This window comes from Lactuca serriola, chromosome 8, assembly GCF_051521515.1.
Source record: "Lactuca serriola cultivar US96UC23 chromosome 8, Lser_US96UC23_V15, whole genome shotgun sequence".
NCBI classification, from domain to species: Eukaryota; Viridiplantae; Streptophyta; class Magnoliopsida; order Asterales; family Asteraceae; genus Lactuca; species Lactuca serriola.
Genome location: NC_136415.1, coordinates 202869373 through 202941461, shown reverse-complemented (window position 1 = coordinate 202941461; position 72089 = coordinate 202869373). Strand labels below are relative to the sequence as shown.

The 72089-nt window shown below is 37.0% G+C and overlaps 1 protein-coding gene and 2 long non-coding RNA genes across 18 annotated transcripts; 2 read left to right on the top strand and 1 right to left on the bottom strand.

The window, feature by feature from the left end:
- The first annotated feature begins 27712 nt into the window (after nucleotides 1–27712).
- LOC145071187 (uncharacterized) lies at nucleotides 27713–55077 on the top strand. The gene is made up of 4 exons (XR_013690292.1): nucleotides 27713–27744; nucleotides 54050–54137; nucleotides 54215–54324; nucleotides 55014–55077. It is a non-coding gene; the product is annotated as an uncharacterized LOC145071187 (long non-coding RNA).
- A 1317-nt stretch (nucleotides 55078–56394) lies between these two features.
- Nucleotides 56395–61886, top strand: LOC145071186 (uncharacterized). 15 transcript variants are annotated; one of them, XR_013690290.1, is made up of 10 exons: nucleotides 56404–56672; nucleotides 56925–56990; nucleotides 57280–57415; nucleotides 57875–57940; nucleotides 58024–58079; nucleotides 58170–58281; nucleotides 60008–60071; nucleotides 60375–60439; nucleotides 61062–61126; nucleotides 61451–61886. It is a non-coding gene; the product is annotated as an uncharacterized LOC145071186 (long non-coding RNA). The 15 variants fall into 15 exon arrangements; XR_013690284.1 differs by having other exon boundaries at nucleotides 56396–56672; nucleotides 57280–57940; XR_013690283.1 differs by having other exon boundaries at nucleotides 56397–56672; nucleotides 57280–57940; nucleotides 58027–58079.
- A 1150-nt stretch (nucleotides 61887–63036) lies between these two features.
- Nucleotides 63037–65962, bottom strand: LOC145071182 (putative late blight resistance protein homolog R1A-3). 2 transcript variants are annotated; one of them, XM_079018105.1, is made up of 2 exons: nucleotides 65018–65962; nucleotides 63037–64891 (listed from the first exon to the last, which is right to left on the bottom strand). In XM_079018105.1, exons 1-2 carry the CDS (start codon nucleotides 65865–65867, stop codon nucleotides 63195–63197), a joined length of 2547 nt encoding a protein of 848 aa, XP_078874231.1. In that variant the 5' UTR covers nucleotides 65868–65962; the 3' UTR covers nucleotides 63037–63194. The 2 variants fall into 2 exon arrangements, with proteins under 2 accessions (XP_078874231.1, XP_078874230.1); XM_079018104.1 differs by having other exon boundaries at nucleotides 63037–65962.
- Between the last annotated feature and the right edge of the window lie 6127 nt (nucleotides 65963–72089).

Below are 72089 nucleotides of genomic sequence, written 5' to 3'. Positions count from 1 at the left end.
CTCCGTGGCTAAGGTCATAGTAACCTTGTTGACTTCCGTATGGTGATCGTTGTCGTTGATGGCGACCCCATCCCTCAATTGTGGTCGCCCATCGAGGTACGGGTCCGAAGAAGTCGTATCAGTTGGCGGGAACTCTGGCTATATAGGGAGGATTGATGACCTCTGGTTCTTCTTCACTTTCTTCCTCATCCATGTCTACCTCGATGTCTTCCTCCTCTTCTTCTTCTTCTTCCTCTGGTTCCTCCTCAGGTTCCTTTTTGGGTTCTTCTTCGGGATCCTCTTCGATCAGTTCTTCGGGCTCTTCTTCGATCCAACCAACATTTCCCTGATTAGGAAAGTATGGGTCTCCTGGTAAGTGGAATCCTGACATGTCGTCTGTGCGAGAATAGGGGTGTAAGAAGCATGTAACAGTTAATAATAATATTGTGCTATAGCAACATACAAATACTCCTATAGTATTTTAAGTTTTTATATTTGGTTCATAGAGCATTCTGCATAGGGTGTAGTTAGGTGGTTAGATTTGTTGCCCACTATGACTATCCCCCGATATGTGTAAGTCACTTCTCGGACATATATAGTTGATCAGGCTATATCCCTCCCAGACTTGATTCACATATACTAAGGCATACTCATAGTGTACAACTCCTCTTCTTTTACTTTATGTTCTCCTAGTTATGACACTATGCGAGTATGTAATGCATGTATGTATACTTTAAACAAGAAAAATATTTATTTTCTATAAGTATATCCCAATAAAATGATTTAAAATCAAAGACTTTTAGTCCCAAATGTGTTTATAGTTTGTATATCTTAGGTGGTTTGATATACTTAATTCACTATAAACCGTGCTCTGATACCAATCTGTCACACCCCCAAACCAAGGATGGCGGAAACGTCCGGGGGTGGAGGACTTCACGTATAGTATCGTAACCACAATTGCAATAGTAATTCAAGCAAACACAACCAACATATATATAATTGAAAGAGTTACATCATTGTATGAATTACATGTTTCCAAATCAATTACAATATGTTGACAAAAATGTGAAATGTTTGACGCCTTAACGTCCCATCCTCAAAATGCACTTGGTTACCTGTTTAGTGATTTCCTGAGAATACACGTTGTTTGAAAAAGTGTCAACACAAAGGTTGGTAAGTTCATAAGCTTTTGTTTTGAATTGATAAAAGCCTTTCTCTTGTAAAAGTAATGTTTGATCCAGAAAAATCCGATATTTTCCTTACAATGTGTAATGTAGTCTCATGTCCAGAGACCGAAATGTATAAGTAACCTTTCTTATAGTAAATAATGCAAGTTTAAATCAACATAAAATCTTTTAATTTCAATGAAATTCCCGTAAATTCATATGTTTGTTAATACTTTTTGTGAGTTATTATAACCATGCTATGACCTAGTTGGCCTGAAACGACGTTCTTCAGGCGTCGGAAATGTTATGACATTTGTCACCCCAGACCTGCCGGTCTAACTGTTGCATGCAGTTAAGGTGTGGGGTTGTCAAACCCAATATAGATCTATATACAACTATCATGTTCTCCCTCCAGGAGACTCTGGTTACAATACAGGACTTATTGGTAAATGTGAAGCGAATGTCTCACGAAGTCATTAACGAATTTACGTGTAATGTAATGAAAATCCATTTTGTATAAATGTTACCTTTTTGTATGAGTGTGTTAGTAATGTATCATAAACTATACCTATTATAGTCTATCAAAACAAGGGTAGTAGTGGTAATATACGTAAACTATACTTAACATAGTTTATTCAAATGTTTGTATGTAATGCATGTACTTTGATTATAACAATTTGTTATCTTCTATGTTCTATATATCCAAATCCATTTGTTAACTGATGCATTTCTATATATTAAGACAAAGTGTCATTTATTGCAATAACATATATTCACTTAAAGATATACACATTGCTCGACATGTTACAAGGTTAAATGAAATTGATAGCATTTTTCTGTTGTTAACATTTTCTATTACTGTTCTTAGAAAATTTATAGAAAATTCATAAAAGGTCCAAATAATAATCCGTAAATTCTGGGAGTTTGGAAAATGAGTCTACTTTGTTCATAAATTTTCCCATGATTTTTAGTGACCTCCAACTTAGGTGAAAACGTCCATAATCACAGACTGGTCCGGATTGGTTCTTGAAATGATAGGCAGTTTTGTAAAAATCACCATAAATTGAAGAAAAATCTTATGGAGATGTGCAAGTAACCATTTTAAAGCTAAGAACTGGAACTACTTGCACCTAAAACAGTTTTGAAAACTAAAATGTTTAAGGTGATCAAAACAGTCCGAAAATGGAACCCAACGTTTCTGATGAAAGCTGTTATCAACATTTAGTTGTGTTCTTGGTGATTTAACTTGTATTCCCCCCCCCCCCCCCCTTAAAACTTAAGAAAACATGAAAATGTAGGGGTATGAACTTACCTTGTGTGATTTCAGTGGATGGATGTTGAAGGAGAGAAGTGTTCAACTCAAGAACACTTGAAGGATTGCTTGAAGATCCGAGAATCTAACATCCAAATGATGGAGTTTGTGTAAGGAGTCAATGATTTGAGTAAAAGGAAATGTAATAACCATAAGGAGGATGATGATACTTACCAAATGAAGAAGAAAAGATGGAAAATGCCTTGGAAATCTCGAATTTGTGTGAGAGAATTTGAGAGAAAAGTGGGTTTGATCTTTGGTGTAAATGAGAGAAGTGAGTGAGAATGAGGAGAGAGAGAGGGAGTTTTTCCAGCTCTAAAACGTGGGAATGGTTGGAAAAATGATGAGAAAGTACCTTGACATGACCAAGGTGTGACAACCCAAAATTTCTATTCTGTACAACCATTCAATTCAATAGAAGTCAGAACAGTTTCTGTTATCTTTCAAGCTTTTTGGATTAAGTTTGAGGGTTTTAAGTTTAGTACTTCAGGAAATATCAGGAGAGAGGATGCCCTAGGGTTTATTGTGCAACAATATGACTCCAAAACTCCAAGAGTTTGGAGTTTACGGCCTAAACAAGGGTGTTTATGGCCGTAAACCCTAGTGTGGGGGTATGTATATGACACTTAGTCATTATTTGCCATTTCTCACACTTCCAAACCTCAAAACGCTCTCAACTATCATACCGTCTTTCACCCGATCTCCTGAAAATGTAAGTGTTTCTTGACTTGATTTGTTGTTATAACATAACACCTAGTGTTTATACATCATTTCATCCATGCATTTTCGTGTTTTGCTTAGATCTTCAAAACACCAAGAACACTAAGAACACACACTAGTGTTCTTGGGCCTTTAGCACCTTTTCAAGCTTCTATATAGTAAGTACTTCTATCCTAGAGTCTTATAGAGCTTGTTACACTCCCATACATCAAGAAAATGCCCAAGAAACACCAAGAACAATGTGTTTACGGTCCAAGATGTTCTTGATGGGTTTTGAGCATTCTAACACTTCCTAAGTGTACATGCAACCCTAATAAACCTTGGATCTATGTTTGTCTCTGGTACATGCAAAATATTATGTTCCAAGGTTTATAACCTATCTAGCATGGCATGGGGTACTTTTAAACATAAAAGAACTAGATGAATTACATACCTTTTGCTGATTGTTGATTCCTTGGAGTTTGAGAGCCAAGCACCAATAATGTGAATGCCTCAAATGGAAATCACAAATCACCACAAACTTGGAAAATATATGAGAGAGTATACTAACACTTAGAAATCAGCCACCACTATTACACACACACTTGGGTCCTTTTTCATGCAACATAAGCTTGTTTATATAGTGTGCATGGATAGGGTGAAACCCTAATAACCCATGTCCTTTCCTTTCCTAGTATCCATGGGTTAAAAGCTCCATGGATCATCCATGGACTTCCATATAAGCTTAACCCATCAACAAATGAGTATTAGCCCACACCATATAAATGTAATAGCCCATGTTTTAATTAGTCTTCCTTTTAATCACTAAATTAATTCATAATTAATTCAAGATTAAAACTAATTAAATAACATGACTTTATATTAATATATTATAACTTATAATATATTAATAAATCGTAAGTATACAATTGTCATAAAATTATCCATAAATAGTCTAGGTAATGTGCAACCCAAATGGACCATGCTGGGTCGGGTCAAGTATATACCAAATAAGTTATGGACTTAGACACCTTATCCAACAGACTCCCACCTGGATAAGTCTAATAACTTCATTTGCCTATATTACTTCAGGAACCAACTGGCAATCGTAGCTCTCAAAAACTCTGTTGAACTATGAAGCGCCATTTTAGATAAGTGATCATATAATCCTCTGTTCCCATGATATCAGCCGGACAAATACATGGAACAATGTCTTACTTATTGTCTGACAGTTGTTTCTCGATTTCCGATTTGTTTGACAAAGAACTTAACTGAACACATCAATTTAGTTCTGACTGGGCCCGGTACATGGGTCAACACAAAATCATCGAGGGGCCCAGATATCGCTTCTATTTCTAGAAGGAACAGATAAACTTCGACTCATATGCTTGTTCTACTACTTGTTGAATTGTACACAAAGGCATGTTTTATAACATCAAGTTATTGATGCGTTTACATGCAATCAATGCACAACCAACTCATAGGCAACAACTCATATCTCTAGGTTTGAAGACTTATATGATATTATCGTCTCACGATCACTCGAGATAAATTCCATGAAGTGATACAAGTGAGCGTGGGTTTATTCCAATACTCATAACTTATGAGCACTCATGAATGTCGTAGCAACCATTGTTATGTCTAAGCACATTTAGCTATCTACAACCTCGATTCATGACAGTCTTAATTCATACCTACTTCCAACATATGAACGACTGTGGAGTGTTTAAATAACTTAGCTATTCTGGAAGTCAAAACATGCAAAGTGAAACACAATATAATCGAATCCAATATGGTCTCAGAACCCTTTTGAATATAAATAGAACCACCTTTTATTTATCACCATATTGATTACACATTATTCGTTGTATAATGTTTCAGATAATCAACTTAATACTTGAATAAAACAACAGTCGTCCCATGCTCCTAGCATGTACACTTTGTTTTCTAAACAATGGTTATGCTATACTCCATGTATGCAAACTATGTTTGTCTATGATCCTAACTTTGTGAAATAGACCAATTGAACATGATTCCAATGATGCTCATTTCACAATCCCAAATCCTTATTGTAAATATACGAATTCCTAATTCCTACCATTTACCAAAAATCTGTTAGATTTTAAACTTTTATGCAATGTTCCTTTTGTAATGATTATGCATAAAGTCAACAAAACCTTGTCACTAGTCATTACAGAGTATTCCAAAGAAGATCAACTCTATGGAAACGAAGTCTCATATTCAAAGTACATTGCTTTGAACATCCTTATTGCATTAAGGTTTTCTAGTCTTACACAGATTGAATAACTTCCACCTATGGAGATATTTCCATAGTCCCATTTTGACTATCACTTCTGAACAAGAGTTGCCTCTTTACAGAAAATGTCAATATGGTCCTGCCAAAATTAACACTATACTTCCAAATGTCCCTAAGCAACCAATCTTTGGCAAACCTCAGATTGTCCTCGAAAATTGGTTAATCACTTTTGTCATATCCAGTTCTAGACTTTTCCCTTCTAAATGCCCTGAGCATTTGGAAAATTTAGAAAGAATGAATATTACATGAAATCGATCCTATATCTGAAGCATATGGGAAACGATTCATGATGTCTCACATAAATACATGATACTAGACCAGTCTTTTGCTACAATATTGTTTTATTTGCCATGTTTTCAAAATTTAACTATGAAGAGGGATGTCGTAATCATAATCGAATTTTGATAATGCAATAGATATAGAATTCTTTAAGTTGAACCATTCCAACATAAAATACATACATATATATATATATATATATATATATATATATATATATATATATCCTTGACTAAAGATGATTAAAATCTCAATCTAAGCTTTTAGAATTTAATTGAAGTATAATTTCCTATCCCTTAATTATAGCAAAACAACTTTTCCAACCCTTGCAACTTCACGAATTGAAACTTTTGTTTTTCTATAATTAACATTGCTAGCTTGCAATAATAATCATAATTATCATGCTCCCACTAACATGATGATTATTAGCATAACACTTATGCTCCCACTAGCTTTGATATGTATTCAGAAAACGGTTGGACTTCTAAAATTTAGATTCATACACCCTTCAGTAGATAGTTCACATGTGTGTCTAATCAATTTCAAGAACTATGAAAAGGGATGTCGTAATCATAGTCTCAATTGTTTAGACCTTTTCCATTTCTCACAAGTCCATGTTAGTGTGCCGGTTAACAACACACGCTCCACTAACGAGTTTTGAAAATGCAAATAACACAATTGCTATCTACTTAAAATCTACTTAGTGAGAGCGTTTCCTCACCATCATTCTCATGAATCGGAAAGAAACCTTATGTCACTTAGAATTTGTGGTGTATGAGTTCCTATCCATGTGAATTTATCAAAACCATAATCACAAGACAAGGTTAGTGACAAATTCAGCTTTACATGGATTAAACTTGTTAAATCTTAATTTCTTGTCACCTGGTAGCACAAGGCCCACCAATGCTTCCAAGCTGTTATGTTCATAATTTAGAACTAATAGAACTCATATGCATAGTCAAATTAATTGGCACAAGAATTGTGTCAACATGATAGGTTACAAACCTCAAGTCATGTGCTAGTGATAAAACACAGGTTTTACTCTTGATTAAATCTTGAAACTCTTTCTGGATCTTTAAGGCTCCCACTGTCCTCTTGACATATAAGTTTCCCTAGTCAAGGACCATTCCCTGACAAAAAAATATTCAAAGGATAGTGCGGATTCTTATCAAGACTAACACTTCACACAATTGGTCTTAGTTGGTCTTTGTCTCATCCAAGACATCACAACTTACCAATTTCAAATGTACAAGAGTAGAAAACAGTATACACTACATTTGATAAGTGTTTTAAACCTTATTTTATGTCACTTAATGTTACAATCCTGGAGTATAACTCTAAGAATTGTTTTGGAACGAAGTATGATTCATCTTCTTGATTTTAACCATTCCAACAATTCATGACCCCTCTTCTTAGTCATAACAATGCACTAAGATGTCCTTAGAGTATGAATTGTGATATGGTATCTTAATCATTAAGATGATCATAAAACACGATACTATAGTACTCTCCCATCTTTTCAGATTTGAGAAACTTTTATCTTTCTGCCTAATTTGATTCTTTCCCATTCGTTATGCCACACATTGAAAACTTTCCAATGCTTCAAAATTATACTTAAACTTGTAAGTATAACCATATTTACTAATCTTTAGTAAATCATGACGAATCGATCTTTGTGGTGGACCTTGACCAGCACACACCCAGTGTACCTAATTCCAGTCCTTCAATTGACTCACATATGCATGTGTTCAATGAATTAGTCTTAATTTTACAAAGATGGAAATTCTCATTCATCATACACTACAACTTGTATGATTCCAAATTTCTGTCCAACTGAAACTTGGGTGATGAGAAACTTTCCTCATGTGTTAAATTCAGACACTACCACAAATCAGAGAATCAAACTCACTTTCCAATATTGCTAATACTGGAAACATATAAGCAACAATTTTTCACAAATGCCATTGTAAGGAAATTTTTTAAAATAAATAAAATTAAAAACCCCTTTTTTTAAAAAAAAAAAACTTTGAGGAAAAACTTATCCTTACAATCCATATGAAAACCTTGTTGTTATTTATTCCTAAGTTATATATCATAACTCTCAAGCAACAGCTCAAAATTCTGATCACCGAACCATGCGATCGAAACCCATCTTCGCAATCAGAATCAACATATATGTCCTTTAAGCTTCCTATCTTTTCTTTGATTCTTAAAACATCAACATGTGACCCATTCACATTATGTAATAAGAATCTCAAAATAGGAACTTAATAGAGTTAGACAGTAGACTTTAACTGAAGTAGAGTCAAACTTCTTGACTTAATCAATCTTATGATGTTTCAGGTAAATATGGCAGCTTTAGAATCAGTATCCCTCCCTTTGGCAATAAAACATGTGGACCCTTTGGTAATGGCACATGAGACTATCTCAGACTTAGCCTTTCTCTTTACCATTTGGTCAATCGAGTTGACTATGGCCGATCCCTTTCCATTGAGAAGAGAAATCCTTTTCTAGATATCCAATGCTACCATTGTCAATGTCCATTTAAGGTTTGGGAAGTTGATCTTCTAACAAAATTTACTTTACTAGTGGTCCAAATCATTGCTGATTCCATAGCACCAAGCAAATAGATAAGATCACTAAGGGTCATGTCATAGTCTATCTCATAGTAGTCCCAAAGGGACTCACTATGTTACCAAGAAAGTGATTGAACATCCAACTTTCACAAGACTTTGACACCCAACTCTCCTTGCTTGTCAATGTGTGACTTTATCTCCAAGATGTGAGCACACATAGACTATGCTTGCCAATAGGGCTTGAGTGACCTTAAACTTGTGGGTTAAGGAGAATAAATAGAGGAGGTGGAGGAAGAGAAGCATGGTGTTGAGGGACATCATCTTTAAGAGGAAAGCTTGTTCCAAGAGATTAGGGAAGATCATAGTTGTCTGAACCAGACATCTATAATGGGAGATAATCAAGTTAGTTGATTCAAAATCCTTAATATAACACCCAATATGAAATATTAAGGCTAGGATCCAATCACAATATATTATACTTAGAAGAGGGATGTCGTAATCTAAGTAATAACATATTTGAAAGGTAGGTAAATGACGATTCACCAATTTCCCTCATGAAAAACGAAATGAATTATTAGGTTTTAATTGGATTTGAAATTCCTAGATTCTTTTGAGATTCATCGAACTTTTCAATGGCATGTTTCAATCTCGATTGTGCCCTTCAAGTTTTGTGACTGGGATGCCGAGGATCACAAAACAAGGTGTGAATAACCATGCTAATTCAATTGGTACCCTTAATATTATCACCTAATCAATGTGTCGGTTAACCACACACACTCCATTGATCTATGACAAACATTAATTCACCCTTCGTGATCCTTAGTAGTCCAAGTTAGTGTGTCGGCTAACCACTCACACTCCACCAACGACTTGGTAAGGTACAAGTGTCAATTCCATGGACTAGCACCATGTTCACATTTTTCCTAAAGTAACTAAGATTGGGAATTAAAAATGTTTAGTTACTTTATACTAATCATTATACTTTTAATGAAAATTTAAAGTCATTGTCCTACCCATTCGGCTAACGACCCTCCACCGATCAAGGAAGCGGTGGGTGAGAGTGGACACCCATTAAGCTGCCATTTTATAGGCAACAACCTTATACCCCCCCCCCCCTTATAGACCGGCTTCGTGAATGACGCCTACTAACGGTAAAACGATTTATTCTTATACATATATATAATAATTAACCATTAATGTTATAAATAGTATAAGTGTTGAATTTTAACTATTAAAAATCTAAGGTTTGGAATTAAAGTTTATTAAAGTGTGTGAAACTTTACAAATTCCAAAACTTGAGGGTAAGTTTTGTAACCATTCACAACTTTTCATTTCATAACTTATGAATTAAAGGTTAATAAAATTGAGGACTCGTCATTTTTATGTAACTTATGTGTTTTAAATGTTTGTTTAAAAGAAGTGACCTTTGGATATCCATAACTTGAGGACAAATTGTTGACTCCATTAAAACACATAAATGATCAAGAATTAATCCTAAACAATTTAGCAAATAATTCGTATCATCTTCTAAATTCATAAGAACATGAACATGATCATCAAGGTTTCAGGAATTATATGAACACATACAAAGCATGAAATTTGATATAAGCTATTGTAAATGGATTAGAACAACCATTACACCTGATGGGTTTTAGCCATAAGAACATCCTATGTGCTCATGCAAACCCTAATGCTTGGATCTAGGTTTCTCTATTGTACATGCAATTCATCCAAGACTTTTACCCTAGTTCTAGCATACAATTAATCATATTAACATGTGAAAGGGTTTTTAGATCTTACCTTGATTGTTATGTAGTGATAACAATCTCAAATTCTCCTTGTAATGATTTAGAAAGGTTAGAGTCACAAATGTCGCTCCTCTAATGGTTCACAAACACCAAGAGCAAGAGGATGAAGAATAAGGAGAGGGGAGGCTGCCCAAAATGTGTGGAAACCCTAAGGAATAAGTTCACCACGTTTTTGAGTCTCAAGGGTCCTTTAAATAGTGAGGCTATTAGGGTTATCTAACAAGGAAACCCTAATTTGGATGCTTAGGCCCTAAGCAACCCATGGACTCCCTCCTTAGAGGCCTAGGACGATTTCTAATGGATTTCCCCATATAATTCGTCCACTCCTCTAATATGGAGTCCATTAGCCCAATATTAAACTATCACACAATTGACATTCTAGTCCCTTAAGTTTAATTAATGTCTTTTAGCCACAAACTTAATTCTTATTAATTCTTGACTAATATTAATTAAACAATATGATTTCTCCTTTAATATATTATTCTCATTTCTCCTTTAATATATTAATAAATCATAATTAATCCTCTCTCTCCATAATTCATCCTATCAAGTTGCTTTGGTGAAGGCAACCCAAAAGGACCATGCACCATCGGGTCAAGTACATATCAAAATAGTTATGGACTTAGACACTAATCCAAGAGTCTCCCACTTGGATAAGTCTAATAACTATTCTGCGTATGACTTCAGATCCTGATCTGCAATCGTAGCTTTCCAAAGCCGCTGTCAACTCTGATCTTATCAGATACGCGTGTCCTTTAGATAAGGGATCACATATTCCTCCATTCTAGATATCGTATAGATATAAGACATGAATTCTAATCATTCTCTCTATACTATTTCCCGACTTCCGATTTATGACGACTGACAACAGACTACAATTGATCACATCAAATTAGTCCCGGCTCGGCCAAGCGCTTAGGTGCCATCACAAAATCATCGAGGGGCCCAAAGATATCGCTTTTATCCTACTTCGGATAAAAGGAACGGATAAACTTTGACTCAAGGCTTGCTTGCACTCACTTACCGAATGACACACAACAATATGTTTTATAACACCAAGTTACTAGTGCATTTACATATTATCAATGTGCAACCGATTCGCAAGATACAACTCAAACATCTCAGTTTCAAGAATATAAGATGTTATCGTCTCACTAATCACTCGTGATAAAAAATCCATGAAGTGATCCAAGTGAGCGTGGGTTTAATCCAATGCTCAAATCATATTCATAAGCACTCATGAACGTTGCAGCAAACAATTGCTAATGTCTAATACGCTTTAGACAATCCACACACCAATTCACGACAGTCTTCATTCATACCTACTTCCAACATATGAACGACTGTGGTCCTTCGAATAACTTGATTGTTCTGACCCAATTTAATTATTCAGGAAGTCAAAACATGCAAAGTGAAACACAAGAATAATACTAAGCCCATATGGCCCCAAACTCTGGGTATAAATAAACATTTTATTTAATCACCATATTGATTACTCATTATTTGTTGTTTCGGGTAATCAACTTTTTACTTGAATTATACTACACTTGTCCCATGCTCTCCGCATGCACACAATGTTTACCTACGGTCCTTACTTTGTGATATAGATCAAATGAACACATTTCCAATCATACTCATTTCACAGTTCCTAATCCTTTTTCACAAGTGAAAGAATATCAAATTCTTATTACTTATGTTAGATCCCAACACTTTATGCAATGATTGTTTCGTAAAGTCATAGCTCAAAATCATCAAGACTTGGCCAATCTCTATCAGAAACAATTCTATAGATATCATGTCTCTCAATCAAAGTACATTCCTTTGAACATCCTTCTTGCATAAAAGTTTCTAATCTAGACATAGATTCTCAATATCTAACTCCCAATATGGAAACATTTCCATATTTGCCATATGACAATTCATTCTTAATAGAATCTTATCTATTCATAATAATGTCATCCAATACCATACCTCCAACTACTCACAAGCGACCAATCCTTAGCGAGCTTTAGATTATTGTTTGATAGTTGTTTAATTATTTTAGTCAAAACAAATTCTAGTCCTTTTTCCCTCTAAATGCGCTAGACATTTGGAAAATTTTAGAATGGTCAAATATAATAGCACTAGCAATCAATCCTATACCCGAAGCGTATAGGACACGATGCATAATGTCTTACATAAAGATATGATACTTTATCAATCTTCTGTCATAATATTTTATGTGTCTCGTTCTTACCATTCGAACTATGAAGAGGGATACCGTAATCATAATCGAAATTTAAGAACACACTATGTATCCTTTGACTAAATTTATTAAAATTTCTCAATCTAAGCTTTAGATTTTGAAACGAAGTACAATATTCTCTCCATTAATTATAGCAAAACAACTTTTGAACCCTTACAACTTTGCAAAGTATAACTCTTGTTTTCTATAATTAATATTGCTAACTTGCAATACTTGCCTTAATAATCATACGAGCACAACATTTATGCTCCCACTATCATGATGATTATTATCATATAAGCATAACACTTATGCTCCCACTAGCTTTGACATGTATTCAGAAAACAGCTTAACTTCCAGTCAAAATTTCATGCTTTGTATGTGTTCTTGGACCGTAAACCCTAAATTAGGGTGCCAAAGTGTGCCCTAGTCCTTCATAAGCCTTGGAAACTTGCTTAGATCCCTTCCTTGATGAGTTAAGGACTTGAAAACATCAAAAGACCATAAACCATATGGGTTTACGGTCGTAAACCCAAAGGAAAATGGTCTAACGACCGTAAACTCCACTTAGGAGTGAAATAGTGCCCTAATCCCTTCCATAGGCTTGTGCTTCAAATAGAAATGTTTCTAATGACTTGTAGAGCTTCAAAACCACTCATAGTCTAAGGGGCATGATATTACAGCCGTAAACCCATGAGTTTACGACCGTAAACTCATTGGGTGATGGTCATAAAACCGTAAACTCTAATATGGGGTTTTCCTTGAACCCCAAACTCAATAGCAATGCCCTACAACACTTAGATGCAACCCTTGTGACTTATAGCACTTATAAAAGGTGTTTTACATGTCCTAGGATGTCTTAACTTTGTTAATTAGTTGTTAATTGACTAATTAGATACATATATGTTTATTATATGTTAACTAGGATCATTGTGTGTGTTTAAGTCCTTACTTGACACCTAGCACCTTGTCCAACACTTCCGACACTTCGAAACAAGCCACTCACTGCATGTGAGTTCATACCCCTTAACTAACCTTTGAAATGCTTTTAAATGTTTTAAATGCTTTATGGGGGGGGGGAATACAAGTTGAACCATGTCAGTTATTAGATCAATCACATGTGATTAATAACTAACATGCAAATGGATTTTTCATGCTTTAAACTGTTTTACCGAGCAAATGACTTCAAACTGCTTATCAAACCTTTTTACATGACAAACTCTTTATCAAATTCACTTTTTATACTAAACCTTTCCTTTACAGTTTTTAAACTTATATATTGTTAAAACCATGTCTACTACATATATAGTTATATAAATAAGGTTTGAAGGACTTAGGAGAGATAACCCACTTTACTTCCTATCCTCGTTTGGTTGTGGTCCTAAAGTACCCGGTTGTTTGTCCGAGTGTCATTGAATCCGTACTTATATATTATGTATATATGTATAGATATAAAGATTTATATCTCAATTCAGTACATTCAGTCATTCATCAAGTTTACTAATAAACTATAATAGGTATAGTTTAGGGTTATACTACTTACTACTTCTAGTTCCATGAAACATACAAGAGTCAGTTCATTCATGAGTCATTACTTATTACTATGATAACATATACAACTATACTAGAAAGAGAACATATACAACGATACTATGATGAGTAAAAAATACATTACATATACATGAATACGTTAACATAAATTTGATCCACTGTATCGGAGCATGCCTTCAATGTCATGGCCTGAATTGTAGCCAGAGTCTCTTGGAGGGAGAGTGTGAGTTTGCGTATCGATCTATACTGGATTGACTATCCTACACCTTGCTGCTAGCTACAGCCGGACCTGCAGGTCTGCGGGTGCCAAACGTCATACCTTTTTAAGACCTATAATGTCGTGTTTACAAGTGAATAGTATGGTACAATTAATCATATAATACCTTAATATAAATCTGGTTTAAGGTAGTTAGTACAACAGTAGTTCCTATAATACAACACTACATTACTACATTAATTTACCCTTTACATTTATTTAGTGATCATTTCACTTAAACATTAATGTACAAACTATATTTTGATAATGATAGTTGCACTTGGGAAAATTACACACTTTTACAAGAAACAAACGTACAAAACAGTCGTGCCTTGGTAGAAGGCTACTTTTAGTAGAAAATATAGGGTTTTCTAGGAGTTACAAACTTTTACAAACATTCGCATACTTTTACTACAAACATTTACAAACTCGGACTTCAAACAATGTTTCAAACATTTTGAAGCAAACATAGACACTAAATACTTATGAACTCACCAGCTTTAATGCTGATAAACTCTTTCAAAATAACTTGTATTCTCAGGTCATCAGTAGACAGGTACCGATGCCAGGTTTTGAGAAGATGGAGCGCATTCAAGACTCCTATTAAATTTTGGTTCATATTTTGGTGTCTTATATACTACAGAACACACTTGTATTAAAATTATTTATTTAATGCAATGGATGATGTTGTTTACTAGTTTACTATTATACTGTGTTGTGATACTGTACATGACGTCCTCCGCCCCAGAACGTTTCCGCCGTTCTCGGTTTTGGGGTGTGACACAAGGTATGGTGGGAAGAGTGGCTGGCTATAGAGTGGGTGAGGGGGGGTTGCATTTGTGTCATAAAGTAAAGCAAGGTCAACACTCCACCTTAATTACTCCAACCACTAAATCTTGGATAAGATTTGCATTAAAAACGTGATTATTTAAGACATATGGGTCTTAATATGTTAAAATAAAGTTTTGGGTGAAAATCCCGCTTTAAAATGATGAAAAACGGGCTTAAAACGGAGTTGTAGTTGAAAACCGGGTAAAAAGATGAAAAACCTGAAGTCTGGGCGAGGTCTCGGTCTCAGCAGCCTAAAACCGGAGTGGCTTGGTTGCCGGTGCGGATCCGAGGAGAAGGGGGAGGCTGCGGTCCGAAGACTAGATCGAAGCGGGGGCTTGGTTCCGCGTTCAGCGGCTTCGGCTCGATGGCTGCGGCTGGATGGCTATGGCTACCCAAAGGCCTCGGTTCATGTTGCTTTCGGCCCAAGAGAGTTCAGCCCTAAGATGCTTCGGCCCTATGAAGGGGTTTCGGGTCTTTTAGGGTATTTTCCCCTTTCTAACCCCGTTTTAAGCGATTTTTGACCCGGTTAAGGGTCGGGATGGCCCAAATGATTACGAAAAGTGACGGGAACTTTTGTGAGAGATTTGGGAGATATTTGGAATAGAGAGAGATAGAGTGAAAGAGATTTAGAGAGGTTCCATTTATGACCTTGAGCATCCGGCTTCGCAATGCAAGGTCCGTAAACCAGTTAAGCCATGTTTTAGTGTCCTACACACTCCCGATGAGTGTGCAATAGTGTTTATCTCTTTGGTTTAATGTTTAGCACTATCAAGGTTAAGGAAAATTAAACACACGAATTTTACAAATGAGTTTTCTCATTAAAATAGCGAGTTGTACAATAATTAGATAACGTAAACCCTAATATACAAGGGTTAATTGAGTTGTCCGGTTTGACTCGTTGACTTTGTTTGACTTTGACTTGACCCGAAATTGACTATTGTCACAGATGACTACTCAAGATATGTATTGGTATATCTCATGAAAGAAATGTCAGAAGCTTTAGCTAAGTTCAAAGAATTCAAGAGTGAAGCTGAGAGAGAAATAAAGCAAAAAATTCACTGCTTGCGATCAAACAATGGAGGTGAGTATCTCTCACAAGATTTCACTGAGTTCTTGAAAGCACACAACATCAAAAGATAGTTGACTTGCCCAAATACCCCACAACAGAATGGAGTCTCAGAAAGGAAGAATAGGCATTTGGTAGAGATCTCGGGCAGCATGATTCATGATAAAAATGTTCCAGGAAGGTTTGGGCTGAAGCCATGAGAACTGTAGCCTATGTAATCAATAGAATTCCACAACAAGATCTCTCGTATCAATCTCCATTTGAAAAGGTATGGAAGGTGAAGCCATATGTAAGTCATTTGAGAGTATTTGGATGTGTGTGCTATGTTTTCATCTGGTCATCTAAGTGACAAGCTAGAGAAGAAGGCAGTACGAAGCATATTTTTAGGCTATAACTAAGAAAGGAAATGTTGGAGATGTTGTGATCCAATAACCGGAAAGTGCTATGTGTCGAGGAATGTTGTATTTGATGAAACATCCTCGTGGTGGACAACAAACCATGAAGTGCTTCCAGATTCAGAAAATCTAAAAGGGAAGCTAGTGTCATATGGAGTTAACTTTAATCTCAACCAAGAAGAAAGTGTAATCGAATCAACTGAGGTTGAAGAACAGAATCGACAACCCTGGAGCTCAAGATTTTTCCACCATGGAGACACAAGTGATAACTGTGAAGAGCCACCAAGTGTAAGAAGATCATCCAGACTTAAGAAAACCAATCCCAAGTATGTTAATGTTGCTATAGTTGAACAAGAAGTGTGTTAACCCGAATCCTTTGAACAAACGAGTACAGAAAAAGAATGGATTGCAGCACTGGAAGAAAAAATGGGAGCCCTAATACGGAATCAAACCTGGGAATTAGTTTCTAAACCAACTGGTGTTAAACCCATCTCGTGCAAATGGGTCTATAAAGTTAAGCAACGTGCTGATGGCTCGGTTGAAAGATATAAAGCCCGATTGGTGGCCCGTGGATTCTCCTAACAATATGGTTTGAACTATGAAGATACGTTTAGCCTAGTAGCTAAATTAACAACAATCTGTGTGTTACTAGCTTTGGCAGCAAACAAAGGATGGAAATTGTGGCAAATGGACGTGAGCAACACATTTCTATATGGGGACTTGGATCATGTGTTTCATATGACACAACCTCAAGGGTTCATAAGCAAGACAAACCCCGACTATGTATGTAAGCTCAAGAAAGCCTTGTATGGGCTTAAACAGTCGCCTAGAGCATGGTTGGTAAAATAGCTGAATTTCTCGAACACAATGGTTACTTAATAACCAATGCAGATGCTAGCTTGTTCGTGAAGACCGAAGGAGAAAAAGTGGCTATTGTTCTGGTATATGTTGATGATCTCATAATCATAGGAGATCTTGATGAAGTAATTGTTCAATTGAAAGAAAACTTGTGTACTCGTTTTCACATGAAGGATCTTGGAAAGCTAAGACACTTCTTGGGTTTGGAAATCGAATATGAAGTTGGAGATATAATCTTGCATCAACGGAAGTACTCATCAGACTTGTTGAAGCATTTTGCAATGGCTCGGTTGAAAGATATAAAGCCCGATTGGTGGCCGTGGATTCTCCTAACAATATGGTCTGAACTATGAAGATAGGTTTAGCCCAGTAGCTAAATTAACAACAATCTGTGTGTTACTAGCTTTGGCAGCAAACAAAGGATGGAAATTGTCGCAAATAGACGTGAGCAACAGATTTCTATATGGGGACTTGGATCTTGTGTTTCATATGAAACAACCTCAAGGGTTCATAAGCAAGACAACCCCCAACTATGTATGTAAGCTCAAGAAAGCCTTGTATGGGCTTAAACAGTCGCCTAGAGCATGGTTGGTAAAATAGCTGAATTTCTCGAACACAATGGTTACTCAATAACCAATGCAGATGCTAGCTTGTTCGTGAAGACCGAAGGAGAAAAAGTGTCTATTGTTCTGGTATATGTTGATGATCTCATAATCATAGGAGATCTTGATGAAGTAATTGTTCAATTGAAAGAAAACGTGTGTACTCGTTTTCACATGAAGGATCTTGGAAAGCTAAGACACTTCTTGGGTTTGGAAATCGAATATGAAGTTGGAGATATAATCTTGCATCAACAGAAGTACTCATCAGACTTGTTGAAGCATTTTGGAATGTTCAACTGTAAGCCAGCCGTGTCGCCAAGGGATACAAATGCAAAGTTGTATGTGGATGTTGGGAGAAAACTGGAAGATGAAACTATGTATAGGAAACTTGTTGGAAATCTAATATACTTAACTCTAACTAGGGCATATATTGCCTTTGTAGTTGGCGTACTAAGTCGGTATATGCAAAATCCCAGAAAACCTCATCTTGATGCATTTAGAAGAGTGTTAAGATACATCAAAGCTACCATGAATTATGGAGTTATGTTTCAGAGGGAACAAAAATGCAAGATGGTAGGTTATTGTGATGTTGATTACGCTGGAGATGGAAGTACACGTCGCTCCACTACAGGTTATGTGTTTATGTTGGGATCCTGTGTTGTGTCGTGGTGCAGCAAGAGGCAGCCTACTGTGTCCCTCTCTACTATAGAAGCTGAGTACCGAACAACAACTATGGCAACCCAATAATGTGTTTGGCTTGTCCAACTCCTAAAAGACTTAAATCAAGATGTAAAACCCAAGATTCCCTTGTTTTGTGAAAACTTATCTTCAATACATCTCGCAAAGAATCCTACTAATCATTTTATACGTGAGAAAGTTCTAAAGGGGGAGATAGATTTAATCTATGTGAAAACAGTCGATCAAGTAGCTGACCTTCTCACCAAGAGTCTAGCCAATCACATGTTAGTCAATGTTTGACCAGGTTTACAGGAGGGCAAGAGCACGTGGGTGATTGGAACGTTAGAATAGGGACGTTGCTATTTTTTCTCTTTTTCTGTTAATTAGCACTATTTATTAGTTGTAGTTCAGCAAGTCATAATTAGTCGAAATTTCATTTTGTATAGCAGTGTAATCATTAGGCTGCTAGTAATCTTCATTCAAGAGAAAACTTTGGCTGCCATTTTATTCCAGTTTTACCCCTGTTAAGCTTTTCTTGTTATTGCTGTATTACTTGATCACCAACATTTGGTATCAGAGCTAACAGATCTTGATAAGTTGCATGCCCAAGTATCCTCGATTCAACAAGAATGACAGCCTCATCATCCAATCAGCCCAAAGATAACCCTTTTACTCTTCAATGACCAATGATAACCTCACTAAATTACAACACATGGTCAATTAAGATGGAAGCCATCATGGATGCCCATGGGTTATGGGATGCCATTAAGCCACCAACCGGAGTGGTTGTGGATGAGAAGAAGAGGAAGCAGGCTCGAGCTTTCATCTTTCAATCTATACGAGAAGTGATTCTTGCACAGGCTGCCAAGAAGAAGACAACCAAGGAAGTTTGGGACTCTCTAAAGTCACGGTATGTGGGTGCAGAGAGGGTTCAAAAGGTAAGGCTAAGGGTACTCAAAAGTGAGTTTGAAGCACTTCAAATGAAGGATTCTGAAACCATAGATGATTATGCAGGAAAGATATCAACTATGATCTCAAAGTTTGGGAGTGCAGGGGCAATATTGGAAGATGAAGAATTGGTGAGAAAACTGTTCGACACAATTCCGGAGAGGTTTACAAACCTGGTGGCATCAATTGAGAAAAGATGTGATATGAAACCGATGCCATTTGAAGAAGCAATTGGGCACTTAAAGGCATATGAGGACAGGCTCCGGCTCTGGAAGGCAAGCACACAGGGAGATAATGCCCTACTACTTGCCAAGGCAAAAGGCTCGTCAACCCACCGGAGTCCAAGCAAAACTCAACAGGTGGTCGAGGAAGGGGCGGAAATAACAACCGGGGTGGAAGAGGCAGTTCACGAGGGTGAGGTTCGTCTCGTGGCAGAGGGGGGCGCTGGGGTGGTGACTCATGATAGGAAGAAAGCAGCTCCAAAAAGAAGCCTCGTGACAAAAGCAACATAAGGTGCTTTGAGTGCCAAGAACTTGGCCACTTTGCATCTGAATGCAAGGCAAAGAAGCAGCAGGACCAGGAGGTGAACCTAGCTGCAGATGAAGAAGGCCCTACCCTCCTATTAACTGTATGTGGAGAAGAATCATCAAACATGGTGCTCCTGAATGTAGAAAACGTGTATCAAAGTCAGTTGAAAGAAAGTGAAGAAGAGAACGTATGGTATGTGGACAATGGAGCTAGTAATCACATGACAGACTCCAAATCCTTATTTGTAGAGCTAGATGAAAATGTAACGGGACAAGTACGGTTTGGAGATGGGTCCAAGGTCCCAATAAAAGGAAAGGACACATTGTTGTTTGACTGTAAGAATGGTGATCAATTCATCATTCCAGAGGTGTATTACATACCAACCCTTCACAGCAACATCATAAGCTTGGCTCAAATGACAGAAGAAGGCTATGATATAGGTATGAAGAGGGAATTCTTACGCATGTATGATGAAGAAGGGAGCCTGATTATGAAAGTACAAAGGTCGAAAAACAGGCTTTATAAGATAAAGCTCACACCTGGAAGACCCATATGTTTAAGCATGAGAATAGATGATGACTCATGGCGGTGGCATGAACGTATGGGTCACACGAATTTCAGAACACTGGAAGAGATGGCACGTAAAGAAATGGTGACAGTTATGCCTCGGGTTGCTCACCCATCCCAAGTATGTGAGGGATGTGTGATATCCAAGCAATCAAGACAAAGTTTTCCACAAGAGGCCTAGTGGAGAGCTAAGGACCCACTTCAGTTGCTACACGCGGATTTATGCGGACCCATTACACCAGCGACCAAAGGGGAGAATCAATACATCCTCTTAATCGTGGATGACTACTCACGTTACATGTGGGTGTACCTGATCAAGAACAAAGATGAAGCGTTTGGTATGTTTCAGAAGTTCAAATTACAGGTTGAGAAGGAAAGTTGCCATCAAGTCAAAATGTTGAGAACTGATCGTGGAGGTGAATTCAACTCAAACCAATTCCAGGCTTTCTGTGAGCAGACAGGTATCAGGCGTCAATTGACAACACCGCACACCCCACAACAAAATGGCGTGGTGGAACGGTGTAATAGGACAGTCCTAGAGATGACAAGAGTGCTACTCAAGGCGATGAATGTACCAGATCAATTCTGGGGTGAGGCGGTGAGGCATTCCGTTTACTTGCTGAATAGAACGAGCACAAAAGCGCTTAGGATGTAACACCATATGAATCCTGGAAGAAATCAAAGCCCTCAATTGCACATTTGAAGATTTTCGGATGTGTAGGATATGTGAAAAAGTTGCGAGGACTGAACAAATTGAGTGATAGAAGTATAGCCATGGTGTATCTTGGAACGGGGGAAGGGACGAAGGGGTATTGTATGTACGACCCCACTAATTGGCGTATTGTAGTCTCAAGGGACGTGGTATTCGATGAAGCAAGGAAGTGGGCCTAGAAGGAAGAACTTACGGGGGAGCCTTTTACCACACCTAACTGGACCAATTATGTGGTCAATGTGTCAGCCCAAACTCAACCAGCCCAAGACCTAGAGTCAACGGATGAAGCCATTGAAGAACCCCTGACGCCGTTAAACGACTCCTACGATAGCTCACGACCAGAAAACCCGATACAATCCCCTGAAATCAGCTCGTGACCAACACCTCCCAGTCGAACATCGACAATTCAAGAAAGCGGTGGGTCCATAGCCTCGTATGATGACACACCAGCAAGAGGATTTCGTTCGATCAACGATGTGTATGAAAATACGACAAGAATGGAGGATGAAGAGATACGTGATCTATATGAAAGTAATCAAAAGCTATTGCTAGTCGATAATGAACCCACGTCGTATGAAGAAGCATCAACAGAAAAGGATTGGAAGCGAGCTATGGAGTCGAAATTGCAATCAATTGAACGAAATAACACCTTGACTTTGACCAAATTGCCCCCAAATCATAAGGCAATAGGGTTAAAATGGGTGTTTAAATTAAAGAGGGACGCTACTGGTAACATAGTCAAACACAAGGCGCAACTGGTCGCTAAAGGTTACGTCCAAGAAAAATGGATTGACTTTGAGGAAGTTTTCGCACCAGTGGCCCGCTTGGAGACTATAAGGTTGATTTTGGCATTAGCAACGAAAGAGAACTGGTTTGTGCACCACCTGGATGTCAAGTCTGCGTTCTTACACGGAGACCTAAAGGAAGAAGTATACGTATCTCAACCAACTAAGTTTTCAGTCAAAGGGAAAGAAAATATGGTATATCGACTCCACAAGGCATTGTACGGTTTGCGACAGGCACCAAGAGCTTGGAATGTGAAGCTGGACCAATCACTCAAAAAGCTTGGATTTACCAGATGTGCTCAAGAACAAGTTGTCTATAAGGTACACAAACCCAACCTGACTCTCATAGTTGGTGTCTATGTGGATGACCTTATAGTCACTGGCTCAAGTGAGAAGGTAATTCTGGAGTTCAAGAGAAAGATGAAACAGATGTTTAACATGAGTGATCTGGGATTGCTATCCTATTACCTAGGAATAAAAGTGACTCAAAGTAAAGAAGGAATAAAGCTCTCATAAAAGGGATATGCAGAAAAGATACTAAAAGTAGCAGGTATGGAAGATTGCAATAGCTCACAGTACCCACTGGAGCCCAAACTACAATTGACCAAAGATGAAAAGGGAGAACCTGTAAATGCAACTCTTTACAGGAGGCTGGTTGGGAGCTTAAGGTACTTGGTTCACACAAGACCTGACATAAGCTATAGTATTGGAGTCGTGAGCCGGTATATGCAAGATCCTAAGCAAAGTCACTATGCAGCTATAAAACACATCCTCGGATATGTGAAAGGAACAACTGAACATGGGTTAATGTATCGCAAGGGCGGTGATGGCAAGCTCATTGGCTATAGTGACAACAGCTATAGCAATGATCGTGAGGATGGAAGAGGAACCACAGGAGTGGCCTACTATTACTCAGGGAATCTGATCACATGGACCTCACAAAAACAGAAAACTGTGGCCTTAAGTTCGTGTGAGGCAGAGTATATGGCTGCAACTGCAGCTTCCTGTCAAGGACTTTGGTTAAGAAACTTGTTCAGTGACCTGGTTGGAATGAAAGCTCAAAAGGTGAAGTTGTTCATCGATAATCAATCCACCATTGCCCTCATAAAAAATCCAGTCTTCCATGGGAGGAGTAAGCATATAGACACCAAGTATCACTTCATCCGTATGTGTGTGGAAAGAGAACAGATCCATGTAGAACATGTAACTGGTGATCAACAAAAGGCTGATGTGTTGACCAAGGCAATGCCTCGTGTAAAGTTTGCTGAGATGAGAGCACTCATCGGTGTGGAAGACCTGAAGCAGAAGAGAGTCAACATTGAGGGGGAGAAATGTTAATCAATGTTTGACCAGGTTTACAGGAGGGCAAGAGCACGTGGGTGACTGGAACGTTAGAATAGGGACGTTGCTATTTTTTTCTCTTTTTCTGTTAATTAGCACTATTTATTAGTTGTAGTTCAGCAAGTCATAATTAGTCGAAATTTCATTTTGTATAGCAGTGTAATCATTAGGCTGCTAGTAATCTTCATTCAAGAGAAAACTTCGGCTACCATTTTATTCCAGTTTTACCCCTGTTAAGCTTTTCTTGTTATTGCTGTATTACTTGATCACCAACATCACAAACTCGTGGACTTCTGCAACTCTTTCGGCATTGTTGAAGCAGGTGTTGAGAGGGAATATTGAAGATGCAACACCTCACGTGGTATTATGCTTGACACGTGATTTCCTTTAGTTCTGTTTGGTTTCTGCATGTTTATTTTCTAGCTTTGTTAATTTAAAGTTTGACTCAGTCATATAGTAGCGGTAGTGTCTTAGTGGGCAGTTTCCTTTTTCAGTTGTTTCCTGTGTAATCGTAAGCCATATGTGGCAACTTCTCTTTGCTTTGTTTTTCAGTTGAATGAATGCAGAAAACCTTTGAGTCAATCTCTCTTCCTCTGATCTTTGCTCACTAAAGTTGTGTACAGCTTGTGATTTTTTCATTCCAGTCAACAGAGTCTGTCAAGGGTAATTGTGTCTTTGTCAGTAAAGTTGCTTAGTGACTGGTATAAATAGAAGGTTGAGTCTCTTAGGTAAGTTATCTGGTTTTGTATTCTGTGAGAGATCAGTATGGAGAGAATTGGCCTCTTGAAAGCCAAAGGCTGGAGTCTGTAATCATTCAGTTCACTGAGAATACAATCATCCAGTCGCTTTTGCCCTATTTTCTGTTACAATTACATCCAATCTGTACCATCTTTTCAATTACCTCGTGGCATCCTAAAAATTAATATTTTTGTAATTAATTTAAGAGGTAGTTTGCAAGTGAATGTAGACAAAACAAGAACTCAAATGCCCAAAATACCCTACAACTCTACGTGAGACTCATGAATGTAGATGACACTAAATGTTTATCTTTTGTAGATCTTTGAGATGATAAGCAGTTTTTGAGTGACCATCCTGGTGCGGTTTTTATATATATACTAAATAAAATTGGGCCTGGTCTCGAAATTTCTAAATTGCTAAATTAGAATTAATGAACTTTTTATTAAAGGGTGGCTTTTGGTTCTTGTCTATAATGGGAATTTTCATCAGGGAATTTGAAATAATGTGTAAGAGTAGAAAAATTATAATAAAATCAGAACTCGAGAGATGGGTTTTTTTTTATTGAAGTGTAAAGTCCCAACGAAACAATACTACACAAAACTAATACTATTTGTTTTTCTTCAACTCCTCATTTGGTATCCCTCACAAAATTGATGGTGCAACTGACTAAGCAAACTTTATTCCATTTTGACTGTCCTAAAATTTTAAACTTGTTTTTTGTTCGAAGGGAGCTCTTTTAAGAGTTAGTAACTCAGTTTAGAGTCAATTTATAAATTATTTTCCAGCTTCATATTAGTTTGGCTTTTTTTTTTCCAGGTTGCTTTATTCCAAAAGTTTCGAGCATTTTGATCATCAACTTGAAACGTAAACTTTATTCGGGTTTCATCTTTCTTTGGCTGAGGATTATTTTATATGATATATTGGTTATATGTCAAAGACATGAAACATGTTTCCTTGACCACAACCATTCAATGTTCAAAACAGAAAACTGAAAAACTTATGGACCAACCAATCAACTATGCATCTTAGGACAATATTATTAGATTTATGACACCCCATTAATATTTAAGGACTTTTAAAAGCTACCCAATATTTCATTGTTGAGGTTTATGTAGCATCCTAATTCTAGCCTTTTCCAAGAGAAAGGTAAGTATGTTGTACTTGAAAAGTAGAAAGTGGTTAACGTAATAGTAATGTTATGTGGTGAAGTAATAGAATCGACAAGATGTAAACTTTAGTATAAACTAAGAAATATGTTTTGCGTAATATTGAACACTTGGTTTAGCTATATAAATGTAGAATGTTAAAGTGTGTGCAACTTTTGTATTTTCACATTGTTGGAAAATATAGCAGTAATATATTTTAAACATAACCTTGCATAATATATTTTTTAGGTTAAAAGATTTGCAAATTTTTTCAATATATTTTAAGGTTGCATACTTTTAGCATGGAGTTAAATATCGTTCAATATACATTTTATAAAATAACTAATCTATATATAAATGTTAACATTTTAATAGTTATAATGCATTTCAATTTTTATGCCATGATATGATGATAATTAGATCATACTTTAAATAAATAGCCAATAAAAATAGTAATGAAATTGATGGGAATATCAAGGATATCTCTAAGTGGTAAAATGGGTATTAAGATGGTAAGAAAATGAAGGAAGCCATTAACATTCACGTGGGGTGGTCTGGGCAACTTTTCCTTGTCTCCGTTTGGGCCGAGAAAAGATGGAACAAAAAATATAAACATTTTGGGCAACATTTATTCATTTTATTATTATAATTTCAGATAAGTTCTTATTTCAGACTTAAAAATGATTTTTGGGGCTGCTATTTTTGAGGACGACTATACAATTCTTGAAGACTACTAATTATTTCCTTAATCGTAGTTGATCGTTATATAACAGCCGACAAGGTAATAATTATTACCCTCTTGAAATCGTTGATTGGAATAAAGTTAGCTTTTTGTGCTTGTGTTTTTATACGAGAAATAAGTGGTTTAAATCATTTTATATAGGGTTGTAAACGAACTAAATGTTCGGCGAACCCTTCATGAACTGTTCGGCGGCGAACCGTTCGTGAACTGTTCGGCGGGAAGTTCGTTTATGCTCGTTTATTTAATAAATGAACGAACATGAACAAAAATTATCGTTCGTTAAGTAAAATGAACGAACATGAACAATGATCTCGTTCGTTCATTTATGTTCGTGAACGTTCGTTTATAATATTCATTTACGTTCGTTTATGTTCGTTCGTTTAAATTTATTTATATTAATTTATATTCAGTTTTTTATTATATTGCTATATTATATGTTCTTTTATGTTCATATATGTTTAATTGTGTGTTTTTTTTATCTTTGTTCGTTTATGTTCGTTTAGCATGTTCATGAACATAAACGAACGAACATGAACAAGAAAATCTCGTTCGTTTATCCGTTCGTATTTGTTTCTTGTTTGGCTAACTTAAACGAACGAACATGAACAAGATATTGTTTGTGTTCGTTTGGTTCGTTTACAACCCTAATCTTATATGTTATGATTAAGATTGTGTTTGGCCTGCCACAGCTAGCTGATAAGCTAGCTTATTTTTCGAGCTTTTTAAAATTGTCATGTTTCGCAAACCAAAAAGTAGCTGATAAGCTAGCTTATAAGCTAACTTTTTAAAAAGCTAATTTGATTAGCTTTTCAGGAGCTTTTTAAAATTTTTCCAAATATACCCTTAATTAATTACAAAAACGTATTCTTCTAAGTGTCCTTTTATGTCATTTTATACATTTCAGCTAGCTTATCAGTTAGATTTTACTAAACGTTATTTTTTATCAGCTAGCAGCTAGCTTTTCAGTCATTAGCTAGTCTGTCAAACATAGCCTAAGTATCTTTATGTTGTGGTGATGCTATCTAAACCATTTAACTGCATTAAAATGAAATCAAACATCAGGGATATTAATTTGACCTAGGCATCCAAATTGAAGTGAAAATGAGTTTACAAATGAATGATATGAGTTATATAGATGATTCTTGTAGTTAACAATACTTTGATTATGCTATATGTTAGAATATCAAAAGAAAATAATCATAAAAATGTATAGGTTGTCAAGGAACAAGCAAAAGCAAAATAAGCTAGTTGATGAGAATATTGAATTCCATTGATCCTGTGTTGACACTTGACAATCATGTATATGTATATATTGATTATTTACAACATTTGAAGGCTAAAGCATAGAATCCACCTCCAACAAGAAAAAGGTAATCGAATTGGAACTTCAGTTTGTTAGATTTTGAGTGGCCTAGTTCTAGCAGTATATATGCTTGGAAGTTGAAGATGGTCATCTGCAAAAAGTAGAGCAAATTAATGCAGTTGAGTCCGATTTTGTATTTGAGGAAAAGAGCAATCAATATAAGGATATGCTATAGTGAAGTTGCTCTGGATACGATGATATCTAGAGTTTGTATATATTGAGTATTGAAGACCTGTATGCTTAATTTTATTTCTTACACCAGCAACACTTTCCCCACTGTAAAGTCAATTCAGCTTCATCTCGATTTCATTTTTTCAATAGTTTTAATTGTTCTCATTTCGAAGAAGCTAATTTTACCCTAAATTGACGTATTCATGATGATCTGACCTAATTTTGATTCAATTTGAACGGAACGATTCAAAGCGATGGGATTTTTAGTTATGGAAACTTTTTTCCATTTCAATTTTCTAATTTGTATGGACATTTCACTTGCAAGGAAGTTTTTTTTTTTTTTTTTTTTTTTTTTTTTCTGAAAAAACATTACTGTTTTTTTTTCTCTCATAAATTGTCTTTCTTATTTCCTTCTGGAGCTATTTCTTTGACAGAAGACATGATCGTGTATGGTTTTTATTTTATTTTATTTTATTTTTTAATATTTTAAAATTGTGTGAAAGAAAGTTTCCTTTTTGATTCTTGAACATTTTATGCTATAATTATGTAGGATATCTTTTGAATTTAGCTTTGTAATTATTTTTTTTGAGAATTGAATTGTTTTGGTATTTTAAGATGCACCTACGTTTTGGGTAATAGCATTAATATTTTATTGTACATAATTAGACTTAGTATTATAAATGTATATTTTGAATTACTCTAGAGTCAACAGCTATAGCGTAGGAACATGAGCATTTATCTCATGTTTAGCTTCAGGTTAACATATATACTAGGTGTAAGACCCATGTATTACATGGGTTTATTTAAAAAAAAAATAAATAAAAATTTTAACAATTTGAAAACTTTAAATTTATAAGAAAAATAAGAAATTTTTTGAATTATTAAAATTAATGAGACTTTAATGCATTAGATACATTACATATATAAACCATTTTCTAATAAATACCTTACATATATATTACCTTATATATTAAATGTGGATTTTAATTTAAAAAAATAAAAAATACAATAAAATGACAAGTGGAAAATAAAAAAATTTAAAATTTCTAGAAAATTCCATGTGTCTAAATAAATGAGAAGAGGACATGTGGCAAAGTCATTTTCATTTATTAGGGTAGATAACCAAATGTATTTGTTTATTGAGAAATACAATTCACTCGTTCCTGACTCTGTGCACTCACATGGTATCAAAGCTTCACTAAGGTACTGTTTGTTTTTTTAAAAAAACCACTTCAAACCACTTATTACTGCGCCGCGCAGCACTTGGCATTTTGCAGCTGTTTGTTTTTCTGAAGACTTCTGACTTAAAAACTGTTGCGTGGCGCAACACTAAACCAACTGCTTCAAACCTCTTCGCGCCTTACTTTAACTTACTGCAGCAGTCTGCAGATGTTAAAAAACAAACAAAGTTTTTATTAAATGTTGCAGCCTTTTGTTCCGCCTCTTCTGCTACAGAGGATTGCAGAGGTGGTCCGCAGACTTAAGACATTTTCTCTTCGAAAAAACAAACAACACCTAAGTTTATTATTATTATTTTCTCTTTCTTTCCTCGATCTTCCATAGCGGCCCTAAATCTTCTTCACCTTGCTACCACCACCAACTCAAATCTAAATTTCCAGATTCCCACAATACCCATTAAACTTGATCGATCAAACTACGTTCTCTGGCGCACCACTATTATCTCCGCCTTGCAGACCTTCGATCTGGAGGAATATGTACTAAAATCTAATCTGCCGCCCACAACGATTGAAGTACCTGCCGTTGAGGCAATTCCGGCCACCGACACCAACTCAGCAGTCGAAGTTGTTCCAACCACCACCGCTGTCAATCCGACCTATACCCTTTGGAAGAAAAGGGATCGCTTTGTCCTTTTGTGGATAAAATCCACACTGTCTGATCACGCTCATGCTATGGTTGCCCTTGCCACCTCATCTCACTTAGCATGGACTAGTCTTGAAACGTTGTTTCAAGCTCAAACACGTGCATCTCGAATGCAACTCAAGACTCAATTGCAGACTCTTACAAAGGGGTCTATGTCCATGATTGAGTATCTTAAAAAGAAGAGATCTATCTCTGATTCCTTGTCTACAAATCTTCGTCCCATTCATGATGAAGATTTAATTACCTATATTCTAAATGGCCTTGATGTGTCTTACGGGCCATTCATCACTGCCTTCATGATGAAGACAGACTCTCTAACTGTTGATGATCTTACAGGTCTTCTACTGCAGGAGCAGGGGCGGAGCTTCAACGATTTATTCGGGGGGGGGGGGGGGGAAATATAATATGTATAAAAATTGGTAAGCAGGGGGGGGGGCCACAGCCAAAATTTTATAGTTTTGGGCCTAAAATGTATAAACTGAAACTAAAAGGACTATTTATAACCAAAAATTCAGGGGGGGGGGCACAACCCCATAGCCCTAATAAAGCTCCGCCTATGTGCAGGAGGAAGCACGACTTGAACAAGAGCATCTTCGCCTTGCGGTGCCCCAACAATCCTCTGCCACAGCTCTTAATGTGAATCGCTCCAACCCACGTCAACAAACCACTCAAGGCTCGAGCTCTTCCAACAATTATCGAAATTATGATCAGAAAAACGCAGGCCAACTTGTCAACTGTGTTCAAAGCAAGGTCATGAAGCAATCGACTGCTGGCAGCGTGGAAATCAAACTGACTTTCCCTCACGAAAACCTAATCCACGCAACAATCAACTCCAAGTCCACTTGGCTCGTCAGCAAAACCCCACCACTGCCTTTGACCCAGCTTGGTATTTTGACGCTGGGGCAACAGCCTGACATCTCTAAACTTAACATTTCTGAGCCATACAATGGAGATGATAAACTTCAAGTGGGAAACGGTAACCATTTATCTATTTCTCATGTTGGTTCCTCTATTTTGCCTAATCTCAAATTGCCAAATGTGCTTCTTGTCCCTAATCTCACTAAAAGTTTACTTAGTGTTTCAAAACTCACAGAAGACAATAATGTATCTATGGAGTTTTTGCCTAAATCTTGTTCTGTTAAGACATTGCAGGGCAAACAATCCTCCGAGGGGATAAACATCAAGGTTTATATAGGCTGCCTTCTTATTCTTTTCGACAGTCTCCCATGGTCTTCAATAGCAGCCGCATCTCTCTACATGGATGGCATATGAGGCTTGCACATCCACATGAACCTATCCTATGTCGTTTGGTGTCCACTTTTCAACTTCCAGTGTCTTCAAATAAATTTCCTAATGTCTGTGATTCTTGTCAGTTAGCAAAAAGTCATAGATTGCATCTCCTTAATTCTCATGTTACATCCTCTAAACCGTTTGAATTAATTTATTCTGATGTTTGGGGACCTGCACCAGTTAATTCAATAAATAGTCATCGCTATTTTGTGTTATTTATTGATGATTGTACTAAGTTTGTGTGGATTTATTTCATGTCTCAAAAATCAGAAGTTAATAAATTGTTTCTAAACTTTCGCATAATGGTCAAAACTCAGTTCTCATGTGATATAAAAAGTATGCAATCTGATTGGGGGAGGGGGGGGGGGGAGTATAGAAATGTCTCATCTTTTTTTTTACACAACATGGGATTACTCATAGAGTCTCATGTCCACACACTCCAGCACAAAACGGGGCTGTGGAACGTCAAATAGAGTTATTATTGAAAAAAGACTCACACTTTTAGCACAGTCTTCTCTTCCAGAATTTTTTTGGGAACATACTTTTAAAACGGCTACTTATTTACACAATCGCACCATCACTCCCATTCTTAATTATAAGTCACCATACCAACGTCTCTATCAAAAGATCCCTGATTATGCCTTCCTAAAAACTTTTGGGTGTTTGTGCTATCCATATTTAAGACCAGATAATCCTCACAAACTTGATTTCCGTTCAAAGCCATGCATTTTTATCAGTTATAGTGCATCCCATAAAGGTTATCTATGTTATCATCATGCTACATCAAAAATATATGTTGCTCGCCATGTTATTTTTGATGAAGATGTTTTTCCTTATCCAAGTCTAACAGATATTCAACCTCAAAATATTTCATCCACTCCTGAAAATAATCCATATGTTATTGCAAATATTGATATCCAACAGCCTATTCCCAATCTAGCCCATCTGCTTCCTCGCCACCGTCTCCTGGCCCAATTGTCGAACCCACTTTCGAACATCGAAGCCCAATACCTCAGACCCTAAATCAAACATCACCTGATCTTTCTACTTCTTCTAAAAATTCCAGTTTTGCACACAATCCGACTTCTATATTCCGTCTAGCTACTAACAATCAACATCCTATGATAACACGAGCTCGCACAAATTCTCTCAAACCAAAATCCTTCAACGCTGTTCTTTCCCATACTGTTGAACCTCGTCTTTTTTCTCAAGCTGTCAAGCACAAGTGTTGGCAAGATGCGATGAAAGCAGAATGTGATGCTCTCGTAAGAAATAATACGTGGTCACTTGTTATTTGTCCCACTAACACTAATATTGTTGGTTGTAAGTGGATTTACAGGGTCAAAAAGCGAGTTGATGGAACTATTGAATGACATAAGGCACGACTTGTGGCTCAGGGATTCAGTCAAGAAGAAGGTGTAGATTATTTTGATACATTCAGTCCGGTGATTAAACCAACCACAATCCGTGTTGTGTTATCTATTGCTTTGTCAAATGGCTGGCGAATCAGACAGTTAGACATCAACAATGCCTTCCTCAATGAGGATTTATCGGAGGAGGTATACATGCGCTAGCCCAAAGGGTTTTGAAGCATTACTCGCCCTAATCATGTTTGCCGTCTCAACAAAGCTCTCTATGGTCTCAAAAAGGCTCCTAGAGCATGGTTTAACAAGCTCAAAACCTACCTCGTGACAAACAGTTTTCAAGCTTGTCAATCGGATACGTCCTTGTTTGTTCACATCACTCCTAAACTTACTATCTATGTTTTGGTATATGTGGATGACTTGATAATCATCGGTACTGATGGTACAAATCTTCAAAAGTTTATTGACAGGTTACACAACATGTTTTCTCTCAAAGACCTTGGTGATCTGAGTTTCTTTCTTGGCCTTCAGATCATGAGATCGAAAACCGGCCTTACTTTGTCTCAACAAGCCTACATCGCTGATATACTAAATCGTAGCAATATGTCCTTGGCTTCTCCAATGTCCACTCCTGCTGATCCTTACTCTAAACTTCAAAAAGATGGAGATCCATTCTCAGACCCAAAATTGTATCGACAAGTTGTGGGTTCACTACAATATGCAACCATAACCCGACCGAACATTTCTTATTCTGTCACACCCCAAAACCAAGAACGGCGGAAACGTTCTGGGGCGGAGGACGTCATGTACAGTATCACAACACAGTAAATGTAAATAAGCAAACAACATCATCCATTGCATTAAATATATAATTTTAATACAAGCATGTTCTGTACAGTTTTAGACACCAAAAATATAATGTAAATCAAAATAATATGATGAGTCTTGAATGCGCTCCATCTTCTCAAAAGCTGGCATCGGTACCTGTCTACTGATGACCTGAGAATACAAGTTATTTTGAAAGAGTTTATCAGTATTAAGCTGGTGAGTTCATAAGTATTTTAGTGTCTGTGTTTGTTGTCAAAAACGTTTGAACCTGTCTCAAGTGTAAGTTTGTAAAATGTAAACGAATGTTTGTAAGTGTTTGTAAAAGTTTGAATTCCTCAGAAAAACCTATATTTTCTATTAAAGTAGCCTACTACCAAGGCTTAACTGTTTTGTATGCTCGTTTGTTGTAAAAGTGTGTAATTTCCCAAGTGTAACTATCATTTAACAAAATATAGTTTGTACATTAATGTTTAAGTGAAATAATCACTAAAAATATGTAATGGGTAAATCATTGTAGTACTGTAGTTTTGTATTATAGGAACTACTACTGTACTAACTACCTTAAACCGGATTTATATTAAGGCATTATGTGATAAATTGCACCATACTATAGACTGGTAACAACGAAAACGTATAGTCGAAAAATAAGGTATGACGTTTGGCACCTGCAGACCTGCCGGTCCTGCTGTAGCTAGCAGCAAGGTGTAGGATAGTCAATCCAGTATAGATCTATACGCAAACTCACGCTCTCCCTCCAAGAGACTCTGGCTACAACTCGGGTCATGACAATTAAGGCATGATCCCATACAGTGGATCACAATTGTTAACGTATTCATGTTCATGTAATGTAATGTTACTTGTGCTAGTATCGTTGTATAAGTTCTAGTCCTAGTACAGTTGTATATGTACTCTTAGTAATAAGTATTGACTCATAAATGAGCTGACTCGTTGATCTAGAAATTGTAGTAGTATGATCCTGTGTTACCCCGATGGTAACTTACTAATGATGTACTGATACGTATGAATAAAGGAGTAACTTTTATGTCTATATATGTATAATTGATATATAACTAATATTGAAACGACCTTCGGACGGTCACCCGAAATCCCACCAGACCACATCCAAATCGAGAAAAAGGAAATAGGGCGGATGGCCTTCCTAAGCCCTTTAAACATTGCTTATATATCTCTATACATATATGGGCATGCAATTTATAAGAAGTATAACAAAGTTTAAATAAAAGTATTTGATAAGTAGAAGAGCTTGTAAAACATTTTGAAGTAAAGCAGTTTGATAAACAGTTTGAACAGTGATAAAATCATTGGTTTTCTAGTTATTAATCACATGTGATTAATGTAATCACATGTGATTGAAGCAATAACTATAAGAATTTAACTTGTATCCCCCACCATAAAGTATTTAAAACATTTAAAGTATTTCAAAGGTTAGTTAAAGGTGTATGAACTCACTTGTGGTGAGTGGATTGGATTGTAGTGTCGGATACCGTGCTAGGTGGCAAACGGAGACCTGTTCACACGCACGAGCCTAGTTATCATATAATGAGCATATATATAACTAATTAGCCAAATAATAACTTAATGAAATAAGTTGGGACACTCAGGAACATGTAAACACTTTGTATAAGTGTTATAGGTCCTAATGATTGCATCTAAGTGTTATGGGACAAGGCTAAAGGGGTTTGAAGCTTCCAGGAACCTTGAATAAGTGTTTACCACCCAACAAACCCCACCCTTGGAGTTTACGGTCGTATTTGTTTATTGATAAATACAATTCACTCGTTCATTACTCTGTGCACTCACATTGGGTGTGTAAATGCACAATAAATAGGGATAAAATTAAGATGTATGACGATAGACGCCTATTACCCTTTGTCTTAATAAGCGAATTGTCTTAATAAGCAAATGGGGAAGTGGCCACCTGTCCTCCCTACAAAGTTATCTCTTAATAAGCTAATGGGGACAATACTTAATCCGTTAAGCCATATACATATATGAGTGTTTCTTTTTAAAAATAATGACTTAATAGACAAAGTCATGAAAACTAGGCTTTCCGATTAAGTCATAAACTTTTTACTTTAACCCTTTTTGGCCATTTTTTCTCAAATATTTTTAAACATCACCTAGAAAGCTATCTCTTAATGAACTAAAAGGGAAAAATGCAGAGAAAATGTAATCTATTTACAATAATTTATTGATTTAGCCACTGAATTTGTCTATAGTGATTAAACATTATAGACTTTCTTAGAGTTAAGTTTTTTTCCCCAGGTAATCGGTTTTGAAAAAGGTCAAAATACAGAAATACGTGACATATTTTCTTTTTTTATTAAGGGGGTGTTTGGCTTAACTTTTTAGAAGCCAAAAGTCCTTTTGGGAAAAGTTGCAAAAAGTCAGGTTTTCTGACTTTTCCAAAATGTTGATTTTTCTTCTATCCAAAATCTAAAAGTAGCTTTTAAAAGTGCTTTGCCAAACATGTTTTACCTTCTATCTTTTCCTAAAAGGACTTTTGGCCTTTAAAAAGTTAAGCCAAACACCCCCTTAGTTTAGCTACTGGAAGTCTCAATAATCAATTTTGAGTGTTTGATGAAAACTGTCTAATATTTTATTTTTTTTTTGAATAATAGGGTCAAAATAATTTATTTTGGAGAAGTGGGTAAGGAGTTACTTAATGAAAACTGATTATTGAATTAAACAGAAAATTACCTAACTACCCATACTCTTAATGTAACAGCCCAAATTTTACAAAGAAAATTTTTCGTTTTAATTAATCAACCGATTACATATTCCATAAGTTTTCAAAACATTTGTTTCTAATTCACATTAATTACATCAATGATGTGTTTTTATGAAATAACCAGAGAGTCCCTTAAACTTCCAAAAGAGAGGTAGAGTACACGCCACGTCATCACGCCTTGCCTTTGCCCTTAGGCTCCGAAGTACCTGCAACAATCAACAACTTGTAAGCGAAATGCTTAGTGAGTTTCCCAGAGCATACCACACACAATCACAAAGTCTGATAGCCATAAAGCTACACACAAACACATAAACCATGCATACATCAAATCTGTAATAGTGCCATAGGCTACCCCACATGTTCTTTACATAGGACTGCCATGGGCTACCCCACATGGTCTTCACCTAGGACTGCCATGGGCTACCCCACATGGTCTTACATCTAATGCCACGAGCTCCCCATAGGGTCTTCATACAACATGCAATCATATAGCAAAGCAAACAAAAGGTATCTAACACATCTACCATAATCACATAATGGGTCGGCCTTGGTGCCTTAGACCCATAGGTATGGTGAGAAGACTCACCTGACACGAACGTTGAACTAATAATTTTTCGACTGGATATGCCCCATGAACTGCTCCAACTTAACTACCTAAAAGTGACATGTAATACCTAGTCATTAACCTTAAAGTCCGCCCTGGTCCACTTCAGTTAGGATCAAGTCAACAGTCCATGTTGACCCTAACTCGCCGAGTTTCCCGGGATAACATCTACTCGCCGAGTTCATACAGTCTTGATAGATAATCTAAGGTTCACTCATCGAGTTTCCTTGCTTGCCACTCGACACGATTATGATGTAACGCCCGCAAATCTGGGCTAGACAAATTAGAGGCAATAGGGGTCGAAAACGACTTTTCGACAAAAGATTATTTAGAATAAATAATCTTAACCAAGTTGTAGAGTATGTTACAAGGTTTTCGTACATATAAAGAACGCCGAAAACCGAGTTATAACGAAAAAGTTATGACCCGTTGAAGTTTCGCGATAGAACCGGCACGATACCGGGAAGCGTAAATAGTGAATTTACGATAGAGCGTGATTTAGCCTTAGCGATCTAAACGAAAGTCGTAGAATATGTTAAACTAAGAACATCGATAAATAGAATGCCCAAATCTGACTTCGTATGAAGAAGTTATGATTTTTCTAAGATTTAGCATAGCAGTGCACAGCCCGAAATCTGAATTTTAGATCAGTCGATTTTTAGCCGACGGGATCTAAATGAAAGTTGTATTACTCGTAAATACCAACGCGTGGATATAAAGAACGTCGATAATAGAGCTCGTATGCAAAAGTTATGGACGAAGCTTAGTCCCTACTTTTCGAGCGCGACGAATTCGATACAGTTTCGTAAATACGAGATAGAATGAGAATTAGCCAACGAGGTCTAAATGAGAGTTGAAGATCTCATTAATAGGAACTCAACGGTAAAAAAGACAGACAAAAATGGAGCTCGTATGCGAAAGTTATGGACGAAGCTTAGTCCCTACTTTTCGAGCGCGGCGAATTCGATACAGTTTTGTAAATCCGAGATAGAATGAGAATTAGCCAACGAGGTCTAAATGAAAGTTGAAGATCTCATTAATAGGAACTCAACGGTAAAAAGACAGACAAAAACGGAGCTCGTATGCAAAAGTTACGGACGAAGCTTAGAGACTACTTTACTATAAAACTCCTATAATTACAAGGGTGAACTCCTCATATTTTCTTCACACCATAAGCCTCTCTTTCTCTCTCTAACTTCTCTCTAGCCTCCCTAAACCCCTCCCAAGTCTACGGAACCTCCCTAGCACGAGAAGAAAGCCCCGAAGCGCCCGACGGCTCCGAGAAGAAAAGCTTTCGGCTTGGAAACGCTACTCCAGCGAAGCCCGATTTTTAATAAAAACTCGTTGTAAGTGAGCTACGCCTATACTATATTTAATATAGATTTTATTTAATTATAGTAACATTATTAGGACCTTAAAATAATTATTTGGACTATTATTATGAGTTATATTGAGTGTTATTTAACGCTTATATAATAGTAATAATAGCTAGACTATTAATTAGTCGTGGTTAACGTTAAAAACTAAACCCTAGTGGTATTGATACTAGGTTTTGTCAAGGAAAATTGTTTTGAGATAACGAAGTGCTGTCTGAGTTCGGAATCACCACCTAATCAGGTGAGTGCATGGTCTCTTTCATCTTACACATAGATATGAAGTATTTTAATATAAATTACGTGTTATGTGTGCATATTGTCTGAATACTTGTTGTCTATGCTGGTGAAAGATTTTTATACATGTTTTAAATGATGTAAACTGTATAAAGTATTTTATATCTACAAAATATGTTGGGTAAAACATGGGTAGATGAATGATAATGGATAAAAGCTGAAATAGAGGAACATTAGTAGTACGGACCTAGTGCCCTATAGGTATACATTGACAGCAGCGGACCTAGTGCCCTATAGGTATACATTGGCAGCAGTGGACCTAGTACCCTATAGATGAGCACTGGCAGCTGCGCCACAACCCGTAGATGATTTAGATCTACGGTAAACGTCCTAGCAGCTGCGCTCTAAGGATAGTATCGGCAGCTGCGCCTAATAGGGAGCCTTATGACCATGACAGTAGTGTTTAAAGGTCAATACCGGCAGAAGCGCCTCATAGAAAATGTCCTAATTCTGGCAGCTGAGCCTAAGTGACAATATTAGCAGCTGCGCTTGACCAATGTGTCATTGGCAACAATGGACTTCATGTTGTTTCCTTAGGATGATCCTTAGGAATTAATGAATGAGAAATAGCTGATTCTTAGGGCAGATCCTTAAGAATAAAGAAGATAATGGGGATGGGTAATTGGGTTGATTTTTTTGATTGTTTAAACATAATAATTATATTATTGTGGGTTGAAAACCCTATGTACTCACCAGGTTTCCCAACCTGACCCACTCAGTTTATTTATATCACAGGTGTTGATATGAAGTGACATTACACTGAGAGATTTAAAGAGATGTAGATCACTAGTGTAAATAATTGTAAGTTCTGTTTATGCTTATGTTTCTGTATTAACGATGACATCCCAAACGTTTTAAAATGAAATAAATACGTTTCTTCGAAAATGTTTTAATAACGTATTTACCAGGTTTTTCTGGGAACAAATTCCGCAACATTTTTATAAAATGAAGTACTCTGATTTTTATAAAGCATAAACAACATCGTTCTTTTCTGGCCGTGAAAATGGGGATGTCACAGTTGGTATCAGAGCATTAGTTTAAGCGAACTAGGAATATGGATTTATTTCTAGACTTAAACTTAGAATGTTAAGCGATGATTGTGAGGTGTGAGCACTAGATTATTTTAGGAATTGTGCCTAAAATGCTTTTATGTGCTAAATGCTTGTGCCTGATATGCTATTATTTGTTCGGATCTATGGTCTGTTGCCGACCGGATCTGGAAAGCTTATGTGTTTAGGATTCTAAGCGTTTAACTACGATATTAGAACTAGCATATAAACGTTTCGGAGTGATAATAATGATTTAAACGTCAATCCTAAGTAAAGGTCTAGATTCACCTTATTCGGCGTATAGATCAAGATGGCAAGAACCCGTAGCGGAAACGTGAATGCAAATGGGAACCGAGATCAACCCCCAGCGATTGAGCAAATACCGGTTGTGGTAGCCGCTGCTGAGCCAATAACGATGGCAGGAGTGCAAGCGATGATCCAAGCAATGTTGGATCGTCAAATGGAGGAAACCAGACGTTTTCTCCAGCAAAATCGAGAGGAAGCGACTATTCAGATCAAACAGCCCAAGTTGAACGAAGGGCAGACTGAGGAAGGAAACTACAGTGGGACTGTTGGTCAAGTCAACCCACCAATAGTTCGACAAAACAACCAAGATGACGAAGTCGAGAGGAATGGATGCAAGTACAAGGATTTTCTGACTTGCAAGCCATCGACTTTCACTGGAAAGGAGGATCCGATCGGGGTCATGGATTGGATCTCGGAGATGGAATTAGCTTTCATGACGTGCAGTTGCAAGGGAAAACAACAGACCACGTTTGCAGTGCGTCAGTTTCGAGGAGGTGTTGTACGATGGTGGAATACCTTGGGGAAGACTTTAAGCCCCAACAAGCCCCTGCAACTGACATGGGCTGAATTTCTGGTGCATTTCAAACGTAGGTACTGCTCAGCCCAAAATCTGCTCGAGCTAGAAAACCAATTCCTTACCTTAAAGAAAGGAAGCATGTCTATTGATGAATACACCAACAACTTCACAGAGAAGATGGAGTTCGCCTTACGTCTTGTTCCGGATGAGCTGACAAAAATTGACAAGTACGCAAAAGGACTTCCATGGGAATATGCAGTGCCAGTGCGTCAGGCACCTACTTTGGAGGCAGCTATCTGGGCTGCCAAGTCGGTTGAGGAGATGATCAAGGGAAGAGCCGCCAACAAGACCGAGGTTGGCGAAAAGAGGAAGTTTGAGGGGTCTGCGAAGCCCGATGAGAGAAGCAAATCAAGTACCAGGACGTTTAGAGGAGGAGGGAGTGAAGAAAGATGGTGCGAGAAGTGCAAAAAGAAACACTCTGGAAAATGCAGTGAGGAAGTAACTTGTTTCAAGTGTGGGAAGCATGGGCATTATGCCAACGAGTGTAAATTCAATAAAAGGGTGTGTTACGAATGTAATGAGGAAGGACACTTCAAGCAAGATTGCCCAAAGAGAGAGGGGGCTACAAAGCCAAATGTGCCGCCAAAGCCAAAGGCGAGAGCATTTCAAATGATCCTTGACGAAGCAGATGACAATGCGAGGATTCAGGAGTGACAACTTGACATCCAAAGATCGAGTTATGAAGTAGCCATAGAATCGTATGATGTAGCCTGTTAGAGGCATAAGTCTAGGGTGAACTTGAACACCTATGTAATAGTTTCAAGGAATAATAAAAACCTTCGTTTTGATATTTGATGTGTTAAGTTGTTATATGATTTTATTGTGTGGTGACTTGGAAAACTGCGGGACAATACCTGAGACGAGTATGAGTAGGTGTGAATGGTAGTAGAGGCCTATACTACCGAAAGCACAGGACTCACACTTGGATCAGGGAAAGTCACAAGGTTACCAAGAAGCTAGTAATTGATTTCATTTTATTCAAGTGTGTTTTTACCATCGTTTCGGTAATGACTAAGAAGATTGTTGATATTCCGACCCTAGTGGTCATATCGAATCAAGTCCGACTACGATGAGTATGTTGTGTGGTTCAGAGAACCAAGTTTGATGTAGCGTCCGACTTAAACCAAACGGTTGAAATCAAAGCGATCAATAGAAGTATCGCACTCGTTGTTAAAGAAGTTGGTGGCTAGAAATGCCTAATGTTAAAGTGTGATTATATCACATTAGAACATGAAGGAAGGCATAGTCTGTTTTAGAATTTAACTCTAAGAGACCTAAGTCTAAGTGTTGCAACATACGATGATAGGTCATTAGAATATGATACATCGATCTATATTAGTAATAAAATAACTTATCTCAAGTCCCTATCCAGCAGGGATCGAGATTGTGACTTGAAGGTCATAATTTGGAGTCTAACCTGAGGTAGAGAGCAGGTGCACGATCGAGTACACTTACAGTCAATGAGTTTAAGAGATAGAATTGAAGGAATGTAGAAGTTATAATTATTACCTAGGATGAAGAGATGACGTATGGAGTCATTATACGACCCTGTTTTGTTGATGATTCCGGGACGTAATCATCCTAAGGGGGAGATAATTGTAACGCCCGCAAATCTGGGCTAGTCAAATTAGAGGCAATAGGGGTCGAAAACGACTTTTCGACAAAAGATTATTTAGAATCAATAATCTTAACCAAGTTGTAGAGTATGTTACAAGGTTTTCGTACATATAAAGAACGCCGAAAACCGAGTTATAACGAAAAAGTTATGACCCGTTGAAGTTTCGCGATAGAACTGGCACGATATCGGGAAGCGTAAATAGTGAATTTACGATAGAGCGAGATTTAGCCTTAGCGATCTAAACGAAAGTCGTAGAATATGTTAAACTAAGAACATCGATAAATAGAATGCCCAAATCTGACTTCGTATGAAGAAGTTATGATTTTTCTAAGATTTAGCATAGCAGTGCACAGCCCGAAATCTGAATTTTAGATCGGTCGATTTTTAGCCGACGGGATCTAAATGAAAGTTGTAGTACTCGTAAATACCAACGCGTGGATATAAAGAACGTCGATAATAGAGCTCGTATGCAAAAGTTATGGACGAAGCTTAGTCCCTACTTTTCGAGCGCGGCGAATTCGATACAGTTTCGTAAATACGAGATAGAATGAGAATTAGCCAACGAGGTCTAAATGAGAGTTGAAGATCTCATTAATAGGAACTCAACGGTAAAAAAGACAGACAAAAATGGAGCTCGTATGCGAAAGTTATGGACGAAGCTTAGTCCCTACTTTTCGAGCGCGGCGAATTCGATACAGTTTTGTAAATCCGAGATAGAATGAGAATTAGCCAACGAGGTCTAAATGAAAGTTGAAGATCTCATTAATAGGAACTCAACGGTAAAAAGACAGACAAAAACGGAGCTCGTATGCAAAAGTTACGGACGAAGCTTAGAGACTACTTTACTATAAAACTCCTATAATTACAAGGGTGAACTCCTCATATTTTCTTCACACCATAAGCCTCTCTTTCTCTCTCTAACTTCTCTCTAGCCTCCCTAAACCCCTCCCAAGTCTACGGAACCTCCCTAGCACGAGAAGAAAGCCCCGGAGCGCCCGACGGCTCCGAGAAGAAAAGCTTTCGGCTTGGAAACGCTACTCCAGCGAAGCCCGATTTTTAATAAAAACTCGCTGTAAGTGAGCTACGCCTATACTATATTTAATATAGATTTTATTTAATTATAGTAACATTATTAGGACCTTAAAATAATTATTTGGGCTATTATTATGAGTTATATTGAGTGTTATTTAACGCTTATATAATAGTAATAATAGCTAGACTATTAATTAGTCGTGGTTAACGTTAAAAACTAAACCCTAGTGGTATTGATACTAGGTTTTGTCAAGGAAAATTGTTTTGAGATAACGAAGTGCTGTCTGAGTTCGGAATCACCACCTAATCAGGTGAGTGCATGGTCTCTTTCATCTTACACATAGATATGAAGTATTTTAATATAAATTACGTGTTATGTGTGCATATTGTCTGAATACTTGTTGTCTATGCTGGTGAAAGATTTTTATACATGTTTTAAATGATGTAAACTGTATAAAGTATTTTATATCTACAAAATATGTTGGGTAAAACATGGGTAGATGAATGATAATGGATAAAAGCTGAAATAGAGGAACATTAGTAGTACGGACCTAGTGCCCTATAGGTATACATTGACAGCAGCGGACCTAGTGCCCTATAGGTATACATTGGCAGCAGTGGACCTAGTACCCTATAGATGAGCACTGGCAGCTGCGCCACAACCCGTAGATGATTTAGATCTACGGTAAACGTCCTAGCAGCTGCGCTCTAAGGATAGTATCGGCAGCTGCGCCTAATAGGGAGCCTTATGACCATGACAGTAGTGTTTAAAGGTCAATACCGACAGAAGCGCCTCATAGAAAATGTCCTAATTCTGGCAGCTGAGCCTAAGTGACAATATTAGCAGCTGCGCTTGACCAATGTGTCATTGGCAACAATGGACTTCATGTTGTTTCCTTAGGATGATCCTTAGGAATTAATGAATGAGAAATAGCTGATTCTTAGGGCAAATCCTTAAGAATAAAGAAGATAATGGGGATGGGTAATTGGGTTGATTTTTTTGATTGTTTAAACATAATAATTATATTATTGTGGGTTGAAAACCCTATGTACTCACCAGGTTTCCCAACCTGACCCACTCAGTTTATTTATATCACAGGTGTTGATATGAAGTGACATTACACTGAGAGATTTAAAGAGATGTAGATCACTAGTGTAAATAATTGTAAGTTCTGTTTATGCTTATGTTTATGTATTAACGATGACATCCCAAACGGTTTAAAATGAAATAAATACGTTTCTTCGAAAATGTTTTAATAACGTATTTACCATGTTTTTCTGGGAACAAATTCCGCAACATTTTTATAAAATGAAGTACTCTGATTTTTATAAAGCATAAACAACATCGGTCTTTTCTGGCCGTGAAAATGGGGATGTCACATATGACCATCGAATCAATTGCGAAATCTTACTTGACTCGCCGAGTTGTTCCTTCAACTCTTCGAGTTCTAGGCAATCTTCATCCGGCTCGCCGAGTTGTTCATCCAACTCGTCGAGTTCATAGCAATGTTCATCGGGCTCGCCGAGTTGTTCATCCAACTCGCTGAGTCCATGCCTGTCTTCATATGACTCGCCGAGTCTCCCCCTGAGACTCGCCGAGTCCTATCAGATCTCGAGCCATACAGACTCCTTGGAGCCATGCAATGCTTCTAAATTACAGATCTAGGCTCCTGAGGCATGATTTTCACATAAAGTGGCAAACTTTACGTGCATGCAAGGCTTTAAGGCCTTAAAATAGCAAATCTAAGCTTGGAATTGAGTCATACACTTGAGGGGAGGCGCATGCTAGGCTAAATTGATAACTTAATGCATCTCAAGGTCAAAAGGAGTCCAGATCTGAAGTTACAACTTCAGATCCTGGCTTAAACACAAAAGCCCTTTCCTAGAATCCATGCACAAAAGGATTTTGGAAGGAAATGAGCCAGGGAACAGCTTAATACCTTCAGAAAGTGCTCCACAGAGGTAAATCTTGAATCCCCACGAGTCCTTTGCTTCTTCTAACTTGTTTCCTCAAGTGCTTCCTTCACCAAATCTCTCCTTCAAGCTTAAAATCACCAAGAAACACACTCACACTCGAATCAGGGTTTTTGGGAGGAAAAGAACTCTAAAGGGGAGGCTAAGGGAGGCTTATGACCCTTTAAATAGGGTGCAAGGCCCTGAAGTTTAGGGTTTCATCTACCAGTATCTACTCATCGAGTCCCATAGCGAACTCGGCGAGTAGATCATTAAACTTCACGGGCAAACCCGCTACTACTCGACAAGTAGAGAGGCCAACTTGCCGAGTAGGTTCTAAAAAGACAAACCAAGATATCAATATTAATACCTGAGGATCAGGGCATTACAACTCTCCCCCACTTGAATTAGGCTTCGTCCTCGAAGCCGGTTGGTTCAAATAACTCTGTGTAGAAACCTCGCATTTCATCTTCCAATTCCCAAGTCCATTTGGAACCCCTTCGGTGCTGCCATTGCACCTTAACCAACTTCACTTCTTTATTCCGGAGCTTCTTTGTCTTCCTGTCCAAAATCGCAACTGGTCTTTTGACGTACTTCAGGCTCCCATCCAATTGAATGTCGTCCAAGGGTATGACTGAGGATTCGTCGACGACACACTTCCGAAGCTGAGATACATGGAAGGTGTTGTGAATCCGACTAAGCTCCTCTGGAAACTCTAATCGATATGCCACCTTGCCCACTCGGGCTATGATCCTGAACAGTCCTATGAACCGGGGCCCCAATTTGCCCTTCTTGCGGAACTGAATAATCCCTTTCCAGGGTGACACCTTTAATAAAACAAGGTCCCCTTCCTGAAATTCGAGGTCTGATCACCGTCGATCCGCATAACTCTTCTGACGGCTCTGCGCGACCCGCAACCGGTCGCGTACCTGCTGAATCAATCTTGTGGTCTCGAGTACCACCTCCGTGCTCCCCAAAACCCGATGCCCAACCTCGTCCCATCACACTGGGGTCCTACACCTCCGCCCATATAACATCTCAAATGGTGCTCGGTCAATACTAGCATGATAGCTTTTATTATACGAAAACTCTGCCAGTGGAAGATACGTATCCCAACTTCCTCCGAAATCTAGCACACATGCCCACAACATGTCTTCCAGTGTCTGGATTGTCCTCTCACTCTGGCCGTCGGTCTGGGGGTGATACGCCGTACTAAAATGCAGCTGGGTACCCAGTTCCTCATGGAACTTCTTCCAAAACCTGGATGTAAACCGAACATCCCTATCTGAAACCACCGATACCGGCACTCTGTGCCTAGCCACCACCTCTCGAACATAAATGTCTGCCAACTTTTCCGCAGATATACTCTTGGAGATTGGGATGAAGTGGACACTCTTCGTCAGTCTATCCACGATTACCCATATGGAATCTACTCCCCTCGCTGTCTGTGGTATCTTCGTGATGAAATCCATAGTGATCTCTTCCCACTTCCACATGGGAATGGGTAATGGCTGAACCTTGCCATGAGGTCGCTGGTGCTCGGCCTTGACCTTCCTGCAGGTCAGACACTGCTCCATATACCCGGCGATTTCTCGCTTCATGCAGGGCCACCAATAGCCCCGCCTCAAATCTCTATACATTTTTTTTGCACCTGGGTGTATAGAAAACCTGGACTTATGCGCCTCCTCCAACAGTCTCTGCTTCACTCCCCCTGACATCGGTACCCACACTCGGCCACACAGAGCCAATAAGCCGCGACCATCCTTAACAAACAAAGGATACTGCCCCCAAATCCTTTCCATTTTCCAGTTCTCTTTCTTCACCCCTTCAAATTGAGCCCCTCGAATCATGTCTATCAAGTGGGGAATTACCGTCACCCTCAAACAAATACTCCTGATTGGCGACCCCGTCGCCTTGCGAGTCAATGCATCGGCCATCACATTGGCCTTCCCTAGATGATATAGTATCTCGCAGTCGTAGTCCTTTAGCACATCCAACCATTTCCTCTGTCGTATATTTAGGTTCTGCCGGTCCATCAAATACTTTAAACTCTTGTGATCGGTATACACAATGAATTTCACCCCATAAAAGTAATGCCTCCAAATTTTGAAGGCAAACACCACTGCCCCCAATTCCAGATCATGAGTGGGGTAATTAGCCTCATGAGGCTTCAACTGTCTCGAGGCATAAGCGATCACATGTCCCTTCTGCATCATTGTTGCACCCAAATCTGAAATAGATGCATCACAATACACTACTAAGTCATCCAATCCCTCAGGAAGAACTAGAATCGAAGCCTCACATAATCTCCGCCTCAGGGTCTCAAAAGCCCTCTGCTGGTCTTCACCCCATCGGAAAGTCACAATCTTCCTGGTTAAGCGGGTCAATGGCATGGCAGTCTTGGAGAAATCCTGGATAAATCTCCGATAATAACCCGCTAAGCCCAAAAAGCTACAAATCTCAGAGACATTCCTCGGTACTTCCCATCGCATCACCGCCTCCACCTTTGCTGGGTCAACTGAAATACCCTCCTGATTGATGACATGACCCATAAATTGCACTTCCCTCAACTGGAATTTGCATTTGGAGAACATCACATACATCTTCTCCGTCCTCAAGGTCTCCAATACCTCTCTCAAATGCTGCTCATGCTGATCCCGAGTCTTAGAGTATACAAGGATGTCGTCAATAAAAGCAATCACTAACCGATCCAGCATCGACCTGCACACCCGGTTCATGAGGTCCATGGATGCGACCGGAGCATTGGTGAGCCCAAATGGCATCACCACGAACTCGTAATGCCCATAACGAGTCCTGAATGTTGTCTTCGGTACGTCCTCATCTCGAATCCTCATCTGATGATACCCTGACCGAAGATCAATCTTGGAGAACCACGATGCTCCTTGGAGCTGTTCAAATAAATCATCAATTCTAGGCAAGGGGTAGCGGTTCTTCACCGTCATCTTATTCAGCTCCCTATAATCGATGCACATCCTGTGCGACCCGTCCTTCTTTTTCACGAAAAGGATCGGAGCTCCCCATGGAGAACTACTTGGACGGATGAACCCTCGGTCTAGTAGCTCTTGAAGCTTGGCAGATAATTCCCACATCTCGGGTGGCGCCAACCGATATGGTGCCTTTGCTATCGGGGCAGCGCCTAGCACTAGGTCAATACGAAACTCCACCTGCCTCTCCGGAGGCACTCCGGGTAATTCTTCGGGAAAAACGACCCGAAAATCCCGCACCACTGGTACTCTATCGATATCTGCCACTGCCTCCACTCGTGTATCTGAAACATAGGCCAAAAATCCCATGCAACCCTGCTGCAGAAACCTCCTCGCCCTCGCAGCTGAACAAAGGGTCGGGCCCTGCGTGGTCCTCTCGTTGTGAATAACCAGTTCTCCTCCCCTTGGGGTACGAACCCGGACTAACTACCGCTCACAATCGATCATGGCCCCATTGCCCCCCATCCAGTCCATCCCAATAATCACTTTCAATCCTCGCAAGGGTATGGGAACCAAATCAACGCGAAACCTTTCACCGTGCACATTCAGGACACAGTCCTGATATACCCTCACAACACTCACAGTGCGATCATCTGCAATCTCCACCTCAAGCGGGGCATCCAGAGTCCCCGGTGCGTCTCGGAATTTCTTGCTAAGTGCAAGAGACATAAAAGATCGGGTAGCCCCCGAATCAAATAGGACATGGGCCATCATACCATTGACCAGAAAGGTCCCTATACAAAGCATAATAAGCATACATGCAAACATTTAACACTAAAATAACAGAGGATAATGAAAACATACCAGCCACAACGTCTGGCGCGGCTCGAGCCTCCTCGGTAGTCAGCTGGAATGCGCGGCTCTTCACCGCTGGAGCTTCTGCCTTGGGGCGGCCATCAGTAATCCTCATAGTGGCGGGCGCGGGCGCCGCCACAGATCCTCCTCCTCCACCCTGCAACCTCGGACAATCGGCCTTTTTATGACCTGTCTGGTTGCAGTGAAAACATATCAAGCCCTTATTGGGGAAATCCTTACTCAAGTGGCCCTGTTGGCCACAGGAGTAGCATCCTGACATCCCGGCTGTACGACAAGCCCCACTATGAAATCTCCCACACTTGGCACACCGGCCTCGGCCCTGTTGGCCCTTACTCGAAGAATCAGAGGTCTTAGGCTTCTTAGCCTGGGTCCCCACTACCTGTACCTGCTCAGTCTTCCGCTTTGTGCGGGACTCCAACTCCATCTCCCTTTCACGGGCCTTCTCAACCATCTCATTCAGGGTTTTGCACCCTGTGAAACTTACAAACTCCCGAATGTCCTCCCTTAGCATAGAGTGATATCGGGTCCTCCTCATGTCCTCATCAGTCGAATATTGAGGAATCAACAAAGCTCGCTCTCGAAACTTGGCGGTGATTTCCGCCACAGTCTCAGTAGTCTGCTGTAGATCATGAAACTCTCTCACCATCCGTTGCACCTCAATAGGCGGTGCAAACTCCTGATCAAAACGTCGAACAAACTCAGCCCACGTCATGCTAGCCACACCGGCTGTCCCCATCTGACTAGTAACCTCGCCCCACCAATCTCGGGCCCTGTCCCTCAGCATACAGGAAGCAAATCCGACCTTTGCCTCCTCCAGGCAAGAACTCGTACGCTGAGCATTTTCAATGTCTGCCACCCAGCGTCTACTCACAATGGGATCCCGGACCTCCAAAAACTCCGGAGCTCCACATGCCTTGAACTCCCTAAATGAGGAAGTTCGAGCTCCACCCTGGCTCGCAGAAATATCAACCCTGAATGCTCTAAGGTGGTGTTTGTTTTTTATAAAAAAAACTCTTCAAAAATCTTATTGTTGCGCGGCGCAGCACACACGCAACACTTTTTGTCCCGCAATAGTTTGTTTTTCGAAAGTCTTCGGGGCTGAAAACCTCTGCGCGTGTGCTTCTTGGGGAAGCACTTGTTGTACCTCTTCCCACCTCTTCCCGCCCCTTCAAACCTAAACTTAAAAAGAATTCAACCCAAAAAAAATGTCGCATCCAACATCCATCTTCTGCCCATCGATCAACTCCATTATCGTCCCCTCCAAGTTCGATGCCCCACCACCTACCGTCGCCCCACCTCGCCATCGCCACCTGATCGCCAACGCCTTCCGCTGCAGATTGTCTTCCTTCTTCGTCCGGCAGTCGACGTTATCACAGGTATGTAATTTTTTTTCTGTTTTTCTACCGATTCATCCTAGAAATTGGCAATTGAATTCGTTTTTAATCATAAATTGGTGTTGATTTCCTTTTTTTCTGCATATATGTTGTTGAATCGTTGATGTTGTTATATGTTTTTTCTTGTTTTTTTTCTTTGTTGAAGATTATGTTGTTGAATTATAAATTGTTGTTGATTTTGTTTTTTTGATGCATACATATCGTTGAATTGTTATTGTTGCTGCATGTTGTTTGTTTTTCAACTATAATAGTGATAGTTTACTGCTGAAAGGTCACAAATATATGCTGAAATAGATGCATACAAGTTGTGCACTACAGGTGTTCGATGAAATGCTTGAGAGAATATTGAAGTTTAATTTATTGCATTTCGTCATGTCTTGCACATTTCTAGTAACAAATGCAAATGGTCAAATGATATATGCTTATAATTAGAAGTATGTCGGTAAAAATATGATGTATTTATGCTCTTTGAAATCATACTTGTATTTGTGAAGCCGGTGAAGCAAATGCAAAGAGGAGCCAAGAGAATGATGCTCCAAGTGTTGAATCAAGTTTTTGTGAAGGAGCTCCAAATCAAAAGCAGTTTGAAGCAATTCATAAGGACGTAGTTTAGCTAAAACAATGTAATTTTAATACTAATTCATTTAATTTGTAAATAGTATTAATAGTATCGAATGTTTTGTATAAAAAAATGTAATGAATTTTATTTCAATATTGCAAGATTAAAATTATTAAATTTTTTGTTTTAAAAAACTACTTTAATTTTGTAAAATTAGTTTATTTAGATTTTAGTTTACTGCAGCAGTCTGTAGAGGTTAAAAAAAAAAACAAACTTCTTATTACAGGCTGCAGCCGTTTGGTCCACCTCTTCTACTGCAGAGGGTTGCAGAGGTGGTTCGCAGACTTCTTAAATTTTCGCGTCCAAAAAACAAACAGCATCTAAGTGTCTCCTCCATGATCTCCATCATGCCCTCCTTGACCGTCCCAAAGATGACTGGGGTAGCGTCAAGGATGCCCCTCGTAACCTCGGCCGCGATCAGCTCGCGCAGCCTCTCGTCAATACCATCAGTAGGGCCGCCTGACCCAGCCCCGAATCCCGATCCTAATCCTAATCCTGATCCCCTGCTCCAAATCGCGTAACCACCATGCTGAACTATCATAACACAAACATAAAGATCATGATTCCCATATCGAGATTGTATCCATACCAAGCTTCTTTGGAGTTCCCAGATAGAACATGGGTTCGGGTACGAGTCCTGTGCTTCCAATAGTATGGGCCCAGTACTACCTTCCACAGCCCTCGCATGAATCAATCCCTGAACACCCTATGATTGTCCTACTCACAACAATCATACCAATCACTGCAAGTTGCTACTAGGCATGCAAATTATACACAGAAAGGATCAAATAGAAGTTTGAATAAGAGATTCTACCCTAAAACCACATCCAACAAGGAAAAGGAAATAAGGCTAAATCACTCATTCTGAGGCTGCAACTCCTAACCGTATATAATTTTTTAAACATACACTTAGCAATTTCACATAATCAACAGAGCTCATTTTCAGTATAACATGGCTATTCGAATTGGGAAACTACTTACTTGGCTCGGCTGATCACGCGCGTTGTACTCTCTCTTTTGGGCTTAAAATCCTTTTTAAGTTACTTTTGAAAATGTTTACCACTTCCTCAGTTTGAGTCCTGACACATCCGAGGATGTGTCCGAATCTCTCAAACCAATACTCTGATACCATTTTGTAACAACCCAAATTTTACAAAGAAAATTTTTCGTTTTAATTAATCAACCAATTACATATTCCATAAGTTTTCAAAACATTTGTTTCCAATTCACATTCATTACATCAATGTTGTGTTTTTATGAAATCATTAGAGAGTCCCCAAAACTTCCAAAAGAGAGGTAGAGTACACACCACGTCATCACGCCTTGCCTTTGCCCTTAGGCTCCGAAGTACCTGCAACAATCAACAACCTGTAAGCGAAATGATTAGTGAGTTTCCCATAGCATACCATACACAATCACATATCATGATAGCCATAAAGCTACACACATAACACATAAACCATGCATACATCAAATCTGTAATAGTGCCATGGGCTACCCCACATGGTCTTTACCCAGGACTGCCATGGGCTACCCCACATGGTCTTACATCCAGTGCCATGGGCTACCCCACATGGTCTTTACCTAGGACTGCCATGAGCTACCCTACATGGTCTTACATCCAATGCCACGGGCTCCCCCCGGGGTCTTCATACAACATGCAATCACATAGCAAAGCAAACACAGGGTATCAAACACATCTACTATAATCACATAATGGGCCGGCCTTGGTGCCTTAGACCCATAGGTATGGTGAGAAGACTCACCTGACACGAACATTGAACTAATACTTTTTCGACTGGATATGCCCCACGAACTGCTCCAACTCAACTACCTAAAAGTGACATGTAATACCCAGTCATTAACCTTAAAGTCTGCCCTGGTCCACTTCAGTTAGGATCGAGTCAACAGTCCATGTTGACCTTAACTCGCCGAGTACAACAAGTGACTCGCCGAGTTTCCCAGGATAATATCTACTCGCCGAGTCATCGAGGTGACTCTCCAAGTTCATACGGTCTTGACAGATAATCTAAGGTCCACTCATCGAGTTTCCTTGCTTGCCACTCGACATGTTTATGACCATCGAATCAATTGGGGAATTTTGCTTGACTCGCCGAGTTGTTCCTTCAACTCGTCGAGTTCTAGGCAATCTTCATCCGGCTTGCCGAGTTGTTCATCCAACTCGTCGAGTTCATAGCAATGTTCATCGGGCTCGCCGAGTTGTTCATCCAACTCGCCGAGTCCATGCCTGTCTTCATATGACTCGCCAAGTCCTATCAGATCTCGAGCCATACAGACTCCTTGGAGACATGCAATGCTTCCAAATTACAAATCTAGGCTCCTGAGGCATGCTTTTCACGTAAAGTTACAAACTTTACGTGCATGCAAGGCTTTAAGGCCTTAAAATAGCAAATCTAAGTTTGGAATTGAGTCATACACTTGAGGGGAGGCACATGCTAGGCTAAATTGATAACTTTTTGCATCTCAAGGTCAAAAGGAGTCCAGATCTGAAGTTACAACTTCAGATCTTGGCTTAAACACAAAAGCCCTTTCCTAGAATCCATGCACAAAAGGGTTTTAGAAGGAAATGGGCCAAGGAACAGCTTAATACCTTCAAAAAGTGCTCCACAGAGGTAAATCTTGAATCCCCACAAGTCCTTTGCTTCTTCTAACTTGTTTCCTCAAGTGCTTCCTTCACCAAATCTCTCCTTCAAGCTTAAAATCACCAAGAAACACACTCACACTCGAATCAAGGTTTTTGGGAAGAAAAGAACTGTAAAGGGGAGGCTAAGGGAGGCTTATGACCCTTTAAATAGGGTGCAAGACCCCGAAGTTTAGGGTTTCATCTGCCAGCATCTACTCGTCGAGTCCCATAGCGAACTCGGCGAGTAGATCATTAAACTTCACGGGCAAACCCGCTACTACTCGACGAGTAGGGAGGCCAACTCGTCAAGTAGGTTCTAAAAAGACAAACCAAGATATCAATTTTAATACCCGAGGATCAGGGCGTTGCACTTAATGAACTGAGTATCTGATTAGATGATTCTTCAAGTCACAACAATCACTATGCATACTGATTCTTGATTTATTATTATCTATTTAAAGAATCTTTTATTAATTAGTTGGGTAGTGGGTGGAGGATGATGTGTATAGATAAAGTATATAATTGGTTTGTGGCCCCCCAATTCCATCATCATCAATGAAATTTCTTTGTGGTGAAGGAAACAAGGGCAACATATGGACTTTTATTAAAACTAATGTGTGTATCTTCTTTTTGGATTCTAACCATTTATCTCTTTCTCTTTCTTTCACCATCATGTGGATTCTTTCTTGACTTTGTCTTGCATCAGATAAGATCAAGAATGAAAGAATTATTTTCTTTTCACGCCGAGGATGATAAGTGACATATAGAGATAAAGTAATATGAACACTCCTCTGCATTTAAGAATCATATATAGTTAGTTAACGTGAAAAAAGGGCAAAATGCAAGAAATAGCAATGTACTTTCATTTATTTGTGTATTATAAAAGAAAGAAGTGTTTCTTGCATATAATCAAAAGTTGTAGAATATCTGTTTTTTTGACCAATTACAAAAATTTCATGTATGATTTTAACCGGATGTTGACTATCTTGATTTATTTATGACAATAACAGGATTACGTGCCAACGGTTTTTGACAATTTTAGTGCAAATGTTGTGGTAGATGGGAGCACTGTAAATCTTGGATTGTAGGATACTGCAGGTTAATTCCTTAATTAAGTATATGTGTTTTTGTGCTCTTTTTTTTTGCTAAAAGTATGTTACTTTTAATAAAAATAGGTCAAGAAGATTACAACAGATTGAGACCTTTGAGTTATCGTGGTGCTGATGTCTTCATACTTGCATTTTCCCTCGTTAGCAAGGCCAACTATGAGAACGTCTCCAAAAAGGTGATTATATCTGTATTGAATATTGATATTGGATTGGAGTAAATTACAGAAATGGTCCCTGTGCTTTTTGATGTTTACCATGTTTAGTCTAAAGTTGTATTTTTTTTTTTCAGTTTTGGTCTTCATTCTAAGGTCTCATATCGATATTGGTCCTTATTTTAAGGTTTATATCGATTTTGGTTCTTATTTCAAGGTTCCAAGGACCAAAACCGATATGAAACCTTGACATAAGGACCAAAGTTGGAAAAAATTACACATTTGGAATAAACACAGTAATATGGGAAAGCACGGGAACCATTTTTGTAATTTACTCTTGCTATTGCTTTTATTTTTTAATTTTAAATGCAAGAAATAGTAATATACTTCCATAGATTCCATTTATTACAACATCTCTCTTTTTTTTTTCTTCGTATTTTTGTATTGTTCTTTGAAGAATCTATCAACTTATAGCAATATTCTCTAAATACAAAGCAACTTTAACCCTTTTATTATCAAGAGTATATTCGGTGTATCATTTCGTTAATAAATATTCTCTTAATTAACTTAATACTATTCTAAGTTTCTAACATTTACAACCAACTTATTTGAAAATATTTTTTTACTAAGTTGTGTGTATTCATCAAATTAATTTTGGAAAATATGAGTAAAATAATTAATGGGTTTTGTTGTATTTTTGTGGAAATTTTCAGTGGATTCCTGAATTGAGGCACTATGCGCCAGGTGTTCCAATCATCCTTGTTGGAACAAAGCTTGGTTAGATTCTTTTCAACCTTCATTCACTACAAAATGAATATTTGCAATTACTCCCATTTTCTTTCTACGAGTTTGTATTAAACCATCAATCAAATGACCAAAATACCCTCCAATATTTTATTTTTGTGATGAAGAATGGTTGCCAAAGTGGGATGCTTTTCAATTTGAGCATCCTAAAAATCGAATTTTTGCAATTCTTATAAAAAAGAGAAATTACAAGTCATCAGTCAATGTAGACAAGTCAAGACCTCAAATGACCAAATTACCCTCCAACACTGACTAAATGCTTATCTTTTTTTGATCTTCGAGATGATAAACAGTTTTTGAGTGACCATCCTGGTGTGGTTCCAATAACTACAGTTCAGGTACAGATGACTCCCATTTAAAATGATGTTTAAAAAAAATATTTGAGAGCACTCATGGAAATATAAAGAAAAAATAAATAAGGGCAAATCTGTAAAAAGGTTAGGACTTGATGTGGAAAGTCTTATTTCTATGACTTTCTATGTTCAGTCGAAAAGAAACACTCATATATAGCTTACCCAGTTAAAACTGTCTCTATTAAGTCGAAAAGAAAGATGTAACATCCAAGTGACGCGCTTTATAGTTTCACATATTAATAAGGAAAAACAGTTTTCAAGGTATTACACTTCTCTTTTTAGTCACTGAATTATTGTGTTCTTTATGATTATTATAATAATTGGTCGATGGCTAAATGGCTATAATTATGAAATATAATAGTCTTTTGGGCATTAAGTTGACTTCATAACCAATTATGCAATTTCTTTTGAAAAAGTTTAACTTCTCTTAAATGACAAAACAATCCTTGAGATATATCACATGATGAATAATGTTTAAGAAAGATGGCCTCCAATTACCCATGAATATGTTTTACAAAACCATCCATCTTAATTTAGTACCTCGAATACTTTTTAATATTTTTAATAATGATATTATTATATTTATAATTGCATAGGGAGAGGAGCTGAAGAAGCTAATTGGTGCCCCTGCTTACATCGAGTGTAGTTCAAAAACACAGCAGGTGATATGTCATACTTATGTTCATTTCGTATGTATATTTGTCCCATGAAATTCCAATGTTTGACTATTAGTCAAAGGTCTAAATATCCTTAAAAACACTAGGGCAGTTTTGTAATCTACCTTAAGACTCTTAAGTTAAGAGTTTGGAACATAAAAGCAGTTATAATATTCGTGAGGCAAATACCAAAATTAAAGTTGCAATTTTTTCAATGTGACATCTAATTATCTAAAGATGAAAGAAGTTGCATTTTTTATGAGACGCCAATGAAACTGTTTTCAATGAAGTGGATGCAAGGGCATTTACATCTTTTTTGCATGTATGTCATACGTATGCTCATTATATAGTTTTTAATGAATTTGCTCACTTTTATTGTGTTTTGTGTTGTGTAAGTTGATATATGTAATTCTTTAGCACCAAAATTGAAGTTACCAAGCAAACAAAGTAAATCTCTGAAGTTACCATTACCCCGAGCCCTAAAATTACTAAACTGTTCATTCTGTTGCTCGCCATCACCGATCCACCACCACTATCAACGCCTTTTTTCCAGAATTTGGTACAAACTTCGTTTTCTTTGTTAAAATTTAGCATAATTCAATTCTTTAGTAGTTCAATTTAGTACGAATTTTATGGAATAACTACTGTTCGATGTTATGAGTGAACAGGATGAATTGAGCTGTTCAATATTTGTTTTTGGCTTCTTTTAGTAATTGCTTCAATTCCTCAAATTTTCAACCGTTAGTTTGAGTAAAATCGTTTTTGCTTCTTTGAAATACTATAATTTTCGTTTCTGCTTGACTATGGTTAGGTTGATCTGCACATGATAAAACTCAGAGAATTGGTGAGAAGAAGTGGAATTGAAGTTTATTAACAGGTAGTTTGTGTTATACGGTAGTCTCAAAGGGTGATTATGGATGTATGGGAAATTATTCCTGATGTAAGGACTAATATGCTAGATTAATCAGTTATCTGTACCTTCAAGCTGAAGTTCTTATGTGTGAATTTCCATTCCCTGTTTGTATATTTGCTTTCTTCTTTTGGTCTTCCACTCTTACTAACAAACACATCATAATTAGTTTCTTCATTCAATATAAATAAGTTGTCTTTGATTTGGTAGAACCTGTTTTTACTCATGATGTGTTTGATATCTTGTCATCATGCAGTTCAAGGGAGTCTCAAGGGACATGACAGTTGATCTGGCAATTCCTCCTTGTATGATAAAACAACTACTCTGCCACATCAAAGGAAGTCTAACCAATAAAAAACTCGGAGAGATTTGGCATTTTGGGCAGAGTACAAGTAAGATACCATGTCCCTCTTTTCTAATAGTCAATTCTAATTCCTAACAATTTATCTTTTGCATGCCTATGGTATTTGGTTATATTTAACTTAATAGTACTATGTCCAAATATGAGAAGTTGTCACATGTGCATTTGCTAATAACACAGTAATTATTAATTAACAACATGGAAAAGGATATAAACCACAGTTAGTAGACTAATTATTTTTGATGTTGCCCTATACTTAAATACCGATAAGGCTAACAGTTTATATTTTCATTTGGCTGTAAATGTCTTACTCTATTGTTTGAAAAGTAAGTTACTATTACTAACTTATGCTTTCTTGATGGGACCACAAATATAGATCCTCATTATTGTTCGTTGCATGTAAATTTGGATATGAATTGAACATCTAATAATCTGTTTAACAGGTAGACATTACATATTCATTATATGATCATTTTTAGATTTTGTACAGACCATTTATGAATCAGCTGTGGTCTGTTATATACCTGAGTGGACTTTCAATTTAATAATCTTCTTTGTGAGTTTTTCTGTTGCTCTCTGATTATACCTATGTAAACTTTAGAAACTAAATCTTTTAATAACTAAATCTTTCAATTAAAGCAGTGTATTTTGTGTCACACACACAATCATTATTCCCCACACATGGATTTCCGAGTGTAAGTACATTGTTGGATTTTTTTTTATTCATTTTGTCTGTTGCACTAAAGCCTCAACTTTGTTAAATAATATATTAAATTCGTTTATAGAAAATTTGGAAGGAGAAAAAACCTTTTTCAGGTGGGGGAGTTGGACGAAGATACAAAGTCACGGATGACAACTTTTGGCAATAAATATTTGAAGTGAAGCCCTTGGTTCAAGGTCAGTTGTTCTTATCGAAAATAGGTGGTTGGTCTATATACTAGAAATAAAAATTTTCATTTATTTATATACTAGGTTAAATAAGAAAAATTGGAAAGTACAATGCTATAATTGGATTATATTTTCGAAGTACAATGCCTTAATAAGAAAATTTCAAAGTAGAATACCGTAACCAAGTATTTTTTCAAACTGCATGGTGAGGTTTACTTACACAAGAAGGTTAAAGATTTAGTGTTGACTAGTTTAAGAGTATTTCCTGAATATAGAATAAATGTTAACAGGCCTAAGGACATTTTTGTCATTTTCTGTCTCTTGTCTGTTGCATCAGTATAAATAGGGGTGAGGTTAGCTTTTGATTGTTTGGGAAACTCATTTCCTCTAGAATGGGAGTTAGTTTGTAATCATTCAGCTATAATTAAGTAGTCTGTGCCCTAATTCTTGTGTTCTAAATCTAGAGTATACCACTACGATGCCTTAGTAAGAAAACATTGAAAGTACAATGCTATAAATGGGTAAATCTTTCGGAGTACAATGCCTTGATAAGAAACATCAAAAGCATAATGCTATAATTGGGTAAAACTTTCAAAGTAAAACGCCTTAATTAGCAAAAAGATCAAAGTACAATGCTATACCTGGATGGAATTTTCAAAGTAGGCCTTAATAAGAAAAAAGTCAAAGTATAAGGGCATAATTCTGTAGATTTTTGAAAATGCAATGCCTTAATAAGATAACTTTAGAAGTACAGTGCTATAAGTAGATAGATTTTTCAAATAAAAATGCCTTAATAAGAAAAAAGTTCACAGTACAATGGTATAGTGGGTTAGATTTTTCCAAAGTACATTATATTAATAAGAAAACATTGGAAGTAGAATGATATAATTGGGTGTATTTTTCTAAGTTCAATGCATGAATAAGAAACTTTTGTGAACTACAACAGTAAAATAGAAATATATGTAATTCTGTCTTTATTGATATTGTATTGGAGTAAATTACAGAAATGGTCCCTGTGCTTTCTGATTTTTACCGTGTTTAGTTCAAAGTTGTAACTTTTTTTTTCTTCCAGTTTTTGTTTTTATTTTAGGATTTTGTATCAATAGTGGTCCTTATTTTAAGGTTTTCTATCGATTTGGTTCTTATTTCAAGGTTCCGGGGACCAATGTTGATATGAAACATTGAAATGAGGACTAAAATTGAAAACTGTTATGATTTTGGCTAAACATGGTAAAAATCAGAAAGTAGAGGGATCATTTCTGTAATTTTCTCTTAATATTGCATTTATTTTTAAATTTTAAATGCAAGAAATATACAAATAGTAATGTACAACATCCCATTTTTTTGTTTCCTATTTTTGCATTGTACTTTGGAAGAATCTATGCAGTTATTGCAATATTCTCGAAATACAAAGCAACTTTTAGAATGCTGTTATAATTGGGGAGATTTTTCAAACTACAGTGCCTTAATAAAAAAAATTTAAAGTACAATGCTGTAATAGAAAGAAATGAAAGAAAGATGTTGTTTCTTGCATTTAACCCTTCTATTAGCAAAAGTACATTCGGTGTATCATTTAATTAACTTAATAGTTAATACTATTCTAAGTTTCTAACATGATAACCAACTTATTCGAAGTATTTGTTACTAAGTTGTGTGTATTCGTGAAATTAATTTTGGAAAATTTGACTAAAATAGATCATGTAATAATCTTAATGGGTTTGTTGTAATTTTGTAGTGGATTCCTGAATTGAGGCATTATGCGCCAGGTGTTCCAATCATCCTTGTTGGAACAAAGCTTGGTTAGATTCTTTTCAACCTTCATTCACTACAAAATGAATATTTGCAATTACTCTCATTTTCTTTCCAAGACTTTGTATTAAACTATCAATCAAATGACCAAAATACCCTCCAACATTTTTGTTTTTGTGATGAAGAATGGTTGCCAAAATGGGATGCTTTTCAATTTAAACATCCTAAAAATTGAACTTTTGCAATTGTTATAAAAGAGAGAAACTACAAGTCATTAGTAAATGTAGACAAGACAAGACCTCAAATGACCAAAATACCCTCCAACACTGACTAAATGCTTATATCTTTTGTAGATCTTCGAGATGATACACAGTTTTTGAGTGACCATCCTGGTGCACTTCCAATAACTATAGCTCAGGTACAATTACAAACGACTCCCATTTAAAATGATGTTTAAAAAAATATTTGAGAGCACTCAGGGAAATATAAAGAAAAAATAAATGAGGGCAAATCTGTAAAAGGTTAGGACTTGATGTGGAAAGTCTCATTTCTATGACTTTCTGTGTTCAGTGGAAAAGAAACACTCATATATAGCTTACCCAGTTAAAACTGTCTCTATTAAGTCGAAAAGAAAGAAGTAACATCCAAGTGAGCCCCTTACATGCTTTATAGCTTCACATATTAATGAGGAAAAACAGTTTTCAAGGTATTACACTTCTCTTTTTAGTCACTGAACTATTATGTTCTTTATGATTATTATAATAATTGGTCGATAGCTAAATGCCTATAATTCTGAAATATAATAGTCTTGTGGGCAATAAGTTGAATTCATAACCAATTATGCAATTTCTTTTGAAAATGTTTAACTTCTCTTAAATGACAAAACAACCCTTGAGATATATCACATGATGAATAATGTTTAAGAAAGAGGGCCTCCTTACTCATGAATATGTTTTACAAAACTATCCATCTTAATGCAGTACCTCGAATACTTTTTAATATTTTTTAATAATGATATTATTATATTTATACTTGCGTAGGGACAGGAGCTGAAGAAGCTAATTGGGCCCCTGCTTACATCGAGTGTAGTTCAAAAACACAGCAGGTGATATGTCATATTTATGCTCATTTTGAATGTATATTTGTCCCATGAAATTCCAATGTTTGACTATTAGTCAAAGGTCTAAATATCCTTAAAAACACTAGGGCAGTTTTGTAATCTACCTTAAGAGCTTGGAACATAAAAGTTGTTATAATATTCGATTGATTGTTCGTGAGGCAAATACCAAAAATAAAGTTACAATTTTTTTCATGGGACATCTAAAGATGAAAGAAGCTGCATTTTTTTATGAGACACCAATGAAACTGTTTTCAATGATGTGGATGCAAGGGCATTTACGTCTTTTTTGCACGTATATGGTTATTGCAGAACGTGAAGATGGTTTTTGACGCAGACATTAAAGTGGTTCTTCAGCCACCAAAGCAAAAGAAGAAAAAGAAGCAAAGAGGTCAAAAAGCATGCTCCATTCTGTAACTTTGTGCACAACATTTTTAGTATGAATCGAATGGAAAATGGGAAGAAAGTTTGACTTTTCGATGGTGAATGCCGAGATTATATAGTTTGACTTTTCAATGGGAAGAAAGTTTGACCTTTCAATGGTGAATGCCGAGATTATATAGTTTTTAATGAATTTGCTCACTTTTACTGTGTCTTTGTGTTGTGTAAGTTGATATATGTAATTCTTTAACACCAAATAGTTGAGACTTTGGGGACTAGTTGGGTAATGTGTAATATGGTTTTATGTAGATTGTGGAAAGATGTTGATTTTAAGAGGGTTGAAAATGAAATTACTTTTGAATGGTTAGTATATGTATTGGTTTTGTGGATCCCAATGGAACTGTAATCAGAGATTCTGTTCCATGAGATTAATGCAGACAAACCAACGGAGATGAACTCCCACATTTACTTTGTAGCTCAATTTGTTGTTCATACATGTGTAGTTGCTTATGAACCTCTTAATAAATGTTGCGAGTGCTCTAAGCTGTATTTTAGCATGCTCACATAATGCATATACTAAACATTCAAAGGGTCAGTTTTGATTTAGAAATGAATACTAATTCTCATGTTTTGTACGGGTGTCATAAAATAAACAAAACCGAATCTCGCCTAACCTAAGTAAGGCTTGGGTTACTTGGTTAGGGCTTTTCAATTTTTGGGTAATTCATTTCGGTTTTAGTTAATTTTTTAGTATTTCACATGCACCGAATAAGCAATTAGATTAATATTTACATTTGGTTGGGGTTATTCAGTTTTTGGGTTACTTTGCAATTTCTTAAATGTTAAAACATTAGTAAGTTGTAAAAACGGAAGTCGAATTTTACTTTACAAAATTTCTAGGGTGCATGTGTTTTTAATGCTAAACTAGGGTTACAACTTATCTGTATTTTGGTTTATTTCACACCCCTATTATAAATGTTTAATCGGCTAACTGAATCGTATAATCAAAACTAATTAAACCAACTTCCGTGTATTTTGGTTTATATATATCTAAAAAATCGAATAAACCGAAACACTATTAAACGGATCCAAAAACACCCGTGCCGGGTAAAAAGAGGCTATTTGGCATTGCACAAACTTAGCATTTGGTACATGAGTTGTTTGCTTTATGTTTTGAATCAAGAATTTAACTCATTTAAAAAGTGTTGAAATGAAGTTCCATTATGTGGCATCTTGTTTCTGCATATCAAAGAGTTGCATTCAATATTTAGAAAGAAAGAAAAAAAATTATCTTGCTTTGAGACCAAGTTTCTAAACACAAGAGCAAAAGTCATCCATGGTCCATATGATGGAAGGAAGAACGCAGTCAACAGTAATAAACTCACAACTAACTGAAACATTTGCTCCCAAAGGATGTTTAATTCAGATTGTTGGAGTAGATTGTTTCTTTCATACAAGACAAATAATGCCAAGTTGCCTTATTCTTTCACTACTAGCTCAGCTAAGAAAGATTTGACTAAAAACAAAGGTTCAACTAGATAAGAGAAAAAATCAAATTGAACAATACCATATTTTGGGTAAAGAATACAAACAGACACTGGACTAGGTAGCAAACAGACCAACAAGTTATGTACTAAACATTCATGGTGTCAGTTGTGACTCCGACTAAAATGTATTAATCATCATGCTTGGGCACACAAGAGGGCATTTTTTTTCCATCAACTTTGATCTTCAGTTCATAGTTTCCCGCATCATCTTGCTCCTGTCGAAATTGTCGAACGGATTCGAGAAGAGAAGCACCACAATTCTCAATGTGAATATACATAAGCGTTGAAATATCCCCTAATTCAAGGGGTATCTCTCCAAGATCAACGCATTTCAGCACCTGTAATTTTTCGAGACATGGAAAGTTGATACTTGAGGCTTCCCATTGTTTAATACTTAACTCTTCAAGTCTCAAGAATTTTAGTCGTTGAAACTGCTCCTCACCTGTTTTCCACAGGGTTCCCTCAAATCCATTGTCTTTTATTATAAGAGCCTCAAGATTAGGTAAGGATTGAACGATCGATATGTCGCTCCACGGTAGACCACACCTTACAAGTAGAAGCTCTTTCAGTGTTGAAGGGAACCTAATTATAATGTGATTCTTTCCCAAGTTTGGTTCACCTCTGACCAATTCTCCCTCAACTGATCTCCTTCTGCTGTAGCCCGACCCAGTTAACCTCAATATTTGAAGGTGATGGAGTACTTCAAAGTCATTTTCCTCGTCAGAGTAAAGAGTAGTTGTAAGATGCTTGATCCCAGGAAAACATTTCTGAAAATTATCTACCCCATCTCCCAACACCACTTTCGAAATAAATTCCAGTAGTTTCATGGGTTTTCCAATGGAAGGAAGATAAAGATCTGCTTTACAGTATAAATTCCTCAGATTTACCAAGTCTGATATGTTACTAGGTAAAACCATAGAACTAGAACTTGTTCTAACAATGAGGGTTTGAAGGTTCCATAAATTGCATATTGATGATGGAAATAATGACTGCCAAATGGCAAGGTACCTTAAGTGAACTAGTAATGCTAAACCGGGTGAAAAATAATTCAATTCACATATTTCTAGATTTAACACCCTAAGAAGTGCAAAGGAATGGAAAAACTTTGAGATATTGTGAGTTAAGGTCGTTTCCCTTTGATAGCACACAAGTGATCGAATACTTGGGGTGGGCGGATAAGACAAACTCATAATGTCGATATCTTGATTTGTAAACACACGGCGTTGCTTATATGAGGTAATTACCTCACAGAGATGATGTTTAGATGGTGGCCAGTCTATTTTCAGCAAGAATCTTTCTTCTTTTCCTTTTTCCACACATACCTGCCTCACAAGATCATGGACTTTACAACGACTGACATCACCCAATACATACCTCCTTTCTACAATTAGAAGATTTCTGTCAACTAGATCCATCAGGTAACCCTTGGCAATTTCCTCCAAGCTTCGACTTCCATCTTCTTGTATAAATCCCTCAGCCATCCATAAACAAATCAACCTTTGTGAATCAATCTGGTAGTCTTCTGAAAACCCTCCCAGACAGAGAAAGCAGTCTCTCAAGTGAAGAGGCAGATGGTCGTAACTTAATGCTATTGTTTCCAGACATCCTTTCTCGTCACTAGCAATGTATGAATGGAAACTGCAAGAAATTTTTAGCCATAAATCTTTAGTCCTTGTTTCTTTTGCTAGAACTCCTGCCATCACAACCACAGAAAGAGGCAATCCATGACAGTTTTTTGCAATTTTCTTTCCAGGATCAATCAACCATTTGGGACATTCGTCTCCTTGGAACACCTTCCCACATAGCAACTTCCAACTTTCTTCTTCTGTCAAATGTTGTAAATGATGAATGAGTCCATGTGATTTTGCATGCAAAGCAACTTCAGTGAGGCGACTAGTAAGTAGAATTCGACTTCCAGTGTTATGATCAGGGAAAAACAACTTCAACTTACCCCATGCCTCTTTACTCCAGATATCATCAACTACAATTAAAAATCTCTGACAGTATAGGCTCCTGTGCAACATTTTATGAAGCTGAGAGTCCGTTGCTTCTTCAAGCTCTAATTGATCATCTATGGATGACAGAACTTGAATCAACAGATCCCGCTTGTCATATGTCTGTGAAACAGTGACCCATCCACGGACATGAAAATGATAAACAACAAATCGATCAGTGAAGACTTTGTTAGCAAGGGTTGTCTTACCGATTCCACCCATACCAACAATAGAGACCACATCCAGATGCTTTCCATCTTCAGCAAGTTTGTCCCGTATTATCTCAACATCACGATCAAACCCCACACCGACTTTTTCTAATAATTTCTTCGATCCGAGTGAACTTCTACTGCCGGAAGTTCCAGCAGATTGCATTTTCAGTGTGTCAGTTTTCAGAGAAGAGTCCATCTTCATGTTATCGATGCTGATATTCATGGATTCCATCTTGATAGAATTGATTGATCTCATAACAACCTCAAGGTGGAGAGAGGGCTGAAAGACATCAGATCTAGGGAAATATCCGTTATTTCTACAGTGGACAGCAGATACAAAAATATCAACTATATCTTCTGCCTCTTCAGCTGCAGCTTTGAATCTTTTCTTCAGTTTTCTGACGTTTTCAAAGTCGTGTACATCTTGGTCTTCGGTATTGAAAAGGGTTTGGATCATGGAGTCAAGCTCTTCATAAAGAAGTTGGAATTGAGGCCTTTCACATATGATTGATGGGTTGTTGATAACTGGAATATCATTGCAGTACATCAGCTGCTTCAACTTTTCCATGAACATCTGGACATGTGCGTATGACATCTTGTTTCTTCCTCTCTTTAAGAACAGTTGTATTCTGTATTGAAGTTTTGAATTAAGCTAAACAGGTGAGAGGAGTTTTGCAAGTTTTGTGGATTATTCGGACCCTTTGAATTTTCGTTGTAAAAAATTGGTTGGCTCATATTTGCTGGGAATATGGGCCCACCAATCCAGACACTAAATACTAATTTTCATTTAAAAACTTTTCATGACCTAATTTTTAAATCTTTGTTTTTTTCTTCATTCCATTTCCAATAATAGTTTATACCTTTATTATGTTACATAAACTTATAAATTTAGAATATAAATAGAATCTACTACTGACTTATAACAATTTTTAATATATCTTCACAGTTGATATTAATATTGGATACTACTAGAAACATATAAATAATAAAAAAACATAAGTTTTATGTTAAAAGAGTATAAACTAAGGGGTTATTTGACAACCTCTGAATGATAGGCCGGATGATTTAGAGGCTATGAATGAATAACGAATGAAAATATATTGTTTGATTAGACCTCTAAATTGCTGTGCTAAAAATTAAAAATGATCATTTTACCTTTCTGTCCAATAAATTGTAAAGTTGACAGGATCTAAAATCTAATGATATGTAAGCATTTTTCTTCAAAAGGAAGAGAATACAAAGTTATTGCAATCAAATCAGGGTTAATATCTACTCTTTCTATAGCAAATTCACAAACAAGGATCAAACTTCCAAATCAAACCCAATCAAGCTTCGGTTAATAATCAAGATGTGGTTATCGTCATAAAAGGCAATCAACTTGTGAACATGCTTCATTTGCAATCCCTTCCATTTGGCAACCATCTCCAAAAATATAATATCTGAATAAAAAATAAAGAAATATTTTGTAAAAAAGATTGAATTTTTATGATAACTAAAAAGAGATTTGAAATCTTACATGTAGTGGTTGATGATCTTGGCATGAGATTTATTGTATCGGGCAGCTAGATGCTTTTTGGCAAATAGCATTGGCAATACCTTGACCAAGGGGACCTTATGACAAGCAAAGATTGTTAGAAATATATGAAGTTAATAATCAAGATGTGGTTATCGTCATAAAAGGCAATCAACTTGTGAACATGCTTCATTTGCAATCCCTTCCATTTGGCAACCATCTCCAAAAATATAATATCTGAATAAAAAATAAAGAAATATTTTGTAAAAAAGATTGAATTTTTATGATAACTAAAAAGAGATTTGAAATCTTACATGTAGTGGTTGATGATCTTGGCATGAGATTTATTGTATCGGGCAGCTAGATGCTTTTTGGCAAATAGCATTGGCAATACCTTGACCAAGGGGACCTTATGACAAGCAAAGATTGTTAGAAATATATGAAGTTCTGAAAGATTTTAGCATTTACATGTGACTGATTAGTAATCAATGGTAATTTCAACACCAGGGTTTCAAAGCCCTTTTCCTAGTAGAAGATACTCCAGATAATTAATCATCAAGTCACAAAGATTGAGCAAATCAAGAACATATCATGAAGCACAAATGAACCTAAAAGATTGAGCCATAAAATTGCAATTGGTTCTACTTTTTGGGTTAAATTTACTAGGGGTGAGCATAATAACCGAAAAACCGAACCATAACCAAATTAACCGATATAACCGAACCATTTTAAAAACCATTGGTTCGGTTTTAAATTTTTGTTAACTAATAACTAACGGTTCGGTTATGGTTTTATAGGTTAATCGAACCATTATTAACCGAACCGCTAACTTTATGTTTTAATATATAAAAATTATAGATTATACATAAAATAATATAGTCAAACTTATTAAGACCCATTAAAATTTCAAAATATAATTCATTAATCCTCACTTATTATGAGACGAACGAGCAATCAAACTATCAAAGACTGATCACACAAACACACAATCTTCCAATCTTGCCAATAGTTAGATTATTCACTAATGTTGTAATTCTTAATCCGCTAATTCTACAATTTGTAAACATTATTCACAATTAGTTTAATCTTCACACTCATAATCATAAATGGACGTTTCTCACACCGCTAATCCTAATCAAAGATTGTTTTGACTTTATAAACTTATTCGAAGGATTTTTTGATTTAATCACATTGAATGTATATGAGTCATTGAATTTTTTTTTCCAGATAACACATAATATAAAGTTTGGCTATTTTATTTTATAGTTTTTGATTTAATCGCATTGAACGTGTATGAATGTTTGGCTTTATTTTAATGTTAATATCAATTATCAATATATGAAATTATTAATTATTAACGTCCTTTTTTTTTAAGTTTTATATTTTTATTAAATGTTTTTTATTTTGAATGTGTCTATGTTTTATCTCACTCTGAGTATCAAAGGTATACATTTTATTAGGTTGGACGGAGTGGGTGCAGGAAAGAGGTGAGGGAAGCTTCCCTCACCTGCACACCACTCCGTGGGTGAGAGAAAGGTGGGGGGAAAAAGCTGCAATATTATATACCTACTAAATAAATATAAAAAATATATCAAAACTCATGGTTTTTAATTCCCTACAAAATGAGTATAATATATGTATGAAATATAATTAAAAAAAAAGTGAGGGAATGGCTTCCCACCCAATCCTTGATTTTAGGTGAGGGAAAGAAAAGTGAGGGAAATGAGGGTATGGCCCACAAAAAGTGAGGGAAGCTTCCCTCCCACACCCTCCGGTCTTATATTATTATAAGCTAGGTTACAAACATTGGTGTCAATGACTTTTTTGTATTCGGTTTTCATTTTTTTATGTCAATATATTTTCGCCATTAATATTATTTTGAACGTTATGGTTAACCAATATTAACAATTAACCAAAACCGTTAACAAAAAAACCATTAACCATAACCAATATTAACCATACCAAAATGCATTAACTAATCATAATGGTTATGGTTCGGTTTTGACCAATAACCGAACCAAACCGTCCCATACATACCCCTAAAATTTACTGTATTGTGATCGAAACGGTGTCTCCGACGAACCTGGCAGTTAACAGCAAAAACTAAAAGCAAAAATGGTGTCTTTCACGAGACTAAGACACTGGTGTCTTCCATAAATCAAATCAAGTAATCCACTGTTCATCCTTTTGATATTTGGTATAAATTTCAAAATTGCGTATTAAATTTTGTATGAACCTCGAGTTTTGATGTTAAAAGAACGTTAAGAGTCAACTTCAGAGTTCTCATAGAAACATTGAACTTCATAACAAGTAGTAGGAATGGAACAATGTTGGTATTAATTTGCTAAATTTCTAAACCAAAATGCACTTGAAAGAAGTAACTGCTTTTGAATAATCACAGCAATACAAGTGAAGCAAATGAAATTATCATCAATGAGGCAGATAAAAAGAGGCGAGTTCAAATTAGACACAAGAGATGCGAATTATCACAACTGTTTTTGCAGCGGCAACCTGAAATACGAATTATCACAATCAAAATTAGAACTGTTATAGACCTAATTGGGAAAATGAACCCATGAAGGTCTTATGCGGCATCTTCAGTTCTTGGAGTTCTCTCTAGTACACACCCACAGTTGCTGAGGGGAAGCGTCGATGTGAGGGTGATACACCGGAGAGGAGGCGCTGATGATGAGGGTGGTTGCTTTGAAGAGGTCATAGTCAATGGAAAGAGGTCAAGGCCTCAAGGGTAAAATGGGCATCAAAATGGTTCATACTTCATACACATTTTAAATATGAGCCCCGGGTTCCAGAAGCATTCAAACGTATTAGTAAGGCGGATCAAACCTTTTGGATCTAATCGATTCAAAGGTATAAGTGTGACGAAACAAATAAGTTCAATCAAAAAATCAAATTATATAGAATAAGAAAATGACAAAATGATGGGATTGGTCTATGTATTTGGTTATTTTGGTCCTTATGGTTTTATTTAATAGTGGTTAGTCGTATAGTTTTATTTTCTTTCATAATCCTAAATTACTATTTTACCCTTATTTGATTTCTTTTTCAATTTAAATTAATATTCAAAAAGTGTAATAAGATTTAAAATTTTCACCCACCACTTCCTTTCCACAATCACCATAACCGGATGTCCTACAAAAATAAAAATTGAAATTGTGTTCATCAAAAAACGGTGAGCAAATAACCATGGATGAAGCTTGAAAATTTTCGTGTCCATCAAGGTTAGGAAGGTAATTCAACAACTCAAAAAGAAAAATGAATATGTTTTTATAACACTTGTAGTTAGAGGTGGCAAAAATTGACACGACATGAAACCCGACACGAAATAAATGGGTTTGAGTAAGATATTTCAACCCATTTAAATAAACGGGTTGACACGACACGACACGACACGAAAATGGGTAAGGTTAGGGTTGAGAATTTCAACTCGAATATGACCCGAAAATGACCCGTTTATTTATATGTAAGTTTTTTTGAATTATTTAAATAAACTAGAAAGATACAAAACCAAAACCATAACTAAAAGAAAACATTCGAATTGAATTGTTTTGTAATGTTGAAATGACTTAGCCGTCTAGATAAAGACTTCATTTTAGTTTTTTCATTCTCTCCCAAACTACCCACTATCTTTCACCACTCTCACATCCTAGTGACCTTGTCATCCGCGTCCCCAACTTTCAATCTTTTAATTTTGTCATCTGAACTTGCTATCACTTCATCTATTCTGCCTCCAAACTATTAGTTTTACCTTTCCACCTACCCAACTCCTACTCTTTCAACATGCTCAATCTTTTAACCTCACATGACACGACATACTTCAAGGTATAGCCCTAACCCGAAACCCCGAAACCCGACACGAACTCGACACGAAAATAAACGGGTTGACACGACACGACACGTTAATTAAATGGGTCGGGTTAGGGTCAAACACTTTCAACTCGTTTAATGTTTCGACACGACACGACACGATTGCCACCTCTACTTTGTAGTGACGGAGCCTTGCCAACTACTAAGAAGTGAGGTGCATGCACTCCACTTGCCACCCATAAAAATACTCTTAAACAGTTCTTTTATTAAAAAAAACCCTCCATGACATCCACTGAACACATCATGATCGATTTGCCGAAAGAAACTAAAAATATCTCAAAATTTCAAAGTGTTATATATATATATATATATATATATATATATATATATATATATATATATATATATATATATATACTAGTTTATAACCCGTAGGAACCATAATTATAAAATTAATTAAACTTTTATAGTAAAAACTCAAAATTATTAATCAGTTATTTTAAACAAAATATTAATTAAGAGATGTTGTTATTAATTATATGAAATTATAATCGTTGATTCAAATAAATATGTAAAATTAATTTTTAATATATATTAGACATTTTTTATTTGTGAATTAATGAAAACAATAATATAAATTTAAAATTTAAAATTTAAAATTTAAATTTAAAATAAAGAATAAATATATTGACAAATAACATCACATTAATGATGATGTCTAATAAATTTAAAATAGAGAATTAATAGATCGACAAGTGTCAACACATTTATTAAGAGGTCTAATATAATGACACATGGCAAAACAACTACTCTTTTATTAGTATATATATAATATAATATAATATAATATAATATAATATATATATATATATATATATATATATATATATATATATATATATATATTGGATCCTCGTTAACTTTGGTCCTGCATCTGCATGCCACTAAACACATTAGGATCGATTTCAATTTCAAATTATGTTTCCCTCTTGGTAACATCCTTCGTACCTAAGAACACAACACATACGCATATTGTTTCAAACTTTCGGGAGGCTATGTCTCGTTAGAGTGAGTTAAATGAAACCCACATACAACTTAATCCATTAATGGGATGAGTTCTTGATTATGTTTGCCCGTAGGAATCTAGGTTTGTTTTGAGTTCCCCAGACAATTAGATAGAGAAGGGTAAGTAGATCTGAAACAAAAAACTTAACACACAAACATACACAAACTGATTTCAGATTCAGTGATTCACACACACGGAAATCGATTTCAAAAATGAAAACACTGCACACACTCACTTTCAGAAACAAAAAAACCACAAACACAAATCAATAACGACGAATGAACACCTATACACAAACCGACACCACCACCGCCAACACTACCGCCACCACCACGACCGCCAACACTACCGCTGCCACCACCACTACCCTACCCCACCCACCACCCCACTCTACCACCACCACCGTTGCCACC

Coding starts and splice junctions, on each gene's coding strand:
- LOC145071182 (XM_079018104.1), bottom strand. CDS start 65,867: ATGTCATACGCACATGTCCAGATGTTCATGGAAAAGTTGAAGCAGCTG.